A 72,089-nucleotide genomic window follows, 5' to 3' on the forward strand; every position below is an offset into this window, starting at 1 on the left:
TTTTCCGGAGGACACCCCTCTAAAATTCATCATTAGACCCTAAGGAAGCCTCATGCCAAATTCGGTGCTTTTATCCGCTGTGTAACGATAACGGCAAAATTTGCCGCTAAGCCACCTGACTATTGCTGGGGGACTCACCTAGACGCTCATGGGCCTGTTTCCCCTAATGGGGGACTTACCAGTTCGACAAGAACCTATTTTTTCCCTATGGGAGGATTTACCTGTTCCCTGCTGGTCCTATTATTCCTTCATGAACCTATTTTTCTCACTGACCTATTTCTCAGTTGACTTACTTTCACCCACCCACCCACCCACTGCAGCGTGTTCCAGCAGTAGCGGGATGATCCGGCAGGTTTCCACGCACTCATGCACATCAAGTTTTACACACACACACACACATATATATATATATATATATATATATATATATATATATATATATATATATATATATATATATATATATATATAATGTTCGTACAGCAAGAGTAACATTGAGAGGCTTAAGTAAATCTCTATATTCCATGGTTGTATGAAAGCATAATTTCACCTGAAATTATATTTTAAAAATGGCACTCCAATCACTGGGATCCTAGCCATCCTTGTTCTTCTGCAGGGGCTTGGTAGTGTGGTCCTGATTCCACAGGTTGGCACTGCATGTGGGACTGCAGTGGATCCCGCGGGTAGGGACCAGGACTGTGAGGATGCGATTGTGTGGGAGGGGTGCGGTAGGTGGAAGCGGAAGTGGGAAGCTAAACTGTTACGAGTCGGCTAGGTTAAGTGAGGCAGGAACTGGAAAGACACTTGATGCAGGAAGTGGGAAGGCGGATGAGTCAAGAATTAGGAGGGCGAGTGAGGCAGGAACTGGGGAAGTAAGTGAGCCGGGAACTGGGAAGGTAGGTGAGGCAGGAACTGGGAAGATGGGTCAGGCAGGAACTAGGAAAACAGCTGAGCAGAGGACAGCTGATGTATGGTAAGGGCGGGCCAACGAGGTCGGCTGCTGGAGACAAGGTATCCAGCAGATGGAGGGGAGCAGGACACGTAGTGGATGTGTGTGGTTATGTCTGTCCATGTCGATGACCTGTGTGGAGCAAGTGTTTCATGATGGGCTGCTTGCTTGATCGATGGACCTATCTGGCCACGTCGCTTGGAGGATGTGGGTGGCCCAAGTAAGTTCCACATGGATGATATGGATTTTGGGAGGGCAAGGTATAATCAGGGAAGGCTACATCAGTATAAGACAAAAAATCAAGCACGAAAAATATTTCTTTAAGCAAAAAGAAAGAACCCAGTACTGGGAGCCTGAAAAATTGGTCCGTTGGTCAAAGGAAACCCTCCCCCCCAAAAAAAAATAAGAAGAAATAAGTAAAGTAAAATCAAGATGTCTTGACACATCGGATAATTCTATCACGGCCACACCCCTTGTCAGATTACTTCCCTGCCATGCCGCGATGTCATCGATTTTTCAGTCTGTACATTCTGACATTTTTGGTCTAGAAATGCTGTTGGAGGGCAGGCACACCTAGAATCAACAATGAAAATCTCTTCATTCACCTGCGTGGAAAACTGTAGGTTGTCAAAAATCGGGTGGTTACCTGGTTGATGCGTAGGGAGACGTGTGTATTTCGGTTATTTATACTCGCTCAGACGCGCTAATATTTATGTAAAATAGAATAAAGAATATAAATTAACAGATTCGTATAATGACGAGCACATCTCAATAATTTTCATTACCACGTTTTATTTATTTGTTTATTTTCCGATTTTGTCGAATCTGTCCAAATATTCAGTATTCATGACTTTAGAATTATTCCTTTCAATATTTAATTGCTTGTCAAGATATGTACTAACGGATTAAAGGAAAAAAAATATGAGGTGTGTCTATAGAAAGAGAGACAAAGTTGAAAAGAATATCAGTGCATAGTAAATTGAGAAAACGTCATGTCATTGTTACAAGCTGTGTTGTACTGAGCCTCTAAGGTAGCACTGGGGTGCACACTGTCGATCCAAACAGCCTTTTGGAACTGTTGCATTGATGAGCATTGATTGACGCAAATGTCATTAAAGCTGTTAAATGGCCAGAAGTCGTAGATTGTGGGATGTATAAGATGAGCGAGAATGGTAGTTGCATTATGAACAAATAAAAATTCCACACTACCGGTTAACTCTTGCATTAGAGTTGAAAGGAATAGAGGTGAAAGTGTGTACTTAAAAGAGTGCTGCATGTCTGCCGTAATGAGCGAGGAGTGCATGCAGAGAATTTAGAATAACAGCGCCCAGCACTGTAGCAAATAGGATATATATATATATATATATATATATATATATATATATATATATATAGAGAGAGAGAGAGAGAGAGAGAGAGAGAGAGAGAGAGAGAGAGAGAGAGAGATTCAACACTTCAGCAAAGAGAGAGGTTGAAGGGAGTCGGTGAGAGCAAGTGAGTTGATGTGACGAAAAGCCTGTATTTGATGAGTCCCCCCCCCCTTCTCCCCACAAATGAATATCGTACTCTTCACATGCACAATATAGCTCAACAATAAGTCATAAACTGAGGCGCTTAATGTATACCAGAAAGCCGTTCAGTAAACTTAACCTCTCCGAAGCTGCTTCTGAGAGAGATGTACTGTAATGTGAGTTTTCCAAGACAGATGACGAGAGAGAGAGAGAGAGAGAGAGAGAGAGAGAGAGAGAGAGAGAGAGAGAGAGAGAGAGAGAGAGAGAAACAAGAATATTAAGAGACGATGGACCGCCTTGTTTGTCACTGAAGGTAAGGGAAGAGTCATGTGCTGTATTGTTCTGAGCTGAGATAGAAGAACCGAACAAGGTTTCTTTTGCCTCAAGCAGAAATAAGAGACAAATCAAAGGAGAGTCGCGCCAAAAACCTAATTACGTGATGTTGTAGTGACTGTTGTGATAGACGCTGTGGAAAGTGTGTGGAAAAGTAAGAAGAGGAGTAATCAGAGTATGAGCGGACAGGGCTGGATGTACAGCTTAGAAAGTCGTCGATGAACAGAAGGAAGAAAGTAGGTGAATAGGTAGGATTTTATGAAAATCACAATGACAGGTTTAGAGGACAGTGACCGTCCACAGCTGGAGCCGTAGAACGACCGTAGAGGAAACCTGAGATGGTGTAGAAGGAGGCACAGAAGCTGTAGGAGAGAGGCTCGGAAATTAAAGATTTTACTAAACTGTTGAAGGCCTTTGAGATGTTTAGCACACGAGTAAAGGTTTTACCAAAATCCTGAAAGGAAGATGACCAAGAATTTTAGAGAAATGTATGACCTTCGGTGAAGCGGCTCATACTGGAGATTAGAAATAATGGTATGTAAAGACAAATGCCTGTACCGGTACCTAATAGTCTTCCTGTTGAGGGTAGTCTAAACACGCTTAGAAATACAGGAGATTAAAGCAACTGGACGATAGGTGGGGAGTTTGGAGTGGTTGCTCGTCTTCAGATCAGGCTGAAAGAGAGCAGACTTCGCCATAAGGGAAGTGTGTAGATGGACACACAAAGGCGACAGAGTTTGCATGAGCAGCATGCCAGCAAATTTCTTGAGAACAACAGCAGGGACTCCATCAGTACCGTACTCCATAATAGTACTGAGGCCAATAACGGCAGAACGTAAACGTAGATCTTGTGAAGAAAAATTGACAGGTATGAGGAAAAAACAAGAACCCTGCTGGTGGTAATGGGTTAGTAAAGTGAGTCTCTCTTTGTGTTAGGATGTCTACGTTGCCTCGCGAGATGCAGTGCCTGGTGAAGGAGAAGGAAGGTGAGGGCTACGAGTTGGTTACCCGCCCCGTGCCCACCCCAGGACCCGGCGAGGTGATTATGAAGGTCGAGAGGGTAAGTGAGCATGAATGTGTGCAGGGAAGTGAGGAGGGAATGATAGTTCGTTTGATTTACATGACAAAGGTCCATAAACCCTTTCAGCTAAGTTGATGACCAAATGCTTTGCACCAATCCTGCAGCCTACCATCCTCTCCTTACTTAGGAGATGGAGAAGTGTTGATGGAGGTTTGTGCATCCGTACAGTTTTGGCGTCTGGCTAAGTCGGCACAAACATCCACTAAAACACCTCAGCCCAGTGGTCGTAAATACCTTCAGTGATAATTTCGACTTTCTTGGACTCGCAATCAAATCCCTGACATGTACGCTCAAGCCAGGCAAACCACGAAATATTTCATCATGCATACCAAATCACTGTTTTGTATACCTTCCAAAATCATGGAAACACGAATCCTAAAGAACATCACTTCCTATATCTCAGACTTATTCCCAGCATGGATTCCGACCCAAGCACTCAACCATCACATATTTTTTAACTGACTCAATGCAACTGTGACGGTTTTAACAAGCAATAATAATAATAATAATAATAATAATAATAATAATGAAGAAGAAGAAGAACCGCGCTAACAGCTACAGACATAAACAAAACTTTCTACATATTCCCAGACATTTCCTGACATACATAATCATTGACACGAACATAAAAACAATAACACGAAGTGGCTGACCAAGTCCCTTTCAGGCAGACAGGTCCAGGTGCACTGCCAAAACCAAAGTTCCAGGCTCAGAATACTATCCAGCTGTGTCCCACTGAGTTCAGTCTTCTCACCCTCACTTCTTAACTTTTTCCTCCATAAGCTAACAATTCGCCTTCCTTCTGTCAACAGAACTGTCTTACGCTGATGATCTGATAATAGTTTCACAACACTTCCAAACTCAACAAGCAGTGGGCCAGCTCCAGTAATACCTACGCTCACCAGAATACCGACTTACATAAAACAGAACGTTTCACAGACCAAATCAACCATCACTCTCGTCACTCCAGCCAGACATGAATCTCACACTTACCCTCACGTCTCCTTCTAAAACCGTCATTTAATCTGGAAAAACACCCCAAATTTCTAGGACTTATTTCAGATACACACAAGACCTCTGCTCAGCATACAAGCAACATGAGTGCAAAGGCATTTCGCAAGCACGATGACTTGAAAACACTGAAGTACTACCGTCGGACAGCAGAAAGAATCTCTGGAAAGTCTATAAACGATTTCGAAGAACAAAGAATTACATGAGGCAAAACTGGTCCTCAACCTTGTCAACCACAACTATGGAATAGCTTAAAAACACAAAACAAATCCTTCAGAATAATAATAAGAAGAAGCACAGAAACCATAAATTATAATAACTACCCACACTAAGAAACAAAAGTACTCCCAGCAAGCAGGTTATTGCTTCAGCACAGGATCCATTCCACCAGTGTAACTTTTTGTTCCACCACTCCCCACCACAAACAAACAATACGTAAACAACTTACAAACACTACGAGAATTGCCTAAGAATACTCTTCCTCCTCTACCCAGAACTACATTTCGCAGACACATACACTAGCACATGACCACCACAGTCGTACAAAATTCTAACCAAACAACATCCATCATGAGCCCCCGCCAGACAATCATCCCTCAGAAACTAGCCTTTCCGCAGATGAGCACACCTACTTATACTCTGCAGCCTTCATCTTTCCCTGCTTCATAAAGTACAGCTTACTAACAACTCATTATGCCATCACTTTAATGCAGCCAACCCACACCATAACACCCTTACTGAGCTCATTCATTTCGCTGCCACAATATAAACATTAATTCAGTATAACCTCAACAAACGATCTCTGAGTACATTGGTTAAAGTGACCTGTTACCTGGACATCACTCGGTTTGCTCCCAGGAAATCAAATTTAAAACAAGCTAGGTGATTTCAACCAGTGTTAACTCCATAGGTGTCTTGGCCTACATAGAAGTTGTACTTTTTTTTTTTTTTTTTGCTTGTGAACATACCTTATATTAATCAATCCCTTTAGTCCTGTGACGTCTTTTTTGTAGTTTGTTCTTGCCATCACGAGACGATGATCTTCAGCTTAGGATCTGTAGTAGTATAACTGGTTAGTGAAGGCTATAGGTTTCCCCCTGAGTACAAAAAAAAAAAAAAATGAACGTTTGGAGATCGCATTGATAATAATAATAATAATAATAATAATAATAAAATTAAATGGGTTAACTTTCAGGCCCAAACGAACATGACGTTTGGTTTACTTTCAGGGTGGTGGTAAGGGTCTGCGGGACCTCAGACTGTTTTGCCGTATTAAGAATAGCGGGAACCTAACCCAGTGTACAGAGTATAGTCTCACCAATCTAAAACCAAGGTTTGGGTGGGGTCTGGCGCTGGGTGCAGCCATGCCATACTTCCTAAACGAGCGATGAGTAGATTCTGTTATATATGTAATAGGCATCACAGATAGGTACACACATACTAGTACAATATAAACGTAAGTATTCTAGCATATCAAAGGAAGGTAAACTTGTAATGCATATGGCTCTTGTACATCAATAAAGAAACGTGGCATACATATTTTACAGTGGTGCTGAAAAAAATGTAGTTACTTTTACCGACTTTCACGGTAGTTCTAAGTTGGGTAAGTAATGTAACAATTACGTTTATAATATAATTTGAAGGAATCAGTAGAACATACGCTATTTTCTTAATAGAAATAAATAAGTTAAAAGACTCACGAGCGGCAACATCCAGATCCATTGGAGGGAGATTTAAGCTTCTGTCACGTGCTTCCACTGTTCACTTTCTGTTATATATATATATATCTTAAATTATATTTATAACTTAAATTAGTCTGTCTTCACACACACACACACACACACACACACACACACACACCGCTCGCTGGCGCAGTGGTAACGTTCTCGCTTGCCATCTGGTAGACGGGAGTTCGCGCCTCGCTCAGGTTGCGAAAAGTTTCACTGACAAAGTGGGTGGTTACTGTCCCCCTGGAGCAAGGGGACGGGTGTGTGGGTGTGTGAAGGTCACAGCCTTGCCCTTAGATCGGACTATATGAGCTCTCAGCTCCCTTCCGGAAGGGTAAAAAAGCTGACGATCACGACCATCAAGTGATCCTGACCGACCCGGTGAATTACACAGAAGTGGGTGAAGTCATGTCAGGCCAGGTGGCGAGGTGTGAGCGGACGAACTCTAACGGTGTCAGGTCAGCCACTAGCCAATCAGAGTATAGGAAACAAGGCAACGCTGTACTCTGGGAAATCCCCGGCTGGACTCCACCCAAACCTTGGTTTTAGATTGGTGACACATTGCGCAACGCAGTTCTCATGTGTTGCGGGGACGACTTAGCCAGAGTTACCAGTGTCTACCGTACATAATTTTTACTTTCCATAATCCTTTTCATGTTTTATAGTATGCTCTTTCACGTCCAATGATTGCATGGTAACGTCACAAGGCAGCCAACATGTATTCACTGTTCACAAAAGCAGGCTATAAGCCGTCCAAGCGACACGAAAGTAGGAATGCGTAATCCATAGACCACAGTGTCTATACGGGAACTGTTGGGGATGAAGGCAGCAACACAAAGAATGCTTCATCAGAATGTTTTTAAGTATACTAGTATGTTCGTTAAAATGAAGATTATGTCCCTTGGAAGTGAGTGCAGTGTTTAGTAGTCATTTATAAGTGAAATGTTCAGTAATGGTAAAAGTAAAGACGGTGGCAGACAGCAGGAAGCGCTTAACCGCGGTGATCATCTCGTTACCTTAGGCCTCTGAGCGTAGGGATGAATTTCCATGGTTAATGTAGTCAGTTTGTTGTTATCTAACGGAATTGGGCCACTGCAACAAATTCAGTACTAAATCCTGATTGAGTGAATTTTGATGGGCCTTGGTCGTAAGGTAAGAATGAGTCTCCTTGGCTACATGTCAAACTGAATACCAAGATCTAATTTGGCCATCAACTGGGCGGAAAAGGGCTAGAGATCTACGTCAGGTTTGAACAAGCTATTGATAAAGAAAAGTGCAAAGTGGAGCCATCTTTTTCAGACCAGTGACGTATTTTGCATTATATGGGGTGGTCCGAAAACAGCGCTACATTAGAAACTCATCTGGAGGTATCTTATGTGTTGCGGGGATGGCTCTGTCTGCTGGTGTGGGCGTGGGTGCGGCAATGTGAACAGGAAAAGAATAAATGCTGCACGGTAGACATTCATAACAATGATTTAGTTTTTCTCTGAACACACGAAAAATCCCCCGGTGGAGTGTAGGAGAAGCATTACGTATTGACCACGCTTTATTCTTACGATTCGGACGCATTTATTCAGTCTTGGAAAAACTTTTCGAACTCGAAGGGCTGCATATTCAGATAACCTTAGTACTTCCCATCACACATCGTTCCTGTCACTTTTTGTCATTCTTGTTTCCACATCAGGTTGCTTTGCACTGACTGACAGACCTAATGGTTTCCTGTAACCCAGGAAACCATTTACAATGCTTGGTGGTAACCATACTGTATAACCAAATAACTGGGTAATGTGGAGCTATGGTGTCCCTCTTAATTGGATGAAGAGACGCAAATGCGGCTTCCGTCCAGAGACAAAAGCTCTACACTCTTCTCCGAGCCTTGCCGTGGTGAAACGCTATCAGCCGCAAGAGAACATCGGCTCACTGCACAGGACGACCCTGCAGGGGTAGTTGCTTGCCTGCGATTGACGGGTCTGCTTGGCCAGACAGACCTGGCCACCCAACAACAATAACAACTGTTTCCACGGATACTTCTTTAGCTGGACAAAATCGTCTGGAGAGAGAATGAATAATATTGGAAAATGGGTCACAGGACTGAAGAGTTTGAAGAGCGAGAGGTGGGTAATATTTTGCACAGGGTGGCCCATAAACAGCGCTCTGAGAAAACTCTCCCAATGTTTTCTAATGCGGTGTGGGAGCGGCTAGTATGGGGTGTGGGCGTCAGTATGGCAGTGGAACTAGGAAATTAATAAATGATGCAGGATAGACATTGATTGCAACAAACGAGAAGCCGGTAGAACGAAAGAGGAGATTTATATATGGACAATCCTGTATATCATTTTGCTACTTCTTGATGTTTATATTCAGTTAAGGATATACTCGCTGAAGGGCAGGTTACATATAGTCTTCATTAATCCCCTGTACCATATAGGTCTTTCTTAACTCAAAGTCATTGGGAAGTAAAATTAAAGATAAATTCACATCACTGGATTAAAATGGCTAACTCCTTCCCTTTGAGGACTTTGTTTTGTTTTGATGGTCATACTTTACGCCTCCGGCCGGAAAAGTGAACAAAAACCGGAATAAAACTGATAAAATGAATTTAGAAATCATTGTATTCAAATTTTTTTTTTCATACTTAAGTTCACAGGCTGCTCACAAGAGGTACAGTACGATTGGGTTACGGTGTGAAAGTGGGCATGACAGATTAGTGGTATGCATGATAGATTAGTGGTATGCATGATAGATTAGTGGTATGCATGATAGATTAGTGGTATGCATGATAGATTAGTGGTATGCATGATAGATTAGTGGTATGCATGATAGATTAGTGGTATGCATGATAGATTAGTGGTATGCATGATAGATTAGTGGTATGCATGATAGATTAGTGGTATGCATGACAGATTAGTGGTATGCATGAGAGATTGGTGGTATGCATGACAGATTAGTGGTATGCATGACAGATTAGTGGTATGCATGAGAGATTAGTGGTATGCATGACAGATTAGTGGTATGCATGAGAGATTGGTGGTATTGTGAGTGGGAGGATGAGAGCAGTCTGGGGTGAAAGTGTGCTGGTAGGGTGAGGGTGTGCTGGTGGGGTGAGGGTGTGTTGGTGGGGTGTGGGTGTGTTGGTGGGGTGAAAGTGTGTTGGTGGGGTGAGGGTGTGTTGGTGGGGTGAGGGTGTCTGGGTGGGATGTGGGTGTGTTGGTGGGGTGAGGGTGTGTTGGTGGGTGAGGGTGTGTTGGTGGGGTGAGGGTGTGTGGGTGGGGTGAGGGTGTGTGGGTGGGATGTGGGTGTGTTGGTGGGATGTGAGTGTGTTGGTGGGGTGAGAGTGTGTTGGTGGGGTGAGGGTGTGTTGGTGGGGTGAGGGTGTGTTGGTGAGTGAAGGTGTGTGGGTGGGGTGAGGGTGTGTTGGTGGGTGAGGGTGTGTTGGTGGGGTGAGGGTGTGTTGGTGAGTGAGGGTGTGTGAGTGGGGTGAGGGTCTGTTGGTGGATGAGGGTGTGTTGGTGAGTGAGGGTGTGTTGGTGGGTGAGGGTGTATTGGTGGGGTGAGGGTGTGTTGGTGTGGTGCGGCATAAATGGGGTGAGATGTGTGGGTGGGGTGAGGATGTATAGGTGAGGTGTGTTGGAGTGAGGGTGTGTGGTGGGGTGAGGATATGTGGGTGGGGTGAAGATGTATAGATGGAGTGAGGTGTGTGATGGGGTGAAGGTGTGTTGGTAGGATGAGGATATGTGAATGGGGTGAGGATGTGAGTGGGGTGAGGATATGTGGGTGGGGTGGAGAAGTATTGGTAGGGTGAGGTGTGGGGATGGGGTGAGGGTGTGTTAGTGAGGTGAAGGTGTGTGGGTGGGGTGTAGGTGTACTGTAGGTATATTTTCCTTCTCCCCAGGTGGCCATCTGCGGGTCGGACATCAACCTGTGGAAGTGGAATGACCTGGCGAAGAAGATTGCCACCCTGCCCTTCATACCAGGTAAGGCAGGGGTGAGGCATGGAAGGCAGGGAAGATGTGTGAGGCAGGGTAGGCGGGGAAGATGGGTGGGGCAGGGTGGGCAGGAAAGATTGGGTGAGGCAGGGTAAGCAGATAAGATGGGATGAGGCAGGGTCAGCAGGGAAGATGGGTGAGGCAAGATAGGCAGGGAAGATGGGTGGGGCAGGGTAGGTAGGAAAAACTGGGTGAGGCAGGGTGGGCAGGGAAGATTGGGTGAAGCAAGATAAGCAGAGGAAGTGGGGTGAGGCAGGGTAGGCAGTGAAGATGGGGTGGGGAAGGGTAGGCAGGAAATGATGATGGGATGAGGCAAAAGAGATGAAGCATGGAGGTACCGGTTGGGATGGTGGGGAAGCAGGGTAGGTGGTGTGGCAGGGGTAGGTTAGGGAGGAAAGGTATGTAGGGGAGGCAGGGTAGATGGGGGGCCAGGGTAGGTGCGAGAAGAGAGGGTAGGTGGAGGGAAGCAGAATAGGCGAGTGAGGGAGGATAGGTTGGGATAAGCAGGATGGGGTTTTGCAAGTGGTTAGTAGTAGCAGGATGATGCAGGGAGATAGCGGTAAGAAGAGGGTAGGAAATGAGGAAATACAAACTTGCCTAGTCGTGCATTTCGGTAGATATTTATTTACTCTATAACATAAGTGCCATTAATGTGTCGCTTCACCCATAGTTTCACTTAAATTCACTCGCCCCTACTCTATTTTTCTCACTTGATGAAGTGCTGCCTACTTCTTCCTTAGCGTTTATCATTTTTTTTTTTTCTGTGCCTACTCTCCTCTCTTTCTGTTTCTCTCATCTTTCCTGTCACTTCTTATTGCTTTTCTTTCCTTTACAGGTGGCTTTACATTGAGTGACAAGCCAAATGGTTTCATGTAAGCCAAGAAACCATTTACAACGCTGGGTCGTAACCATATAACCAAACCATACGTGCTCCCTACGTGTCAACAAATGGGGTGGTGGAGGGTTAGTGCCCCTCCCCGTAAAACAAATAACTCAAAGTCAATGGCCACCCCTGACGGGATGATGGCATCTGACAATAGTTGGATAGATAGATAGATAGATAGTAGCCTCTTTTTCTGCCACTTACACATTCACTCCGTGTGGTCCTGCTCTGCGTAACCTTTGACTCCCAATAAACTGGTGTGTGAGCAAAAACTATATATATATATATATATATATATTGGTACCGACGGTACATTTTAAAGCATATTTTGTCGGTACGCGGTACCGGTACATTTTATTTATCTGCATTCACGCATCGTGTGATAAACAAAAGGTGAGGAGAAGGCCTACATGAGAGTGCTGCTGCCGACCCTGGCCATGTGCCTCAAGAAATTAAGAGGTGAAGGAAAGCGCCGATCTGACGGTGTGCTAGCTTCTAGTGAATGCAGGGATTGGGGATGTGGAAGGCAAGTTCGGCCATCGTTTCGAGGACAGTGACTGCCTGCTTGCTACTGCCTTTCATCCCCAATCCAAGCTATCGTGGTTGGCGTGGCGTGGTTACCTGATGCTGCCTCCTACGACATTGAGAAAATGAGGAGGACGGTGGAGAAGAAGATGGTGTCATTACTGGAGAGGAAGCTGGAGGACGCGGAGAGCAGCACCGCTGATGATGATGACGAGCAGGATGTCAAGGAAGAGTTTTCCGAACCCCTCTATGTAAAAGGGAGGAAGAAAAGGGAGACTGGGATAAAGCTAGTAAAGGAATTTTTGAAGAAACCCTAGAAACATAAAATCAACAAGGACTGCTTTCCTTGCAAGGTTTTCAGAGATTTATTTGTAACTTTTAACACGCCAATACCATCCAGTGCTGCTGTGGAACGTCTGTTTTCATTGAGGAAGGACGTGATCAAACCAAAACGGGCGGGACTCAGTGACTATCATTTTGAATTGCTCATTTTCCTCAGGGGCAACAATGGAAAAGAAAACTGAAGTGCACTGTGTAATTGTTAACCAGATTATTGTGCATGTAATGACACGATGTAGTAATGAAATTGTGTTTATTTTGATAAACACTAAACTATAGGTGTATAAGAATGTGAATTACAGTGGCCGTTTAAAGTTTAGCGATCTATGTATTGAAAACAAAGGACTGAACGGTGGCAAAACGTTATGCTTTAGCCACCCCATAGTTAATGTGACTGTGACAATTGTCTGACAACATCTTTCATCTCTCCTCAGGTCCGGCTCTGCTGACAAGACTGGTCTCTGGGTCCTCAGTGTCGTAACAAACAAACAAACAAAAAATCAATACTGAGCAAGTTTACTTTATTCACATTCATGTACCGAGTACTGAGTAGCGTACTTTTTTCTTTTTGTACTGGTACCGGTAGTGACACTACTCGTACAATTTTAGGCAAGTACCGGTACCGTTACCGACGGTACTTTTTGTGTACCGGGTGCCCACCTCTCTCTCTCTCTCTCTCTCTCTCTCTCCATATATTGCATGTACCACCGTCACCCCCAACATCGCCCTGCATGTGTAAACATCAGCGTCAGTTGCAGTAGTGAGGTAGGCGTGTGAGCTAACCTCCTATGACTGATTTAATGTGAAGAGATTTGAAATAGGTGGAAGGGAAACACAGGAAAGTACTGAAGTCTTTTGTTTCTTTCCGAAGATAGGTTCTGCGTAGAGCGAAAATGTGAAAACTTAGTAACGGCCGTATTATTATAGCTGAATGGACAAGATGCAAGTCCTTACATTTTGATGATTGTTTTTAAAACACCTGTTGTTATTAGATGTGCTCAGCCTGCAACAGCATCCCATTAGTAACGATACAGAAATGCCATGCATGTTAAATTATTGCCATATACATCACAAATTAATGTCCTAAACAGAAGGCTTCTCCACACCTTCTTGCTCGTAGTTTCCATTACTGTATATATCTTCATCCCCTTCATTTCAGTAACGTGTCTTTTTTTTTCTTGCCACTACCGAACGATTTCATTTAGCTTTGGGAAGACATTTCGAACTGGAGAGGTTAGACATTGCCTTCCTCTTCCACTAGAGGTCCTTACAAAGTTGAGCAAAAATTGTCTTGTCCTACCAGGAATGAACTGAGTAATACATCATCCTAAAGGAGTTAAAATGTTTCCTGTGTTATCCTGCCATCCATGTTGCCACATCGTCCCGTCTTGCCCGCACAGGTCACGAGGCCTCCGGGGAAGTGGTGGCGCTGGGTGAGGGTGTAACGGAGCTAAAGGTGGGTCAACGCGTGGCCGTTGAGAATCATTTCTTCTGTGGGTGTTGCTACCAGTGTAAGGTGAGACCTGATATGTTGTACACCTTGTTTTAGTGTCACCTAACTTCCCTGAAGGGCAATTTTCTTCGGGTCCAGCATTAATTATCGCTAATGTTATATTTGTCTTACTTTCGTAATCTGTTAATACCTTTGGATAGGAATTTCCCATACATGTAGTTCGTCCATCTTGGCGAAGATCTGCATCATTTTGCAGCCTATATTCCGTAGTTCAGTGGCAGAATAGCACAGTACAACGGTCCAACATCATACCCATAGCACGTCTTCGTGACCAGCACCAAATTTTAGTGATAATCTCCTGTTACAGTTCATCACTCAGAATTGAGATATGGAAGCTTTAGGCCAAAGTAACGGTGACAAAGAATGGCATAGGCACATTGCAAACACGCTCTCCTCTTATTTACATTCTTTTAAATTTTAAGGGGTACCCCCTTTCCTTGGGGGAAGCAGCCTAGGTATATAGATAGATAGATAGACCCCAAAGCAGTGTTGCACAGCATATTAGATCTTTTTTTTTTTAATCAACCTCTTCAACCCAAAGAAGATGATTATATTTTATTCTAGCTATCTTTAGGCAAATTTATTAACCTTACAATGGATTACTTTGAATTGGTTTCCATATATTAACACGTAGCCTTATGATCCTGAGGAGATAATTTAAAAATATATTCTTGTCCTCTCCAGACGACTTCATTTAGCCTAGGAGAGATTTTTCGAACTGGGTATATCAGGTAGGACTTTCTTTAACTCCTTGTTGCCTGCCCAGAGAGGTGATATTGTAATCGCAGGCGTCTGCGTGTGTCTGTGTGTCTGTTCCCAAAATATCTCAGAATTAAGTAGGCATATTGTATCCAAACTTTGTGGGCAGTATCCTAGGACATATGGCTTGTTCGTTAATAATTTTAGCGAAGCTGCGATGATGTACCTCCGATTGTGAGAGGATTATTCAAGAAAAAAATACCTTCTAATCTTGCCTTTTAGCTCGCCATTATTCACCATTTTCTATTGTACCCTTAACGAAAAGGATGGCTATTTAAAGGGTAATGATTAGAAATTCTTCATAGGCCTGTTGTACTCAATGACCTTCGCCAATATAATACCCCTAACTTCGGGGTTCTGAATGCCAGAGTGATATTTAACAGCAGCAGTAAGCAGCGAAATTCTAAGATTTTTCTTTGATTTGGCGAAGTTGCCATGATATGAAACCGATTGCCAGAAGATTATTGATCTAATTATTTAGTGACGGCGCGAGATTCGCATTCGTGGGCGAATGCCTTGGCTTTTATTAACCTTAGATCTCATTCAATAATTGTCTGGTGGTAGCAAGAATAAGAAAATGTAATAAGTTTGAAAGAGGTTAAATTCTCTTAAATTAGGAAGTTCCACAATCTACTAATCCGAATAGAACTGACTGGTGATAATATGAATAAATCCTTCAGTCTGATGGCGTCTTTTATATTTTCATTAAGCCACCATCACACAGCTTTATTCCTTTTAAGGAATAATGATTATGTACTGCAGTGACGGGGTTACTGAGGGTTGTACCAACTCCTTTAGTTAGAAATAGCTCTCATAACTTAATTAAAACCAATGAACCTTCCAAGAAGAGAATATAAAATACGTCATTGGAGTGAAAGGGCCTAAATTCAAAATACTTCGCCTGACAAGTATCATAAAACCATGAAATGTGCTTCGCTACAGGAGGGTCGGCCTGCCATCTGCCAGAACATGAACCAGTACGGTCATGGTCGTGGCACCAGGGAGGGTGGATGCTGCCAGTACTCCTGTGTGCCCGCCAGGTACTGCTATCCACTCACCAGGTTCATCACGCCAGACGAAGCCGTCCTTCTTGAGCCAATGGGTACGTTGTGTTATTATGGCGTCACTGGATCGTATTATAAGTGACTGGATTAATATTACGGCGCTACTGTGGATCATATAAGTGGCTTTGAAGAGTTCCTAACATACCCTCCCTAGCGATTTATCATATCGTCACTTCGGCCATATTCAAAGTGGGTTACATAGCACTTGTTACACCTCTCCTTTCTTATCTCTGTAAATTTAGTAACATCTCTTCCTCAGTCCAGCACCGCCGTTAGTAACATTCGTAACACCCATTTCTAAGCGATATATTATAGCACCACTGTGGCCGTATACCACGTGGCTTTGTTTTTTTCGTAACATCCTTTACTATCATTACCTTCAGCCCATAGAATTACAAACCATAGTTATAGTGAAATGGTGGGGGACAGGGCGACATGGAGGCGATTTGTTTGTGGCCACACCTTACGGGATTAAGGCGTCTCCCAGTAGATAGACAGGTAGATAGTTATAGTCTTTTTTGTAACTCACAGCACAGAGAAAGTCATTAGGTCTGTTGATGATTGCTTTCCCCTGCTCCGCGGTACCTCTTCCTTTGCGATTTATTATTGTGTCACTGAGTCGTATTCTAGCCGGCATTGGAGACCGCAACACATCTTTCTTAGCGATTTATACCTGTTACACCTTTATACTTCTATATTATTTTTATATTTCTTGAATCGATATTGTTTGCCTCAGTAACGTAAGAGAGGATAAGAATACTATGATGTGCAAAATAAATCGCTGAGGAAGAGGTATTGCAGTCCATATTTTCGTAAGCTTAAGAAACTTCGTAACAATTTTGCCTTAGCGATTCATTTTGCACATAATGAGTAGGGGAAGGGGTGGATGGAAAGTGATGGTTAGAGGAAGGGATGGATGGAGGGGAATGGACAGAGGAGGAATAAGAGTAGAGGATGGATGGATGGATGGGGATGGATAGAGAAGAGAATGGTGGAGGGGGATAGACAGTGGAGGGGATGGGTGGAGGGGGATTGGTAGAGAAGGGGATTGGTGGAGGGGGATGGACAGAGAAGAGAATGGGTTGTGGAGGATGGGTAGAAGAGGGGTGGATAGAGAATGGGTTGGATGGTGGAGAATGGGTAGAGGAAGGGAAAGGTGTATTGAGAGGGTGAGGGAGGTGATGTGGAGGGGTGTCAGTGAGAATAATCTGCAATGTGTGGAGGGATAAAAGCAGACTCATTTTTCACTGCATTTATCTAACACTCAGGACCTGTTCGTCACTTTCCTCCCTAACGCTTCATACCAAAGAAATTACTCAATGGCCAGGGAAACGCACCAAGCCTCTCTCAGCCTAGATATTTAACCAGCAGAGGAAAGTGAGAAGCATAGAAGGTGAAATTTTTGGTGAACTTTTTTTCCTGACAGAACTTAGTCACTCAGGGCACTATGCTATCAAGTATCTGTCTCTTCGATGCCCATCTGCTACGATGTCGTGCTTTGTGTGTTATTCTTGTAACCAGCTGACGATTTCGTTCACCGTAGGATGCATTTTTTACCCAGAAGTGTTATATATAGCCTTCATAGACCCTTTTCACCACCAGGGGACTCTCCTAAGCTCAATAAAATCGTCTGTAAAACCAAGGAAAATACTTATAAAAACCGACAGCGCAGGGGTGATAAGTCCCTCATTGTTTAAGATAATTTCTCAGGCACGAGATGATAATAAAAATGTGAAACTTTTTCATGTCACTGATGATTGCACTCTGTAATGTAGGATGCAGGCTCACAGCATCTAATAATTACAAGTATCCCGTGATTAACTTAGAAATTAGAGGCTTACTTACACTTCACGCACTCAGTTCTAATAATACGGCGGCAAGAATGTAAAAAAAAAATAAAATAAAACAAGAGTGAAGGACGTGGCAGATGTTTACCCGAAAACAGCGACGTACAAGGTCGTATTATGACAGGAAATTTTATAACACTTCATCCTTACCGACATACTCTGCATTTTGCACTTCAGTACTATCATGCTCTCCAGTGGACCATACAAGAGAAACTCAAGGTGTAATCAAAATAAGTCGCAAAGGAGGTGTTACGAAGCTTCCTACATGCAGTTTACAATATGGCCCACTTTTCAAGATGTAGTGGGAGGCTGACATAGATTCCCGAGTATGAATGTTATTTGATTTTAATAATTTTGAGTTCAGTTGCTCCTAGCCGTCTTCAGATGGACTGGCTAATAATTTGAATGCCATAAAGAATATCTCGCACCTCTTATTTCCATCTCTTCAGTCCTTAGTCCACATCCCTCTCTACATTCCGTCCCCTTCCCCCATCAACACCATTACTTGAGAGAGAGAGAGAGAGAGAGAGAGAGAGAGAGAGAGAGAGAGAGAGAGAGAGAGAGAGATTGAAGGGACATAAAACCCATCCATCCTCAAGTAATTCCGGGTAGGATAGAATAAGGTAGGTTCCGTAGCATTGAGTTACATTAGGTTGGGTTAGATTAAGTTAGGCTAGACAGGTTGTTAGGATAGGATAGGTTAGGTTAGGGTAGTAGAGATAAAACAACGGGAGGTGGATTATCCTAAAGAGGATGGATCAGCTTGAAGCCCTACAACGTTATTCTCATGCTTTGTTAACATCACGCTCTCGTTAATGATCTACATGTTTTTTTCAGTTCAAATGTAATTTTCTTCTTCACCTCTTTTTCTTCTTCTTCTTCTCCTCCTCCTCTTTTCTTCTCCTCCTCCTCGTTTCTTCTCCTCCTCTTTTCTTCTTCTCTTCGTCCTCTTTCGTCCTCTTTTTCTTCTTCTCCTCCTCCTCTTTGGTTTCTCCTTCTCTTTTTCTTCTTCTCCTCCTCCTCCTCTTTTTCTTCTTCTCCTCCTCCTCTTTTTCTTCTTCTCCTCCTCCTCTTTGTTTTCTCCTCTTCTTTTTCTTCTTCTCCTCCTCCTCTTTTTCCTCTTCTCCTGCTCTTCTTCTTCCAAGCGAACTCGGACTTCAAAACTGCTTATCTGCCATCTCTTTTTTTTTTTTTCACCTTAATTTGATGGAGATATTCGCCCATATTTCTCGTACTTCGCCGGCTACTTCTTCGTGATTAGCATCATATTCTAGTAAAAAGCTCATGGTATATCTCCACATTGAGGATGGAGAGATATCAATTTAGGTCAAATTAAAGTGAATAGAATATATCACCATATCTTAGTCTTGTTACAGTTCTGCATTCAAGATGGAGAGATGATTTCATGTCAAATTAAAGTGAAATGAATATAATGTGTCACTAAGTGGCGTGGTGGTGGTGTGTGTCGGCAGGTGTGGCCCATAACGCAGTGGAGAGCATCAGTGTGAAGGCAGAGGACGTCCTGGTGTTGGGCTGTGGACCTGTTGGACTCCTTGCCATGGCCGTCGCTAAGGCACTGGGTAACGTCTTGCCCTCACCCACCTTTTTATAGGAAAGATACATCCTTCAATAACCCGCTCAGTACGAGGAATCTTAATAAGTCAAGGAAAATTATCTAGAGGCGGCAAGGATAAACTAAAAAAAAAAAGTCACCACAGTACTGAACGGGCTAAACCTTCTTACTTGACCCCTGCAGGTGCGAGGGTGGTGTATGGCGTTGACCAGGTGGAGGAACGGCTAGAACTGGCCCTTAAGATGGGGGCGGACAAGGTCATCAACACAGCTAAGGTCAGGAGAGAGAGAGAGAGAGAGAGAGAGAGAGAGAGAGAATGTGTGTGTGTGTGTGTGTGTGTGTGTGTGTGTGTGTGTGTGTGTGTCGCTCAAGATAATGAGGTTAAGTCCAACAGGCGCTCAGCTAGGTCAGATCCTGTGTGTGTGTGTTCTTACCTAATTGTATCTTTACAGGAATGAGTCAAGCTCGTATTGTCCCGTGTCTTAGACCATATTTATCGTACATATCCTTAAATTTGTGAATTGTTTTGGCACACACTATTTCATTCGGTAGTGCATTCCATTGATCAATTGCTCTGTTTGGGAAACTAAATTTCCTTACGTCTTTATCACCTCTCTTCTTATGCAGTTTTTTGCAGTGTCCTCTTGCTGATGCTTCTCCATATGTTAAGTAATCATTTATGTCTATTTTCTCCTTTCCTGATATGCACTTATATAGCATTATCATGTCACCTCTTTTCCTTCTCTCCTGTAGTGTTGGTAGATTCAGTTTATTTAGTCTTTCTTCGTAGCTTAGGTCCCTTAAGTTTGGTATCCATCTTGTAGCGGCCCTTTGAACTTTTTCAATCTTGTCTATATGCTTTTTGAGATGAGGACTCCAGACTATTGATGCATATTCCAGGGTTGGTCTAATGAATGATGTTATTATCCTTCTTAGCATGTCTTCATTTATGTATGTGAATGTTATTCTCATATTCTCATATTTGCAAGCAGTGTCACGTGGAGAGACAGGCTGACGAATGAGGATATAAAGGAGCGTTGTGGTGTTGATGTGGATGTGATAGGAAGCGTTGTGAGGAACACACTGAGGTGGTTTGGCCATGTGGAGAGGATGGAGGGTGAAAGACTGACGAAGAGAGTGTATGTGAGTGAGGTGGAGGGTGGAAGAGGGAGGGGGAGACCGAGGATGAGATGGAGGGATGGGGTGGAGAGGTATATGAGAGAGGGGGGTGTGAGTTGGGAGCAGGGTAGTGAAATGGCGGGGGACAGGGCGACTTGGAGGCGATTTGTTTGTGGCCACCCCAAACGGGATTGAGGCGTCTGGCAATAGATAGATAGATAGATAGTATACATGTTCCGTACCTTCTCGCTGATGTGGTCAGCCGGAGATAGTCTGTTATTGATAATCACACCTAGGTCTTTCTCTCTTTCTGATGTGTATAGGGTTTTATTTCCTAACTTATAATCCCAATCAGGTCTTTTTCCACTTTTACCAAACTTGATTACATGACACTTGTCCACATTGAATTCCATTTGCCATGTACTACTCCATTCATGAAGTTTATTTAATTCTTCTTGTAGCTCCCTACAAGAGTCTGTGCTAGTAATTCTCCTTTGTATTTTTGCATCATCTGCAAACATATTCAGATAGCTCTCATTTCCAGTGTTACTGTTTATATCATTTATGTACACTAGAAACATGATTGGTGCCAGCACCGAACCCTGTGGTACTCCACTAGTCACTTCTTTCCATGATGAGTAGTTTCCTCTTAGTACTGTCCTCATTTCTCTTTTTATGAGAAAGTCTTGCATCCAACAAAACAGTTTGCCTCGAATTCCTCCTTGATGGTACAGCTTCCATAAAAGTCTTTGGTGTGGTACTGTGTCAAAAGCTTTCTTGAAATCTAAATAGATACTGTCCACCCATCCTTCCCTTTCCTGTATTGTGTTTGTTACTCTGTCATAATAGCTCAACAGATTAGTAACACATGATTTTCCTTTTCTGAAGCCAAACTGTCTTTCTGTTATCATACTGTGTTCTTCTAGATGATTTACCCCAAGCTTTTCTTATAAGTTTTTCTAATACCTTGCTTACAACACTGGTCAGTGATACTGGTCGGTAGTTGAGAGGATTTTGTCTATTTCCTTTCTTGAATAAGGGGACTATATTTGCTTTTTTCCAAATATCAGGTAGTTTCCCTTGACTCAAGGATTTCTTGAAAATTAAAAATAATGGTTTACTTAACTCCTTTGCACATTCTCGTAACACCCAACATGAAATTTCATCAGGACCACTTGCTTTTCCTCTGTCTAATCTACTTAACTCCTCCTGTATTACTTTTTCTGCTATTTGTATATCTGGTAGTATGTGTGGACATGCGTGTTCCACATATTCCCTCTCAAAATTTTTTTCTTCTGTAAAAACTAATTGGAAATTCTTATTTAGTGCTTCACAAATATCTTTCTCTTGTGTATAAGTGATTCCCTCGTCCGTGATGGACTGTATTATATCTTTTACTTTGGTTTTGCTTCTGATATAGCTGCAAAACAGTTTTGGTTGATCACTACTTTTATTTATTATATCCTCCTCAAACTGTTTTTGGGCTTCCCTGCTTATTCTTGTATAGTCGTTTCTTGCCTGTTTGTAATTATTATACGCCCTTTCACTATTGTGTCTTCTGTATCTATTCCACAACAAATCTCTTTTTTCTTTTGATTTTTTACATTCTGTATTGAACCATTTCTGTATTTTCTTATCTGCTTCTTTGTGCTGTGGGATGTACTTCTGGACTCCTATTTCATAAAATTCACAAAATTTTTTATATACAGCATTTAAATCTTGTCCTCTAAGCTCATTTTCCCAGTCAACTTCTAAGAAATACTTCTTTAGGTCTTGATAATTTCCCTTTTTATAGTTTAGTCTCTTTTTGTAACTGTCATTGCTGTTTATTATGTCATATGCTATCCTGAAGTTATAATTTAGTACTGCATGATCGCTTTTGCCGAGTGGAGGGTGATATATTAAACTGTCAATGTCATTTTCTTGCCTAGTAAATATTAGATCTAGCACTGAAGGTACATCAAGTCCTCTTTTCTAGTGGTTTCCTCACATGTTGCGTTAAGAAAACTCTTGTACGAGATCCAGGAGCTTTTGGTCCCAACAGCTTTCTTGGCTATTTATATCTAGAGTATTCCAATTTATATTTGTATTGAAATCCCCAGTTAGTATAATTCTTTCCGATTTCTCTTCCATTTTTTGTAGCAAGGATCTTATACTCTGAATTGTACTCTCTGCCAGGTCCTCATATTCGTCTCTTTCCCATGTGTTTGATCTGGGTGGCATATACAAATTGGCTACAATTACTTTACCTTCAGATGTGTCAATCTCTACTGCAATCAGTTCTACTTGTGATGGTATATCTAGGTTTATTTCCTTGACTTTTAGATTTTTCTTACTTAATATTATAATTCCTCCTCCTTTTTTTAAGTTTCTGTCTCTTCTCCATATATTGTATTCCTCTAAGTTTAGTATGTCATTGGATATCCTTGGTGTTAATTTTGTCTCAGTTAGGCATATTATTTGTGGTTCATTTTCTCTGACATAATCATTCATCTCCAGTAATTTAGATACCATTCCGTCCACATTTGAGTACATCAACTTTATCATCTTGTTTATATACTTGTCATGACATGGTTCTACTAGCTTCCTCCTTTTTCTTCCATCCTGTTTGTGTACCACTTTCGTACCTGCAATCCTATTACTTTGTAAAAAAATTTCTTCTTGTCCTCTTCTGATCTTCCCTCATTTTTTGTTTTTGCTTCCTCCCTTTTCTCTTTCAGTAATTCCAGTTCCTCTTGTGTTAGGCATCTTTTTATCCATACATTTTTTAACTCCTCTTTTTCCATAAGATTCTTTGCATTTTTTAGTATCTCTTCCACAGTGTTTACACTCTGGAAAGTCACCTTTAGAGGTCTTGTCTTGCTTTTCTCGTATTTCCCTAACCTTTTGTGTTCCTCTATGTCTTTACCACAGATTTCCTCTGATACTTCTTTCAGTAAGCTCATTACATTTGCCATCTCCTTTTTGTCTCTAGTGATTTTGTTTTTAATTTCTTCCTCTTCTATACCAGTGATTACTATTGATTTATTTATTTCTACTGAATCTCTGACTAACTTTGGATTGTTTTGGATTATTCTTTTCACTTCCTTTTTAATGTTTTTTTCCTCCACCCTTGTTTCTAAGTCTTTCTTTACTTTCACCATTTCAGCATACATGGTTTCTACATCATTTTTGTAGCTTTGCACAGCTTCATTCACCTGTGTTATCTTCTCCTCAATATCACTGCTCTGGTCCATAAGACTGCTTGCTTGTCTAATTGTCTCTGTGTCATTTTTTAACTCTTCCATAACACTCTCGTGATTAACTACTGTACGTCCCATTTCACTCACTTTCTTCCTAAGCGTATTCAATTCCACTGTTAGTTCACTGATGGTTGTGTCTTTCTTACTGGCCTCCCTTCCCAGTTTTTCTATCTCTTCCTTTTGCAAGTGCATTTGCTTCTTTATTTCATCAATTTCATTTTTGAAAGCCATTTCTAGTTTGTGTACACGTTCAACCAGTCTATTGTGAGTCTCCACTTCAACTAGTTCTTGGTAGAAATCATCATTTTGCTTTTTACTTTTATCCCTTTTCTTTTCCAAATTTGTTTTACTGAAGTATGTATCCATTTTGTAATACTAAATGAACAGAGTATGTACTTACAGTGTGCACGCTTTCCCGGTCTTTCTGTAGTATAAACAAACCCAGCTGACTCAACGCATCGTGGTTCTTTGTTGTTTGAAAGTCTTATTTAAACTTATTATTTCTTTTCCTTTTAATAATGAAAAATCATTTAGTCTAACCTGGTACAGAGCTTGACTCATTCAAAGATACTTTTTAGGTAATGCCTCTGGCCGTGTTGAGCTTGTATGGAGCGCCGGTACAGACGTCCACATCCGACGATGCCGTGTGTGTGTGTGTGTGTGTATGTGTGTGTGGATCAGCAACAGTTCAAAGACCCAAGTAATGAACACGGTATTGCCAGAGGAAGTGCCGGTCCTTAGATGAATCCGTCGGGGTGCCCATCACAGAGAAAGCTGCCTCATTTGCACCGCCTTGGATGATGCCTGGGAGCTATTTACCTTTTCCTGCATTTCATTTTCTTTCTTTACTTCGACACCAACAATTTTCCTTCACTTCGTCTCCAAACTTATGCTCTTTTCCTCCATTCCATAAACTGTACATTTCTTCTAACGTCACTCTTGCCAAACCTACCCGCCTGCCCGTGAGTTGCGTATCTTTAAATGGGTATTCAGTCAACTGCCTCTCTCTGGAGACGAAGACGTAATCATACCGACACACCAAGACTCCCGCAGTTGGTGTGAGAATAATGTGTATAGTTCTTTCACCTTAACCTGGCTCATGTTTTCGTCCTATTGCAGCTTATTTCACGTACCTCAGTGTATAGTTCTTTCACCTTAACCTGGCTCATGTTGTCATCCTATTGCAGCTTATTTCACGTACCTCAGTGTATAGTTCTTTCATCTTAACCTGGTCCATGGTTTCGTCCTTTTGCAGCTTATTTCACGTACCTCAGTGGCAGAATAAGACAGTGTTACAGCTCTACATCCTTTCTACATGACTTCTTCGTAACTTAAATCGTTTTGAAGTGCTAAGATATTGCTACAATTCAGCATTCAAGATGAGAAACGGAAATCTCAGGCCAAGTTAAAGTGAAGAGAATGTAGCAACTGTTTATTATATTTAAGGACAAGTGCAAAAGTTATATCAGTTATGTTTCCTCTTCATTTTCTTCCTTCTCTTCTTCTTCTTCTTCTCGTTCTTCTTCTTTATCTCCATCCTCATCCTTCTCTTCTTCTACTTCTTATTCTTAATCCTCAGCCTCTTCTTCTTCTCCTTCTATATCCTCATCCTCTTCATCATCATCATCATCATCTTCTTCTTCTTTCTTCTCCTTCTTCTTCTACTTCCTCATCTTCTTGTTCTTGTTCTTCTTCTTCTTCTACTTCCTCATCTTCTTCTTCTTCTTCACCTTTTTGTTATCTCCCGCCTTACGAGGCGGAGCGATAATGTTTTTGCCTGCCTGCCTGCCTGTGTGTGTGTGTGTGTGTGTGTGTGTGTGTGTGTGTGTGTGTGTGTGTGTGTGTGTGTGTGTGTGTGTGTTCCCATTATATCTCAAGAAAGCCTTGAGCTATCAGCATGAAACCTTCAGGGTATCAAGATATGGCCAAAATCCTGGACGAGTTCGAAAAATTGGCACTCGGGGCCAAGGTCCAGGTCACCAAAATGGCTGCCAAAGGTCAACTAGTTTTTATTGCCCGCCTTTAGCACCATTTTATCTCATGAACGGCTTGAGCTATGAACATGAAACCTTCAGGGTATCAAGATATGGCCAAAAGCTTGGACTTGGCCAACAGCATATTCCGGCGGGCGACTAGCATTCTGCTCCCCCGTGCTTTTCTTTCATTGTTGTTGTTGTTATTGTTCTTCTATTTCACATCTTCTTCTCTTCCAGGAGGACATAAAGGCCACGGTGATGGCCATGACTGGGAACAACGGTGTGGGCAGGATAGTGGAGGCCAGTGGCGCCGCGTCTCTCCTTAACCAATCCTTCTCCTGGTTAAGAAAGGTTAGTTACAGTTTGGAATTTTATTTATGTTAACATCACAGGATTTATTAAGTCCAAAGAAATCCTAGCAGTCAAAAGATTTATCGATTCAGTCCAATAGTGTTATTTTAGAAATTTAGTGCTTACTACCATAGACGATTTTATTCAGCTGAGGACAAGTCTTTAGTAGTGAAGGGTATCTAACCATCCAAGTTCGAAAAATTTATCTTACTGAAACGTGAAAAAAAAAATCGTCTGGAGACAGCAACAATCCAATATATAACACATCGTTGGATTACAGTTGTTAAGGAAGCTCCCTAACACTTCTTCCTTTACTGACCTTATTTCAGCATGTCTCATTAATATTCTACTGTATGACAGACTTCTTAAAGAAACCACGTTGATATAAAACAAGAGAAACAACATACAAGAGTCTGTAAAGGTGCATTATGGAAACTAAATCCCCGGGGAAGAGGTGTACCAGAAAGCCTGTAAACTCGCTAAGAATCCGGCCCTAACTTGTTGGGTCATGCAGCACTTCTTCCGTAGCGATACATTACGCATACTACAACTTATTTTTCTGTCGTGTACTGGTGATGCCTTTTAAAATAGTGACGTAGGTTACTTAAATGGCAGGAAAGGCGCAGAAATAAACTGTTCAGGAGGTGGTGCCGGGGTGACTCCTTAATCTATATGTGAGAATACGGGCGATCGAGTTGTATGCTTAAACATTCAATTGTACAGTGGAATACAAACTTCTTTTTGACGACCATTTATGGAGAGTCTTTGTGTTTTTTGGGCATGGTCAGCTTGCATCCCACATTGCAGAATGCAGTCAGCAGCGATACCCAAAAACCAAACATTCCATTTTCGTCATGTGCTTCAGAAATTGCTGTTAGAAACTGAGATATTAGAGTGGCATTCTCGTAAGTTTATCATGCCTTTTATCACCTCTTCCCTACCAGTCTGTTTGTTTATATGATACCAATAACATTGGTAGGTGGGGGCGCTCACCATCCACTCATTCGATGTAGTGCTACTTTGGGTGTCTGCCCTTTCGTGTCTTCCATCCTTCCTCTTCTGTCTTTCTTTCCTTCATTCTTTCCTCTTTCTTCTGCCTACGGGTGACTACACTCCCTCTTCTATCTGTCTTTCCTTCATTCTTTCCTCTTCCTTCTGCCTATGGTTGACTCTACACTGAGTGACAAGCCAAATTGTTTCCTGTACACTAGAAGACCATTTACTACGCTGGGTGGTAACCATATAACCAAGTTATGGCGCCTGGTGGTTTAGTGGGTAATTACGGTGCTCCAATCGGATTGAACCCGTGTAGATTATATCCAAGGGGTGGCTGGGGTTTACTGCTCACGTAATGCCACTCAGGGATGAGTGAGGCTGGTCAGTCTCATCTTAAATGTCATGACCAAGTTGCCTAGCCCCGGGTTCCTACGCACCTCTATGGGGCGACATAGGATTGGACAAGTTCTCGTGGAGGGCCCCTCGCACTTGCTCCTGCGGAGGGCTCTCGTGCTTATGTGTTGTTCAAGTGTAACGTTGTCACTATCGGCCGTCAAGACGACATCGAAGGTCCCATGATGGTCCGTTTTGTTCTCGTCTAACGTTGTCACTTGGATTTTTGCAGCTAACCAATTGATCGCGTTCTTTGCAGCTTCGGGAATGGAACCCAAGTTGTCCGAACGCAAGTCCGACGTACACACAGACCCACGGCTACTGCTACAGTTTATTTTAGTCCTACCTATGGGCAAAAAATTCTACGGAGATCCTATGCCGGGCGCCGGGAGTGACGTTTTTTGGTCGAAATGTGATCGCTCATTAAATATAGTACAAGTTTTTCAGTCGTGATGGAACCAAGTTTTTTCACATCAGCGAATTTTTTGCGATTTTTGTGCCAATTTTGGTGCGATTTGAATGTGTAGTTTCTGCTGCCCAAAACACACACACACACACACACACACACACACACACACACACACACACACACGGCTAGTGCTGTAGTATATTAGATGATGGATGGATGGATGGATGGTACATTTATTTAACCTCGTTTGTTTTTAATGCCATCTGTTCGTTAATAATCTGTTTAACATGATGCAGTATTGTCATTTTATTCATGCTGTGTTCAGGCTGTTTCATCTGGTTTTGGAGAAACATTTCGAGCTGGATAGTTTAGATAACGCATTCCCTTATTCCTTCCTTGTTATACGTCTTATAAAAACAGAGTAAATTGTCCGGAGGTAGAGTAGGAAGAATAAACCATGAAAATATCGCATGGGAGTGAAGAGAGTAAAACTGCAGAGATAACATACTGTACACTACATTGGCAAGACGTTGTTGCTGTTGATAAGTAACCCCGATCTGTCTGGCAGAGCAGACCCATCAACCGCAGATATATAACAGACCCCGCAGGGCCATCCCGTGAAATAAACCAATGTTCTCTTGCGCTAGACAGCGCCATGCCCCAGCAAGGTGCAGGAAAGAGTGTGGAGGTTTGGTTCTTTGATGGACGCCGTATTTGCATCTCTCCACCCAGTTAACAGAGGAACCAAAGTAGGCTCCACATTACCCCTTTATTTGATTATATGGTTACCACCCAGCATTTCAAATGGTTTCATTAGTTACAGGAAGCCATTAAGCTTACTACTCATAGTAGAGTCACCTGAAGTAGAAAGAAGAGTAATAAAAAGTGGCAGGAAGGATGGGGGAAATAGGAAGGGGGAGGGGCAACCACGGAAAAAATGATATAGATGATAGAATAAGTAGGCAGCATTACATCAAGTGAGTGGTTGATGGTCGCTACTACCTACCACGATTAGCATGGCGTAATACGGAAAATAAATCGCCAAGAAAGAGGTGCCAAAAAGCCCCCTAAGCTGACGATAACACGGCCTTTAGCATGTTGCTGGAGGCTCCTCGTTGGTTTGGAGTCATATTTTTTGGTGGCACACGAGGCTTCGTAGCGCTACTCTCTTGGCAATTTATTTCCCATATCACACCTTAACATTCTCATGTATGTTAATTATATTGTTTTATTATCGACATAGTTTTGCATCAGTAACACAGCACACTAGAGGATACTGAGGTGCAATGTGTAGAATAAATAACAAAAGAAGAGGTGCTACGAAATCGCCAAAGCCACTTACAACACGACCTAATATTCGGCTTCTGGGGTTCTCTGTGGCTACTCATATCTTCCTTGCCGCTCGTGCTCTCTTTCCCATTGCTCAGTTTTGAACCCCGTGGCATTATTTAATTAACAGTTTATTTAATTTTTCTGTTTATTCATTTATTTATTTTAACCAAATAATTTCACGTCGTAACATCTGAATCTCTTCAGTCTGATGATGTACACACACGCAAAAAAAGGGTCTTTACGCGGGTGTCCGATGGGCTTCGCACGGAACATTCCAGCTGACTCGTTAAGACTGGTAAGCGTGACTGTGCGAGTGCGAGAGTTGTCACATAGGACTACAGTACAGAAGAATTATGAGTGAGATAATTAATAAATAAAGCAAAGTTATGTGTTTTCAGTCGCATATCGTATTCGGTAATTGTATTGGAATTACAAGGAGGGACATTGAATCAGCGGGCATAAGGTGATTATGCTTATATCTGGGTATATACCTTGACTGTTTTGAGACATGAGACATAAGGGTTTATGTTCCTATCGGAATTGAAGTGTTACATCTGGCGTGATTGTCTCTTACCGTCCGAGTCGTACAGTGTGGAAACCTCACAGGCCACACGTGGAGCTATTGTTGCCTCATAACATGACATTGCTAGAGTGCAATAACACTAATGCTGAGGGTTCTGACCAAGTTCCATACTGCGTCACTGTGGCAATATCTTAATGCCTCATTTTTGAGTGCCCATCATTTGATTTCAGCAGGTGAAGCCACACCATAGACAAACAGGGATATCAAAATGAGGATTGCCTCGTGGGCCTGTAATTAAAGCTTTCGTTCTTGGTGTCACTGTTTCGCGCAGAGTTATGAAGATGCTTTTCGGAGTGTGTGTATCTTTATGTTTTATCCTTATCGTCACCGGACGATTTTATCGAGCTCAAGACAGATCTCTAGTAGTGAAGGATTTGTTGTTATTGTTGTTGTCGCCCCAGGTTTATCTGAACATGGACCCGGTAGATTGCAGGCTACGTTACCCTCCTCCTGCAGTTCACAGTCCTCCTTTTGAAGGACAAAGGGAGCACAAGAACATTTGTATAACCAGACTGAGAAGCCACCCGGTCCTGTTGATGCCACCACATGCAGGCGTCCCTCTCCAGCACCATTGAAGGGACTAACGATGGGTGTATCTAACTTGTCCATTTCGAAACGTCTCTGCAAGGCTATATAAATTTGGTGGTGTTAGTATTTAAATGTAAATTACGTTATTAGTATGTGTGTGTGTGTGTGTGTGTGTGTGTGTTTTACATGCGCCAAGAAGATATCTGTCCGCCTATCTATCTATTGCTAGATGCATTACTCCCGTAAGGGGTGGCCACTGACAAATCGCATCCATGTCGCCCTGTCCTCTGCTATTTGGCTGCCTTCCCACCAACTCGCACTTCCTTCTTATATACCTCTCCACTCGATTCCCTCATCTCATCCTTGGTCTCCCTCTCCTCTACCCCTGGCATACATTCTCCCAGTCACTCTCTCATTCTTCATCTTCTCCATATGGGCAAACCATTTCAGAGTGTTTCTATTAATATATCCACACCACTACCACAACGCTCCCTTTACTTCCTTATTTGTCTGTCTGTCTCTCCATGTAACTCCACATTCTCAACTTAGATAACTCATTTCGACTGCTCTCGCTCTTGCCATATGTCCTTCCAAAAGAGCCTGAGCTGCACTTCAGTATGTTAGAGTGAGGATCATAAGACTGACATGCAGGGTCTATTTTTTTTTTTTTTTTTAACTTCCATGTTCACTTCTCTATTCCCTGTCACTGCTTTCAGTAAATCAGTAACCCTTCTTCTCTGCTGTACCCTTTCAAGCATTACATCCTCTAAACTTCCATTCTTAATCATCACACAAAAAAGCCTCACTGTGCATTCTGTGGCTCATTTCCCTCAAAGACCACATCCTTACTCTTATCTACATTCATTTCTAAATTCCATTTTTTACATACGGTACACTCCCAAACTCATTTATCAAGCCTTGCAGCTCACATTCATCTTCACTTAAATATACAACATTTCTATAAGGAACAGCACGGAAAGTTTTCAGACCCTACCTTCTATTGTTTTAGAGACACGTACACTAACATTCACATCCTGACCTAGTATATACCTCTTATACCTCCATGCACATATGATCTGAACAGTCATGGAAACAAGACACATCTCTTCTTCAGTTCAGTATTCATATCAAAGAACTCACTTGGTTCACCACACACACACACACACACTTTGCAGCCCTTGCGCTCTTATACACACTCGTCACAGCATTCAAAAACTTCCCATGTACACCATTATTTTTAGTACCTTCTACATTCCTTGTCCATCTACTCTGTCGTATGCTTTCCCCAGATCCATGAAGGCAGCATACAGCTTCTTTCCCTTCCTTATATACTTCTCCACTAAACGTCTTAGAACGAATGTCTGATCTAAATAGCCTCTTCCCTTCCTAATTCCCCCTTGTTCATCTTCATCTAATTCTTCGGTCTTTTCTATCTCTCTCGATAAATCCTACTAAATATTTTTTCTGTTACACTAAGAGGACAAAATATGCCCCTATGATTGCCACAAACTTTGCGTCTTCCTGTGGAAAGAGGAACAGTTATAACTGACTTTCAGTCCACGGACTCTGCCATCCTCGCAGGGCAATCTGCACATCTCCCATATCCATTCAGTCAGTATCTCTACATTTCACCACACACTCCACTACTGTACTTTCATCATTGCTTGTAATACTTCCATCCTATTATCTCTTCCTTCCTACTCACCTCTCTTCTGCCAGCCATTCCTCAGCCACTAATACTTGTTCTACTTTTGTTCTCAACATTCAACCATTTCTTAAAGTGTTATGTCTAGCTGCTCGATGTTTCTCCCTTCTCCACCAATAGCCGCGGTGGTTGAGTGCTTAGCATTCCTGACTGCGAAGCTTCCACCCATTTAGCGCCAGGGTTCCAGTTTTGGTTTGGGCAGCTTGTGTCACGCGACGCAGGTGTCCATCCACCCTTTGTGGGTTGGTGTACATAAGATGAGTACCTAGGATAATACTTACGGGAAGTAACCGTAGTAATCCGCATGATACAATGGACCTATAACCCAGGCTCAAAGGTCTGTGTTACAGAGATGAGCACCACTGTTAAGCGTCTCATGACGTCTGAGCCCTACCTTTACTTTTACCTCCATCAACATTATACCGTTTTTATCTTTCACTTCCCTAATGCCTCCCGTATCACCCTGTCTTACCTTCACCTACTTCCAAAACAATTTCTTACATTCCTTGCACTTTACACTCAGGTTTTTTCCAAACCCCTAATCCACTCTTTTCTAATTCTCTCTTACCAGTATTTTCACCCCGCTCCTCTGCTCTGCATATAGCTTTCTTTTTCGTCTCTCCACATCCTCCATTCCTCTACTTCCCATCTAGTCACTATATTCTTTCGTCTCCTCTGTCACAACTTATTATTTTCATCTCTTAATCCTACCATGATGTTCCTTGCACCCCCTTACGTGTCCTATTCAATCCATATGCTATCACACATGGTGTAAATATTTCTTCGTTGAATGTCTTACATATGCCTACCATCTCCTCCTCCTGCTCCAGAGCATAACAAGGCAATCACTCCACTTGTCTCTTGTATCCCCCCCCCCCGCCCCTGTTTTTTTTTTTTTTTTTTTTTCATCCTCCTGAAGCCTTTCTACTTTCCTTGTGTGAACTGTAGCCTTTTGTCTTTCTCATCCACTGTTCACCCAACAGTCTTGCATCTCTGTCTTGGATACTACTATGGAGTGATTAGATAGCTCACCCCTCCAACCTTTACACCCTCTCTTGTCCAACACAGAGTTTCCCATTAGCTCATCCACACAAACATAATCAAACATTGCCTTCCGTTCATCCAGTTCTACCTATTTTTATCACTCGCCATGTATACCTGTGGATCATTTTGTGCCTAATGAAGGTACTGGTTATTGACAAGCCCTTCCTTGCATAAATGTCCACTACAGCACTACCATTCCCATCCACTTCAGCAAGTACTCTCCACTCACTAACCACCCCATCTACCCTGACATTCTCCATTTTTCCGTTCATAATTCCAGTCAGAAACACTCTCCCACGTCTCAGAGTTTTCCATGCACAGTTCCATTTTCACCCCAGACTCATCATTTTCTAGCCGCTCTGTCCTTCCTGGTGACATATACACTAACAGTCGCCCACGCTTGCATTCCCACTTTCATTCTTACCGGTACCAATACAAGCCAAGATCCAACTGCTCCATGTTCCTTACATTCTCTTCCATCTCTTGCATACAACAATGTACACAACTTCCTTTGACCACTCATTCACATCTACTTCATCACATACACCCAGTCTATACCTCTCTCTCTCACACAGTCACCTCTCCATTTGGCCTCAGTCGGACCAAGTATGTTAACTTTTACATCCTCAGGCACCTGAACAAATCTTTCACCTCATCATTCGCGCCTCCCACATTCCAAGTCGCCATCCTTATCATGTCCCTTGTCCGGCCCCTGGTCGTCATCTGTAGGTCCGTCCGGGTGCGAGGCCTCTTTGTTGTATTTTTACTTTTTTATTTTGCATCGCGGGACACTAGTCCTTCGCCAACCCACTTTGTTTACAAGCAGGGAACAAGTACGGTTTGGTTGAATGGTTACCACCCAGTGTAGTGAACATGACTTACAGGAAATACATTGTTTTGTCACTCAGTGCAGTCACCAAAGCGTAGCCCTGCATCGAGTAAGTAGATGATGGGTACCTCCAACCACTTAACAAGAAGACAGCAATGATACAACGATTTTTAAAAATCACATTAAACAGGCTAACTTAATAGCTGACAGATTGGAGCTGTTTGGCAGGGGCACGTTAAGCGCATCTGTAAGAAAAAAGATGTAAGCTGGAGACAGGATTGCGGGGCTTGAACCACGTGTGAATGACTCTCTGACCCTCTTCACTTGGCAGACTGTTGACAGTGTTCCCTCTTTCGTTAGTCATCTTTCCTTGTTTTCTGGATCCCAGAGCAAACCTATCCTTATGTGAAAAAAAAAAAAAAATGGTGATGATGATGATGATGATGATGATAATTATGATGACAGTTTTCTCTTTTTTGTGATTTGTCTCTTCTTCTTTTATGGACCCCACTTAACCCTGTCCTTAGGTGAAAAAGGGGATGATGATGATGATGATGATGATGATGATGATAATCTACAGGGGGGACAGATGGTCTTAGTGGGACTGCCCAAGGGACCTCTTCATGTGGAGAATGTCCTCCCTGATGTTATCTTCAAGGCCCTCACACTCAAGTCAGTTCATGGCCGAAGGTAAGGATTCCATCCTTCTTCAGTTCAGTATCCCGAATCATACATTTAATCACCTCTAAAACCATACGTTCTGTATGTTCTCACTAGAAAACTGTATCAGCACCAAAATATGGCACGGGCACAGGAAGATTGTCACCATGGCCCGTTTGTTCTAACCTAACAAGAATCCATAAACCTCTTTTAGTTCAGTTGATAACCAAGTGTAGTCAGTATGCAAGGTTGATTTGACTATGAAAACACATTCCTGCCTCACAACTAAGGCTTGTCGACCTTCATGGCGCCATGATTTAATGTTCAAGTTGTGCGAGTGGCCCAGGTTAGCCAGGAAAAGTAAACCGACTATAAGCTCCAAGATGTACTGTAAATCAACAAAGTGGTGAAGTTGATACAACGGACATAAAGTGATGTAACTGTATATTCACGCCATGAGGTGACGTGAATATGAGATGCTGAAGGCGGAGTGGGAATCATGATTGGGCGGCGCAGTGTAGATACAGTGGATGTTAAAAGACAAGAGGCTGAATGGTTAGGAGGTATGAGGAAATCCATGAGGCCGGAAAGAAGAGTTGGCCAAAATCATGTGGTTGGGAAAAGGACAAACTATTTGCTTCCCCTTCCTAACCTAACCCAACCCAACCCAACCCAACCAAACCTAATCTAATCTAACCTAACTTAACCTAACCCAACCCAAGGAAGGTAGGGGGATAGGCTGACTCAAAGGGACTCTAGGAGCTTGACTGACGCAGGTGGACTTACCACTGATGCCAGTCCTATGCTACTGTAGATTACCCATGCTTCTGCTGGACTGATAAGCCACAGCATGCGTCAGTAGTGTACATGGGGCGAGAGGCAGAGTGCAGTGCAATATTTACGTCCAAACTTTCGATCAACCGTTATAATTCAGAGTTGGTTTTGCAGGGAGGACAAGGAAAATGTAGTCTTCCCATGCGTCTCGTTCTTCCTGCAAAAACATATCTTGGTTAGGAAGGAGGGGACGATCATCATGAGTTACTATTGTTTTTTAAGATAGGACAGGACATGTACAAAAACATCACTTATTAAATCTTTCTTCCTCCCACCGAAAATCCGAGTTACGAGAGGGAGTTGGCGGTAAGTTTGTTAGTGCATCTGGGTCCAGGTCCCCGTGACCTGACTTACCCGGGAATATCTATACCCATGCTTGATGAAAGTGGCCAGGGCTCGTATTCAGAAAGGATGTGGATACTTTCTGCGATAAAGAAGTCCTTGTAGCAGTTAATTACTGTCATCAGTTATTTTGTTTTGCCGCATTTAAAAATCCAAATTCATTGTAGAGTGGTTGAGAAATATTTGGTAGCTTTAAGAGTCAAAAGGGAAATATAAACAAGGAACCATAAACATACCTTAGGGTAAAGAATTTTCATGAATACGAATGCAGGCTAGTCTGGTCCCCCTGGCATCATTATGGTGTGGGTGGCCAGGCTCCCCCACCAAATGCAGCACGAATCAGCGGTGACCGTCACTGAAATACCTTATGACACTGACTTGTAAATGAGACTGTCATGGAATTAAGCTGAGACGTTTTTATGTACCCTTCACAATATAGACTAGTGGCATAAGGCATAACTGATAATCCTTACAACTCTGGCGTATAACTCAACTGCCAAGTGACTAAACTGAAAAACATTAATTATTTCTATTACAACACTGCCTAATCGTGTAAGTCTGTAGGCATATGTTATAACACAATACTATATGTAACTACGGTATGCAGCTATATAAACTTAGGTAACAATATGTAAAACAGGTGGTTATGTCTGAGTTCTCCAGGAAGAGACAACCACACATCCCCCTTACCTAGACGAATCAAGAATGCCAAACACTCCTGATAACGTGCCGCAAATATGACCGACATACACACACGCACAAACATACGCACACGTACGCCCACACACTTTAGCCGGAAGCTAGAGGGAGATATAAGTCCGATATCACATGTAGGAAAGTTAGTAGGACAGGAGAGAACAAGAGTTAGACAAGGAGAGAGCGATAGGGAGTTGGAGAGTGAGAGTAATGTAGGAGGACTGCAGCTAGCACAAACTGCTACTAACCATAGGCTACACGGGTCACGCCAAGCTCTTAACCATTATTCAAGTAACTGTCTCACAGTAAACTCCGTCGACCCCAAAATCTGCCTATTTCATCATCCCAGTTAAAATACGAAGAGGATAACGGAACAGAAAAGGCCTTCACTGACATCTACAGCGCCTGGCCATTATTGCATCTCCCATATGACGATTCAACCAGATAACCTTCTCTGTATAATTATACCCCTCGGCTACGTCTACTTAGAATTCAACATGGCTGGCTGACCCCTCTTGTGATAAGAGGGGTCAGCCAGCCATGTTACACGATCTTTTGTTTATTGTTCACGGACACACATTTTTAACGCAGGCACACAATTTCCTCTCGTATACCCTCTTATTTTTTTTATCTTCTCCAGTACTTTATTCCAGCTACACCCAGACGACTGTACGAACAATTAGCTGAGGGTGATTCACTGAAACCAGATAGGGTTAATATTGTCACCACTAATCCTTTCATGGCGGGAAGAACCCCATTATTTAGTACAGCTGTCGACAGATTGTTTTATTCAGATGAGAGTGAGTCGCAGGACCCTGATAGTGTTGACCCCTTCACTCCGGTGATGTACTTTTTTAGTCTTGCTGTTTTCTGGTGATTATATTCAAATTAGGAGAGTTTTTTTTGAAGAAGAGAGATTAGATTTAGCTTTATTAACCCCTGCACTAATAATTGTATATCAACGTAGTCTGATGGTGACAAGAATTAAGTAACAAATAAATAACTAAGTGAGAAATCACCGGATTCATGAGATTCACTTAATCTTCTCTCATGTTACAAGTCTTTTGTTTCCTTTGTCTCTTCTTCATGAACACTAAGCGGACAGGCAAAGTCTTCATTACGATGATTTAATCTGTCCATGAACAATACTCATATTTATAAGGGGACAAACAGCTTCCTTTCTAAGACAATTTAATCTTTCACATGTTGCAGCAGAATCTTCCACACCTGGGAGGAGTGTGAGCGTCTGTTGGCCGAGGGTCAGGTTGACGTGGAGCCCATCGTGTCGCACCGCCTACCCATGACGCAGTTCACCGATGCCTTCCATCTGCTGATGTCCGGCCAGGCGTGCAAGATCATCCTGGATCCACAAAATTAGACACGACAAACAGAAACACGGACGTCGCTAAACTCGCTCTCAGAAAGTGTGAGAAGGTCGCGAAGCACAAAGGTCTGTAATAGACACTGATAAAATTATACTCGATTTACTCTAAAAATATACCACAAAGTTGTTGTCACAAAAATCTAAAAGAAGAAGAAGACGAAGAAATTGGGTATAATTGTCCTCAAAAGGTCCTACAAAGGCACTAAGCACAGAAATCGCTTGGAAAAAGCTAAGGATAAAGCTAAAATTGCTCTCAGAAGATGTTACAAAATCGCTTAACACAGAACTCACTAAATGACGAACAAGAAATAAGCTAAAACTGCTGTTAAAGGGTGTCTGAAAGTCAGTGATCACAAAAACCTCTACAAGACCACTAAGAAATAGGCTACAACTAGTAAAACTTTAGATCCTTAACCCCTTCAGCCAGATGACGTATATTGTTTTTGCTGTCTGTATACTCGGTGGTGCTGGAGAGACGCCTTCCCGTGATGGCACCTAAATAACCGGGGGAATCACTGCCCAGTTATACAGAAGTGTCTCATTTGCCTTCCTATCCCCCCCAAAAGGAGGATGGTGGACTGCTGAGAATGGCAACTTCAGCCTGCAGTCCACTGAGTTCACGTTACAGATAAACCTGGAGTACAACAACAACAACTACTACTATTACTACTACTACTACTACTACAATTGTTATTATTACTACTACTACTACTGCTACTACTACTGCTACTACTGCTACTACTACTACTACTACCATTACTGCTAGAATCGGTACTATACTGGTGTTCGGTCATGGATGAGATTTTCAAACAAATCTACATTAAGTTCCCATTCGTCACTCAGATTTATTTTTGCAGGAGGAACAAGAGACGGTAAGATTCTGTACTCTCCCTTCCTTGTTCCTCCTGCAAAACAAATCATATTTACACGGTCATTTTCGTCCAAAATATGCTCTGAAAATATAGGAAAATGTTAATCCTTTCAGAGAGAGAGAGAGAGAGAGAGAGAGAGAGAGTTATAAGAAGGAATTGGTGGTTAATCCTGAGAACTGGACCTGACGAGTAAATTAACCTCACTCAGGGCACCATTTATTTGACTTTATTCTTAGTGTTTTCAGACCAATATATTAATCCATTGTAACCCGTCCAATTTGAAAAAGCCTCTCTAGATCCAGATGAAACCGCCTAGGGATTGCAAAAATAAAATAAAAATAAATACGTCGTTGCAGGGAAGGGGTTTAGAGACACAGGTGGAACAAATAAAGTAGAAATTAAGGATTATTTTTTTCTATTTTCTACTAGATAAGAATTAAGTTCTTGCAAAAATAAAGGACAAAAGTATAAAAACTGAAATGAAGTGGTAAACCGTAAATAAACGAGGGACTGAACATTATCTCTTTTCCCTTTTCTATCAGTTATGTATAACTACTGGCGGAGAAAAGAAAAAAAAAATGATTAACAACAACAACAATGATGATGATGATGATGATGATAGGGATGATGATGATGATGATGATGATAGGGATGATGATGATGATGATGATAGGGATGATGATGATGATGATGATGATGATAATAATAATAATAATGATAATAATAATGATGATAATAATAACAATAATAATAATAATAATAATAATAATAATAATAATAATCACCATCACCATCATCACATCATCATCATCATCATCATCATCATAACAACAACAACAACAATAATAATAATAATAATAATAATAACAATAGACTGGAAAACTAAATGAATAGGCAAAACACTAGACTAACTTGTGTCCTTTACAGTATACATTCGAAAAAAAAAAAAAAAAAGCCTTAGATTGACGCCTATCAACTGCACGAGGATGGATATATTAGTTCTTAAAGACGTGATATATCTTCCCTCGATGTAAATAGACCCCTAGATCTTGATATCGTAAATTGGCTTTGATCTTTTATAAATACTGATGTCGACTTATTTATCCTGTAAAATGCTTAAAAGTCTCCATGTACTCGACGCCAAATCTTCTTTATCATGTAAATTGGTTAGGATCCTTTATAAACACGACGCCAGATAATAAACACGACGCCGTATCATCTTTATCGTGTAAATTGGTTAGGATCGTTTATAAACAGGACGCCAGTGGTTCTTTATCATGTAAATTGGTTAGCATCTTTTATAAACACGACGCCAGATTTGTTTATTCCGTGAACTGGTTAGGATCCTTCATGAACACGACGCCAGATCTGGTCAGGATCTCTTTTGAACATGACCCTAGATCTTTTTTATCGTCATAATGGGTTAGCATCCTTTATAAACAAGACCTCAGTTTCATGGTTGAGACAATTCTTTTTAATTTCAACAAACACCAAAACCGGGTGCTTTGGGGCCGCCATTGAAGTGGTCGAGCCTGCCACTGACAGTGAACAGTCGCACTCTCATGAATCATTAATAATATATCTTTGTGTGGACTTATGATTCAAATTAATGTTTGTAATGTGTAGAGGAATTATTTTTTTCTCAAATAATTGAGAAGAAATGAAGGCAAACTACTTATTATTTTCATAGTAATACGTAAAAAATATTTATCCAGCTAGATTTGCATCAAATGAACTCTAAGATCCTCATTTATTTTGCATTAGTAGTCTTTTACTGTACTGAAAGAGGTGGAGTTACATTACTCACTATTGGCTGGAACGAAATACTTTGTAATTGCCCTCTTCAAGTCGATTACTAGCCAATATAAGTAAAAAATCGGTACGACGCTCGTAACATCCCAAATATCCAAGTGGCGCATGCGCATTGAAGGTACAGTCCCAGGGACAAGATAGACTCTGCTTTTGTTTACTAATATTGCGGCACCCAAGATTTTGTAATATTCACATCTGAGGACATCAAGATAATTTCAGAAAGGCTGTCTTAGATAAATATTTTTACAGATCAGCTTCTAACTAACTGCTCTATGCTGCAAGATATTACCAAATTCTTCTGTTACTGTGCTTTCATTTCACCAAAGATTTTGTGTGCATGTGGGACAAGAGGGATGTTGTTGATAGTGAGGTGTGAGTTATGACTGTGTTCTACCATAAAAGAGGCCATTCTGAGTCTTTTTGTAGTACACCAGTCATGAAGTGTGTGTGGGAGTGTTAAGTCATCTGGGTAGGAAGCAGTGTGTACTTTGTGAGTGAAAGTGAAAAGCACATATTTTTATATATATACATATAGTTTTCTATATATACTTATTATAGAGAATATATTCTATTCTGGATTGATTAGCCACTTTGAGAAATATATACATACTGTATGACACTATATTATCCAAATTGTTTATTTTGTAATTTCATCATTCATAATCTGAGGAAATTGATGGCCACCCCTATTAATGCACAGGGGAACACAACAGTACGATCCTGACATCTCAGATTCTCAGCGTGCGTCCTCTCGACTTCAGTCCAGCCTTCCGACCTCTCTCAGAGCAGGCAAAAAATGACCGTTGACCGTTCCTGGATTTGGGACGGTTTGTCGAAATCGTTGACTGAAGGCGAATTTAGGCATTAATAAATTTAAGTTAGTAAATCGTCTCAGAGGAGGAAAATATGACTTTCCTCATTGAAACCATATATTAAGAGATACAAATCTACTCATTTCTAAAGAATTAACATAGAAAACATTAAATTATAAGGGATGAATGAGCTGACTAGTTGCTAGACTTGCCAGATTAGAATATTTTTACCTTTTTGTATGACTCATACAAATGAATAAGCTCTTGTTGTGTGTATTCATTGGAGAGTGTAAGTGATTTTGTAAGTAGGAATGACATTAATCCTATCACAAGTGCACACAAACAAATGCAGCATGTGATTCATGAGCATGCGTGTCCTACGACGTCTGTGGCAGGCTCGACCATGACGATTGTCAATTGTCTTCCACCCCACAAAGCACCCCAATGACTTGACTCTCTCATGGTTGGGATAACTCTAGTTTTCTACTCCTATTGATGCTGCACTGTTATATGTGCTAAGGGTGAGTTATAGCGGGCTGAATGTTAAGGTCATATGCTTAAACCTTAAATCGCAAAATGGAATCCAATCCCCTAATTTTAGACCGTCATTTAGGGAACGCCTGTGGTTATTAGGTATGGTTAGCCTGCATCCCACAATACAGGGTGCATGCAGTATCTATTTAGGAAAGACAGTTATATTCCATCTTCGTTATGTGCATCACAAATTACCATAAACTGAGGGTTTGCATTCCACTTCGCGGTTTGAGGTTTAAGCATATGACCCTAATTCAGGGTTAATAATACCCATGAATCCCAAGACATGATTATTTGGTATAGTCTCGCTACTTCCATGCTGTTTTATGTAGCTTTGGAGAGAATTTCCACACCGGAATTGTTAGATATATCATTCATTATCCTCTTCACTACCAGAAGCCATTCCTTTTTTATTTTTTATTTTTTCGTCTGGATGCATCAAGAATTAAAAAAAAAAAAAAAAATCACCTGACTGGAGGAGGTCATCTACATCAGTTTAATGAAGTATTCTACATTTGAGTCTTGTTACCTCCAGATAATTTTTATTAAGCTTCGTAATGATGCTTAGTAGAGAAGAGGTTGATCAAGGCTGCATCTTACTCTCCAGTCTGAAAAGTCTGTCCTAAGCAAATAAAATCATCTGGCTGTAGCAAGGGAAATTTTAAAAATACGTCACAGGATTGAAAGTGTTAAGAACTACTCGCATAGCGTTGTTACTCCAACTTGTCCTAAAACTGACATCTCTATCTTTTATGCAGAGTTATAACAAGTGTTAAGAACCGAGATTTGCCAGTTAGGTAGTCGAGGAGCTTCTCGACGTATCCTGTTGTTTACTGTAGCTTCGGTACGAGTCAGAGTTGCCAGTTTGCCTGCTGTTTGTGAGCGTAGTTATTTTGTAACTGCATTAATTTTTGTGACCTTTTTCTCTATAATGTTTTATTTATGTGATTGTTAAATTGTGTAATTTGATTTGAGTTTGTATGCTAAATAATTTACAGTGTTATATAGTGTAAGAAAACTCTGGCATGTTTTGGTTGTCTCCGAGTTGGTAATTGTGCTCTCTCTCTCTCTCTCTCTCTCTCTGAAATACACCAGAACTGTGGAGAAGTAGATCATTCTAGGACAATGCAAGCTTATATATGAATGGGGAAGAGACTAGAGGAAGTTCAGTTGGTTTTCAGTTCAGTTTGAGTGTAGTTCTGTGTCAGTGCAGTGCTTGTGGAAATAGTGAAGTGTTGTTGGCAGGCATTAAGTGTCAGCGCAGTGAAGTTTGTATATTTTCGGTACTTGTGAAATAGTGAAGTGTTGTCAAGTAGTAACTGTAACTGCAGTTAGTAAAGTTTGTATAGCTCCAGTGCTTATGAGAATAGTGCAGTGAAGTTGGAAAGCATTCTGTGTAATTATTTGGGAAGTAAAGATAGTGAACCTGAGAAGCCGGTATTTATTTACAACACCTCAGCTGATCTTGTATACTGAACACCCAAAGGCTGACCATAGGAAGAACAAATCACTGTGCAATATCCTTCCTATACTGTACTACTGCTGTTGGAACCTGTGGCAGTGTGGGGTGTGGATGTAACACTGGTGTCAGGAGTGCGATAATTTTAGGGCTGCAGTGAGTCTAACCTTCGACATGGAGCAAGGGGGTGTGCAGACAAGATCCCGAGCTGGGCAGGAGGACGAGGTGTCATTGGCTGCAATTATGAAACTATTACAACCACAAATACAGGCACAGAAGGAAGGACAGAAAGAATTCATAGAAATATTACAGGCACAAAATAAAGAACTCAAAAGAAGAATTACAGGCACAGAATGAAGGACAGAAGGAACTCAAAGAACAATTACAGGCACAGAATGAAGGACAGAAAGAACTCAAGGAACAACTGCAAGCACAGAGTGAACAACTAGAGGCACAACATGAAGAACAAAAAGAACGAGATGAACAACTTCAAGTGGCATCAGAGGAGCAATGGAGTGAATTACAACTGAGGATGCAAGGACAGCTAGATGCTTTCATGGGGGAAATGGAGGAAGAACAGCAACAGCTTAAGGAGGAAATAGATGCCAAGCTAGAGCAGCAGAAGTATGAGAGGGCAGTGCGGCTTGCTACTAGCCTCAAAGGTGCTGCAATGGAAATTCCAGGCCAGATGTCAATAGAGGAGAGAACACAGACGGAGGATGCAGATTTACAACCAGTGATAGAGTGGCTGCTACGGAGTACAGTGCGACCATCTTGGGAAGAAATTTCCAGGTTATGCCCTGTGACCAAAAGCTACTGGAGTCAGTGGGACCTTCTTCGTCTGAACAATGGGCTACTGGAGCGTCAGTGGGAGACACCCGATTGCCTCAGCAAGTATTGACAACTGGTGGTTCCGATGAAGATGAGATCCGAGATCTTGGATGAGTCCCATAACCAGATCACTAGTGGGCACCTGTGAGTGAAGAAAACTCTAAGCTGGCTGCGACAGAGGTTCTTCTGGATTGGCTTGCATCAAGATGTTGAAGAGTTGTGTCGGGCCTGCGATGTATGCTGTGCCAAGAAGGGACCCAAGAAACGTGGTTGCGCCCCTCTCCAGCTGTACCAAGTGGGTGCACCGATGGAAAGAGTCGCAATGGACATTGCTGGACCTTTGTCACTCTCTGAAAGAGGAAACTGGTAGATATGTGTCGCCATGGAGTACTTCACAAAGTGGCCAGAAGCCTATGCCATCCCTGATCAAGAGGCTGCGACTGTTGCTCAGGTGTTGGTTGACCAGTTTTTTCTGTTGTTTTGGGATGCCGCAAGAGTTACATTCAGACCAGGGTAGAAACTTCGAGTCTGCTGTGTTCCTTGAATGCTGCAAGTTACTGGGGATCAAGCGGACCAGGACGACTCACCTAAGGTCACAGTCAGATGGGCTGGTGGAGAAATTCAACTGGACCCTGGGACAAGAACTGGCCAAGTATTGCAAAGAGGAACAATCAGAATGGGACCAGAAATTACCTGCGTTACTGATGGCATACTGGTCTGCATCCCATGAGTCTACCAGCTACACACCTGCAAAACTTAAGTTGGGCCATGAGTTATGCTTACCCATTGACTTGTTAATGGGAAGACCACCTGATGAAGCGCTGTCTACAGACACCACCGGCTATGCGAAACACCTTCAGGAAAGGCTGGTTGAGGTACATCATCAAGTGCGAGGAGCCCTTAAGTTTTCAGGAGAGGTGATGAAGTGCAAATATGATGCCAAGGCAAGTGAGGTGAGCTTCAAGGATGGTGACCAAGTTTGGTTATACAATCCTCAGCAAAAGAAGGGACAGTCACCGAAGATGCAGAGCCCATGGGACGGGCCTTACACTGTGTTGGACCGCCTATCAGATGTAAGGTATCGAATTCGGGGAGGCAGGAAGTCTCGCCCAAAGGTGGTGCTTGTGAGAATAGTGAAGTGAAGTTGGAAAGTATTCAGTATAATTATTTGTGAAGTAAAGATTGTGAACTTGAGAAGCCAGTGTTTATCTATAACGCCTAAGCTGATCTTGTGTACTGTACACATAAAGGCTGACCATAGGAAGAACAATTCACTGGGCAACGTCCTTCCTATACTATACTACTGCTGTTGGAGCCCGTGGCAGTGTGGGGTGGGAACGTAACACAAGAGATTAACACCAGAATATGGTACTAATCCCAAGGAAGTGCTATCGCAAGAGAATGGAGGACGACTGAACTCCAAGAGATTGTAAGTATAGCAGAAAAAGACCAAACAGAAGGTGGGGAGAAAGACCAAACAGAAGGTGGGGAGAAGAGATAGAGAAGTTTGCAGGCAAAACATGGCAGAGATTGGCTCAGTCATGGAATACTTGGAAAAGGATGGGGGAGGCCTTTGTTCAGTAGTAGACTTACAGTGGCTTATATATATATATATATATATGAAGCCTCTGTGATACAGTGGTAAAGTGTGCGTTTTCGTACACTGAAGAACGAAGGTTCGCGCCCCGCCAGGGTAATAAATTTGGAAGCGTTCTTCATGCCACGTACTGCATTGGCGGACACAAGGGGTGCTGTGGTTGAACCAGTGTCGCATACTGTAAAATGTGTTTGCACCCAGTCGGCTTGAGCGGGCCGATTACACTTGGTTCACAGACTACACACACATCCAAAGCCACTCCAACACATCAATTACAATTACAAGCACTTCTCACCCTACATACAGTCTCTGCCAGACAGCCTAAGCCACTTGGTAGAGATACATTGGCTGTATCGTGCCCATTTCGGTCGGAATAGGCCGGTCCTTCAGTGGACACTCAAACGGCTGATGAGATGATATATCTATCTATCTATCTATCTATCTATATATATATATATATATATATATATATATATATATATATATATATATATATATATATATATATATATATATACACACACACACACAGAGTTTCCAAAACATGGTGTAATGTAGTAGTTATTTTACTTTACAAAAAAGGTGACTCAAAAGATCTTAGTGACTATCGACCCATTAGCTTATTTTCGGTCATCTTCACTCTCATGTGAAATGTCAGGACCAACATGCCTGGCCCCGGGCTCATACGCTTCTCATGGGGCAAGGTAGGATTGGATGATGGATGGATACAAACACTTCACTAAAGTCATTACGAACAGAATAACAACAAATTTGGAGGAAAACCAACCTCGTGAACAGGCAGGATACTGAAGCAGGTATTTGACTACTGATCATCTACACACAGTGAATCAGCTAATTGGGAAAACTACAGAATATAATAAACCACTGTGCTTAGGTTTTGTTGATTACAAAAAGGCTTTCGACTCAGATGAGCACATAGCAATTTTAAAGTCATTGCGAGAACAAGGCGTGAATGAGAACATTGTAAAACTGCTCGAAAACATATATATATATATGTATAGATATATATATATATTTTTATATATTTAGATAAATATATATTTATATATATATATATATATATATATATATATTTTTATCTCTCTCTCTCTCTCTCTCTCTCTATATATATATATATATATATATATATATATATATATATAGAGAGAGAGAGAGAGAGAGAGAGAGAGAGAGAAAACTGCTACAGTTGAATTACATAAGGACTAGGAAAAAATTAAGGTTGAGAAGGGCGTGTGTCAGGTAGATTCAGTTTCACCAAAATTATTTACAGCATGCCTAGAAAGTATTTTCAGAAAGCTAGACTGGGAAAAGAAAGGAGTGAACATAGATCTAGAAAAGCTATACCATTTAAGATTTGCAGACGACACCGTCCTAATCTCAGAAACAGCAGTGACACTGGAAGAAATGTTAAATGACCTGAAAGTCTCAAAGTAGGCTACGGCTAAAGATGAACCGGAGTAAAACTAATGTTTAATCCACAAACACCTAAGAGCGTCATCAGAACAAGCGAAGAAATTTTTGAAGAAGTCGGGGAATACAATTACTTGGGGCAAATACTAAAATTAGCGAAAGATCATGATAGTGTAATACGAAAGCGCATTACAATGGATGGTAAGCTTTCGGTAAATATGGAGACGTTATGAAAAGTAGCTTGCCAGTTTTTATGAAACAAAAAGTGTATAACGAATGTACAGTATAATTCCAGCTATGACGTATGGTTGTGAGACCTGGAAACTGGCAAAATCGATGGGAAATATATTAATCCGTTCTCAAAGAGCAATGGAAAGGTCAGTGTTGGGAATATCTTGAAGAGACAAGATAAGATCAACTTGGGTGAGACAGCAGACTAAAGTCAAAGATACAGAAGTTATAAAAGAACAGAAACAGAAGTGGGCAGGCCATGTAGCAAGAATATGGGATATCCGATGGAGCAAGAGACTGACTGACTGGACACAAAGAGACTGTAAGCGTAGCAGAAAAAGGCCAGACAGGAGGTGGAGAGATGAGATAGAGAACTTTGCTGGGAAAACGTGACAAAGACTGGCTCAGTTAGCAGTGGACTTTTAATGGCTGATGATGATGATAATGATGATTTTATATATATATATATATATATATATATATATATATATATATATATATATATATATATATATATATATATATATATATATATATATATATATATTGTGGTAGGTGGGGGAGCTCACCATCCACTCACTCGATGTAGTGCTGCTCTCGGGTGTCTGCCCTTTCCTCTCCATCCTTCTTTCCTTCCATTCTCCTCTGTCTTTCTTTCCTTAATTCTTTCCTTGTCCTTCTGTCGACGGGTGACTTTACTCTCCCTCTTCTGTCTTTCTTTCCTTCATTCTTTCCACTTCCTTCAGCCTGTGGGTGACTCTACACTGAGTGACAAGCCAAATGGTTTCCTGTGCACCAGGAAACCATTTGCTACGCATGGTGGTAACCATATAAGCAAATTTTGGCACCTGGTGGTTTAGTGGGTAATTATTACGCTCCAGTCGGATTGAGCCGGTGAAGGTTTATATCCAATGGGTGGTTGGGGTTGACTGCTCATGTAATGCCACTCAGGGATGAGTGAGGCTGGCCACTTTCATCTTAAATGTCGGGACCAACTGCCTAACCCCGGGCTCCTACGCTCCTCATGGGGCAATGTAGGATTGGATATATATATATATATATATATATATATATATATATATATATATATATATATATCTATATCTATCTATCTATCAATATCTATCTATCTATATATATATATATATATATATATATATATATATATATATATATATATATATATATATATATATATATATATCCTTCTCCCCTTCCATCCTCTACTGTCTTTTTTTCCTTCATTCTTTCGTCCTTCTGCCTACGGGTGACTTGACACTCTCACTTCTGTTCTTCTTGCTTTCATTCTTTCCTCTTCTGCCTGTGGATGACTCAACACTGAGTGACAAGCCAATGTTGAGCTGGGTGGTAACAATATAACCAAATTTTGGCGCCTGGTGGTGTAGTGGGTAATTATTGCGCTCCAATCGGATTGAGCCAGTGAAGTTTTATATCCAAGGGATGGTTGGGGTTTATTGCTCACGTAATGCCACTCAGGGATGGGTGAGGCTGGTCACTCTCATCTTAAATGTCTGGACCAACTGCCTAGCTCCGGGCTCCTACGCTCCCCATAGGGATAATGGATGATATATATATATATATATATATATATATATATATATATATATATATATATATATATATTATTATAATAATAATATTATCATTATTATTATTATATATATGATAATAATAATATTTTATATATATATATATATATATATATATATATATATATATATATATATATATAAAATCGACCTCCAATATTCCACTGCAGGACGTAGACCTCTCCTAAAACAGTGTTGTTTGCAAGGACGACAACCAATATATCCCTCCTGGCTGGCCAGTGATTATTATAATAATAATAATAATATTATTATTATTATTATATATATGATAATAATAATAATATTATATATATATATATATATATATATATATATATATATATATATATATATATAAAATCGACCCCCAATATTCCACTGCTATGCCCTCTGTAGTCTGGCTTTACTAGGCCGAAGCAGTATTGAAACCTACTCTCCACTGTAAGGCAGTACCCCACGAGCAGGTTCATCTCCACCTACGGAGGGCCACCACCACGTTTTCCATCTGTGGCTGTGGCTTAAGAGAGTATAAGGAAAGGTGGGAGATAAGGTGGTCTTGCCAACCTCCTCTGCCCTCCTCGTCTCTACTCCTGAAATGCCACCACCATCTTTTCCGGCTGGAGCTGGGGCTCAAGAAGGCCTCAGGAGAGGTGGAGGAGGAAAACGGCCAATATACTGTACTCATCCTGACTGCCTTACGATTCAGGTGGGGGGAGTGCCTTTAATTTGAATGCTGCCATTAGCCCTTCTAGTATGGTAGTATCTATCTAGTCTGGTCCCATACATATATATATATATATATATATATATATATATATATATATATATATATATATATATTGTATATGTGTGTGTGTGGGGGGGGGGTATTCATGGGAGAGGGAGACAAAAGATAAGTAAGGAGCCTCCATTGCTTGAGAGATTGAGGTCTCTCTCTCTCTCTCTCTCTCTTTATTGACAGGGGGAGGTACACTTGTTACAAAAATGCCACCAAGCATGGAAGGGGAGAGTCCTCTCTTCATCTCATATCCCCTCTCTCAGCTGTGCCCCTGACTCCAACAGTGCTATACTCAGACATGCAGCTCCCTATATGATCTTTACAGTACTCTCATCGCAAAATGTTTTACAGTAGGCGTTTCGTTTTCCCTCTGCTCGATTCATTCATTGCATTTTTCATAATTTCTCTCATTCTACAATGTCATATGCTTTTCAATAAGAGTAATATGTCTATTTTGCTGTCCCTCTCACGCTTCTATACTGCCTGGAAGTATTGATCCATGCATTCCCTACCGCTCACTCACCAGAAATTCCAGTATCTGCCATATCTTCTCTACAATTAATTGTTCATATATTTTTGTCGCAAGATAAACTCCATTATTTATATTTCATCCACTTTCGAGTAATCTTTCATAATCATCCCAGCCTCTCATTCCCACTCAAAGATGAAGTTATGAAGGGTCCAAGAAAGTAAGAAAACCATAATTGAGGGAAAATTTTTCTACAGCATGCTTATAAGATGGTTCACACATTCATTCATATACCATTCAAGTCTCTGGAAGCCTGACTCCACCTGGGGAGGGACACTTTTATCTACATTCTTTTTCCTCTCTTTCTTTCCCTTGTACTTTGTCTGTCCAAACCCTCTGCATTTTACTTTCATTTAGTTAATTTCCTCTCTCCACTGTCTGGTTCCTGCGAGCCACTGGCATTGGCTCCAGGGTAAAATATTTTTCTGCCTAAGAAATCTTGATGAACTCTGGTTACGAAGCAATGGCCCTCAGTTCCGTGCAGCCCTTAAGTGGGCAGGGGGTGCTAAGAATCCCACGGTGTAGAAATAAGTTTATACATCCAAAAAGAACCTTAAGAATAGGAAACTGGAATGTTCGAATTCTCAGTCAGGATGGTAAAATGGAAGAACTTATTTCAGTGTTCAAGGAATACAAGATGGATATTTGTGCTCTTACAGAAACGAGCTTGCTTGGAGTTGATAAAATGAATTTGGAAGAAGGTATTACTATGTTGGTTTCTGGTAGGAGTGATGGAAATCATTACCAAGGAGTAGGCTTACTGCTAAGTAGAGATGCTTGTAAGGCAGTATGTGAGTTTGAACCAATTAATGAGCGCTTGCTTTATGCTCGTTTAAAATCTGACCATGGTTTATCAATATGGTTGTAGGGTACGCACCGACAAATGAGGCTGCTGATGAAATGAAGAATGACTTTTATGAGAAGCTGCAGGATGTAGTGAATAGAGTGGCAAGACATGATGTGTTAGTTTGCATTGGTGAATTTAATGCGATTGTTGGCAGTAGTAGGGATGGCTTTGAAGATTGTATGGGTAAGGAGGGTGTTGGTGTAAGAAACGAAAATGGGGTGCGATTTGTTAGCTTTTGTTAGGCAAATGACCTTATAATTGGTGAAACTATCTTTGAGCATAGAAAAATACATAAGACTACTTGGATTTCACCACGTGGTAAATATTGTAACCAGATTGACCACATTGCAATTAGCAGAAGGCATAGGAGTTATTTGCAAGATGTTTGCGTAAGGAGGGGGGCAGATAAAGGTAGTGATCATCAACTTGTTATGTCAAAGATTAAAATAAAACTTAGGAGAAACGTTAATGGTAATTGTACAGGAGGTAATAATTACGATTTTGATGAGCTGAGGAGTAATGAGAACACGAAGGAAAAGTTTCGGTGGGAATGTAGGAACAGGTTTCTAGTCCTGCAGACTTTGATGGAATCTGAAGATAATGATATTAATCAAATGTGGAGAGAGGTAAAAGAGGTTTTGCATGAGAGTGCTAAGGTTACTATTAAGAAAAAGGGAAAAGCGAGAAGGAGAAAGTGGATGTCAGATGAAACATGGAATGCAATTCAGAAAAGGAAAGAGGCTAAGTTAAGAAGTGAAGAACATATTGATGGTCAGATAGTTGAAGTACTTAGAACAAAGTACTGGAGTTTACATTCTGAAGTAAAAAGACTCGTTAGACGTGATAAGAGGAGGTTATATGATGAAAAGGCAACAGAGACAGAAATTAAATTAAGTAAAAATAACGGTCAGAGCACAAGAGCAGCGTATCAGGCCATAAAGGAGTTAACTGGGACTGAAAAAAGAAGGAAGGAAATACCTGTACGAGATAGAAATGGTAATTTGATGACTAAAGATTTGGATATAAAAGGAAGGTGGAAAGAGCACTTTGAATCTGTTCTAAACAGACCAATCCCAACTGAAGAGGACATTTTGCCAGCCGAGAGAGATTTGCAGATAGAAACAGGGCATATAACCTTGGAAGAGGTAGCAAAATCTATAAAGGAGTTAAAGAATTTTAAGGCCCCAGGAGAGAATGGAATATTGCCTGAAATGCTGAAGGTGGAAAATGACGAGTTGATGAATGCGCTTTTGAAACTTTTTAATGTGGCTTGGGATAATGGTGGAATTCCAGAAGAGTGGAAAAATGGAGTGATTAACCCCCCCCCAAAAAAAAAAAAAAAAAAAATGGAGATTTAAGTGTGTGTGTGGCAATTGGAGGGGGATAATTTTGACACCTGTAGTTGCAAAAGTCTTTTCCAAAATCTTGTTGAACAGAATAGAGCCAGTAATTGACAAAATTTTAAGAGAAGAACAAGCGGGATTTAGAAAGGGTCGAGGTTGTAATGATCAGATTTTTATCGTAAGGCATCTAATGCAACAAGCTAATGAGATGAAAATGCCACTTAGTATGTGTTTTGTGGATTTTGAAAAGGAGTTTAATAGTGTTTCACGTGAAGCTATCTTGAAAATTATGAGATTCTATGGTACACCAGAAAAGTTTGTAAATATTATTAGAAGCCTGCATGAAGGTACTTTTTGTAAGGTAATGGTGGGTGGTTCTTTGAGTGATCCATTTCAAGTTAGGTCAGGAGTGATTCAAGGAGGAGTTCTTTCGCCATTGCTGTTTGTTTTGGTTATGGATTATGTTATGAGAAAGGTTGTAAGGAGAACAGGTGCAGGAATTAACTGGAAAGAAAATAAGAAGCTGATGGATTTGGACTATGCTGATGATATTGTACTGATTTGCGGAAGTATTTACGAGATGCAGAGGGTGCTTGATTGTCTTGTGGAGGAAGGAGAAAAAGTGGGATTGGTAATAAATTGTGGAAAGACTGAAATTATTAATATGAACGTGGAGAACCAAATCGATTGTGTAATGTGGTGAAGAATGTAGAAAACTTTAAATATCTGGGAACGATTGTATCATCTAATGGATCATTAAACAATGAAATTGCGGAGAGGATTAGACAGGGTTGGCGAGCTGTTGGAATGATGTTGAAATCTGTTTGGAATAATAATATGCTTTCGGTACATACTAAAGTGAAAATTTACAAGTCCATGGTTAGACCAATTTTAATTTATGGGCATGAGTCATGGTACAGTACAATTGCAACAGATCAGAAAGTATTAGGATTTGAGAATAAAATACTGAGAAGGATTCTTGGGGTAAAGTGGCAAGACAGAGTTACAAATGAAAGAGTAAGGGATATTACGAGAGTCGAACCGGTTAATGAATATGTGAGACTGTCTCGCTGGAAATGGCTGGGGCACATATACAGAAAAGAAGGCAGTTTAATACAGGATGTGCCAGAGTGGACTGCTAGAGAAAGAAGAGGTAGAGGTAGGCCGAGGGAAACCTAGTTGAGGACAATGAAAAGAGAAGCAGGAGAGGAGTGCTGGTGGGACCTGAAGGAGATGGCAAGAGACAAATATTAATGGAGAAAGCTCATCGAGGCCCTATGCATCCCGTGGGGTGCCACAGGAAATGATTGATTGATTGATTGAAAGGCACAGCTTGATATTCCATGCATTTACACCTTCGTGCATATTTCCCATACTTCTCATTGCATTGTATAATATTAGTAGGTCTGGATGTATTTCAGAGAAAACAAATTTTCCAAGCAAAGAACAGTGTTGCCTTTGTTTTGCTAGTCACGTGATTAATGTACTCAACTGCATATTATGTGCTGGAGGTGGGGCTCTGTGGCTAAGGTAAGGAGAGGTTAGAGGAAGTTCAGGGAGCTTTTTCGTCTCCTAACACTGAGAGGGCTTTCTCTCTGTGCTGTGGGATCTTTGTATGCAGCATGTGGGGGTAGGGGGGGTTTTCAAGAATACTCCCCCAGTATCCCTGCTTGTCGTAAAAGGGGACTAAAAAGGTTGGCGGAGGGTTAGTGCCCCTCCCCGGAAAACAACTAACTAAAAAAAAAAAAACAATAAGCCTCGGACAAGGACTGACCAAACGATGACGACCAAGTACCGGACAAAGGACATGGTAATTGGAACGTGGAATGTAAGGGGAGCGAATGATGAGGTGAAAGAGAGAGAGATTGTCCAGGTGCTTGAGGGTGCGAAAGTGGATGTATGTGGAATAACTGAAACAAAATGGCGAGGAGAAAGTGTGAGAGAATGGGAGTATGGATGGGGTATATGTGCAGGAGTAGGTGAGAATGAGAGGGCAAAGGAAGGAGTATGTATAGTTGTGAGTAAAAGATGGAAGAGGAGCATAAGACAGTATGGATCAGTTGGGTCAAGGATTGTGTGGGTAAAGTTGAAAGTTGGAATACAAATGTGGGCGATTGTGTGTGTGTATGCACCAACGCAAGATCGTGCTAGAAGAGTGAGAGAAGAGTTCTGGACAAATGTAGAAGTGTGCATGGAAAAGTTTGGAAGGAATGAGAGAGTGTTTTTGATTGGTGATATGAATGGTAAAGTTGGGAATGTGATGGTGGATGGAATAGTTGGTGAGTGGGGTGTGCCTGCTGAGATAGATGAGAATGGGAATGAGTTAGTGGACATTTGTGCTGGGAGGGGGTTGGTGATAGCCAATACCCTCTTCAGGCATAAAATGATCCACAGGTATACATGGCGAGTGATGAGAAGGATGGGTGGTGAACTGAATGAAAGGAAGGCAATGATTGATTATGTGTGTGTGGATGAAAGGATGCGAAGATGTGTAAAGGATGCAAGAGTGTATAGAGGTTGGGGGAGTGGACTTTCTGACCACTACTTGGTGGTGGCCAGAATTAGAATGCAAGTAAGATGGAGGAATAGAAGAAGGGAAAGACGAGAGGAAGGAGAAGTTGCAAGGAGAGTGGAAAGGTTACAAGAGGATGAGAAAAAGGCAGGGTATAAGAGAGAAGTGGAGGAACGATTGGGCAAATATGAATTGCAGCAGCTGGGAGACGTGGAAGGTGTGTGTAAGATATTTACAGAAGAAATATGTGCAGCATGTGATGTGGTGTGTGGAATGAAGAGAAGACGGAGGGGGGTGCAAGGAACAGCGTGGTGGACTGAAGAGGTGAAACAGGCTGTGGCACAAAAGAAGAAAGCATACAATGAATGGATGAGAAATAGGGGAGTGGAAGAAGTTGAGAGGCGGAAGAGAGAGTTATATGTGGAAAGAAAGAGAGAGGTGAAAAGATTAGTAAGAGAGAGTAAGAAGAGAGTGGATGAGGAATTTGGAAGGAATTTGAGTGTAAAGTGGAGGGACTGTAAGAAAATGTTCTGGAGAGAGGTGAAAAGAGTAAAACAGGGTGGAAGTGAAGTTAGCAGGGGAGCAAAAGATAAAAATGGTAGATTACTAGTGGAGAAGGGAGAAAAAGTGAACAGATGGAGAGAACACTTTAAGGAATTGTTGAATGTAGAGGATGGGAGTAATGCGAGTATAAGTGGCTGGGGAATGGCTGGGAGAAGGAGGGAGGTGAGAAGACAGGAAGAAATCAGTAGGATAGAAGTTGTGGAAGCAATGAAGAAAGTTAAATTGGGGAAAGCCCCAGGAATTGATGGAGTGTGTGGTGAAATGCTGAAGCATGAGGGAGAGATAGTAGTAGAATGGATGTGGAAGATGTGCAGATTGGCCTGGGAGGAAGGTAGAGTCCCGGAGGATTGGAAGTCAGGTATAATTATTCCTTTGTACAAAGGAAAAGGAGAAAAAGAAGTGTGTGGTAATCATAGGGGCATTTGTCTTCTTAGTATAATAGGAAAAGTGTATGGTAGGATACTTATAGACAGAGTTAGAGAAAGAACAAAGAAATTAGTTGGAGAAGAACAGGGAGGCTTTAGGAAGGGAAGAGGTTGTGTAGATCAGATATTCATTCTTAGATCTTTAGTGGAAAAGTTTCTAGAGAAGGGAAAGAAGTTGTATGCGGCTTTCATGGATTTGGAGAAAGCATATGACAGGGTGGATAGACAAGGATTGTGGAAAGTGTTAAGAATATATGGAGTCGATGGGAAGTTGTTGAATGCTGTGAAGAGTATGTACGATGGTGAGAAGGCTGCAGTGCGTGTGGATGGTGAACTAAGTGAATTTTTCTCTTTGAAAGTTGGTTTGAAACAGGGATGTGTCATGTCTCCATGGTTGTTCAATCTGTACATGGATGGGGTAATAAAAGAGGTACAAGGTAGGGTAGTGGATGTTGGAGTGGCCCTTGTGAGAGAGGATAGTGTTTGGAAACTCCATGTACTGTTGTTTGCAGATGATACTGTGTTGTTGAGTGAAGACGAAGGGGAGCTGCAAGGGTTGGTGGATGAATTTGAAAGAGTGTGTAAGAAACGGAATCTAAAGGTGAATGTAGGGAAGAGTAAAGTGATGGTCTTTGAGAGAGGTGAAGTTAGTGAATGTACAGCGAGGTTGGATGGTGAGGAATTGGAAAATGTGAGTACGTTTAAGTACTTGGGTAGTGTGATGAGTAAGGATGGAGGTTTGGAGGGTGAAGTGCTTGAAAGGGTACAGCAGGGAAGAAAGGTTGCTGGTTCTTTGAAAGCAGTAATAAGAAACAGGGAAGTGAGCATGGAAGTGAAAAAGTTACTACATGACAGTATTGTGATACTAACTCTAACGTACGGAAGTGAAGCTTGGACATTGTTGGAAGGACACAAGTCAAGAGTGAGAGCAGTCGAAGTGAGTTATTTAAGAGGAGCCTGTGGAGTCACGTGGAGAGAGAGGCTGACGAATGAGGATATAAAGGAGCGTTGTGGTGTGGATGTGGATGTAATAGGAAGCGTTATGAGGAACACACTGAGGTGGTTTGGCCATGTGGAGAGGATGGAGGGTGAAAGACTGACGAAGAGAGTGTATGTGAGTGAGGTGGAGGAGGGAAGAGGGAGGGGGAGGCCGAGGATGAGATGGAGGGATGGGGTGAAGAGGTATATGAGAGAGGAGGGTGTGAGTTGGGAGCAGAACAGTGAAATGGCGGGGGGCAGGGCGACGTGGAGGCGATTTGTTTGTGGCCACCCCAAACGGGATTGAGGCGTCTGGCAATAAATAGATAGATGTGTTAAGAATGTAATGCTATCTGGTAGCGAAACCTGGGCAGTATAGGAAGAGGATATTCGTAGACTCAAACGTACAGTAATGACAGTCATTAGATTGATATGTAGTGTGTCCTTAAATGCAAAGCCTTGGGAGTGGGGGGGGGGGCTAGGATTAATAAAGAGTTGAGAGGTAGGATGGGACTGGAATGTATTTGTAATGGTGCTGTGATGAGGAGGGGTAGTTTGAGTTGGTTGGGGCATGTTGAATGGACGAAGAACGACAACTGGGTACGAACGGCGAGAAGTGTGAACGTCGGGGGAAGGACTGCGGGAGACAGACAGAAAAAGACCTGGGACGAGGTCACAGAGTGTGACCTCAGGGATGAAAGACTGTTCAGGGAGGCTGCCAGAGATTGCGTAGCATGAAACGCCGCCATTAGGTAACCAAGGCCAACGTATGCAAGCATGATGGAGCCTTTATAAACGATATGATTAACAGGATATGAAAAAAGTGAAAATTTCATAGTTTTCCTGGATTCTAGCACAGAATTCCTCCCTTCACCATCGTGACATGACAGGCCTGTCTCACCTGCACTTAGCCGTTACGCAATCTCCTCTCCACTTAATGACTCTAGATGCGTTACTTCCATTGTCGTTTAACCTTCAATATCCTTTCCCATTCTAACTGATGGGGTTGGCTTTAACCCTATCAATACTAAAGATCCTTTCAAAGTTGAACAAAATTATCTGACAGTCGGATGATAGCCTGATTAAGAAATAAATGGTATCAGCATTGTAAAGAGGTTATTAGTAACCATGAAGCATTCCAGTAAATCTTATCATAAGCTTTCTGCAGATCCATGAAGGTTGCATAGTTTGTTGGCCATCAATATTTTCAATCAGCATTCTCATAGTTCCATAAATATTTAGTCTAAGCAAGCTCTCTATAGCCTATTCTAAACCATCCGTCCTTCTGTGCTACTCCCAGTTATCTGCGCATTTTAAATTACTCTCCCATATATCCTCCCTGGCATGCTCAACAGGATCGTGCCTCAATTATTATCCATCGTTACCAGTGGTAAATTGTCGTTGATGACAAAAGTTTTCACTTAATATCTGACCTTCGTTATTTCTGATCTTCCTCAGCTGGCTAACCTTACTAAGAGAGGTTTGGTAAGTTTCTCTGAGTCAAGGATTTTCTTCGATATGCATAAGGGAGGAAAATGACAAACATGCCTTTGTATTAAGTAAGCTCACTGAAATGCAGTAGTTTGTGAACTTTTGTCCTGAGCAGTACCCTATAATAAATGCCCTCTTCCAATTTTCAGGTATAACATCTCCAAAAGTTGTATTGGCAGGGTAGAGCAGACGGATATGGGGGTGTGGGGGTGTTGGTTGGGGAGAAATGGATGGAATATGTCATGAATGTTATGAAAGTAAGTGATATGATAATGGTGGTGAAAATTTTGTTCTGTGAGGTAAAGTTTGCAATTATTTCGACATATGCTCCTCAGGCAGGCTTGGATGAGGTAAAGAAGGATAGATTTTGGGATGACAACGCGTGTAGTAAGTGGTATGGGGGATGATGAGATTGTAGTTTTGGGAGGGGACTTAAATGGTCATGTAGGTGATGCAGCTCAAGGATATGATGGAATACATGGGGGATGTGCATATGGTACAAGAAATGAGGAAGGGGAAAGGTTACTTGAGTTTAAAGAGGCAATGAACATGATTGTGTGAAACACACATATTAGGAAAAGAGAGAGTAGGTTGACTACATACGAGTCTGGGGAAATAGCGGCCAGATAGACTATTTCAGGTGGGCTGATAGGAGGTTAGTGAGGGATGTTAAAGTTATAGGGTGCGAGGAAAGTGTGCAGCAACACAAGTTATTGATATGTGTCATGGTGCTTAAAGAGCGGGTGACGAAAAAGTGGACCTATGCACCTAGGAGGAAAATATGGAAGTTGAAAAACCAAGCAGTAAGGGATGCCTCCTATTGCGAGATGAGGAGAGTGGTGGCTGAACAGGGAGACGTTGATAGAAGTGCTATAATGAATAGTATAGAGCCCTCAAGAGCAACCTCTTGAGAGTTACTGATTCAGTATGTGGATGGACAAGAGGCCCACCAAGACATAAGGTAACTTGGTGGATGAGGGTGTAGAAGATGCAGCTAAGGATAAAAAAAGGCTTTTCCGGGAATAAAAGAAGGGTGGTAACAAAGAGGAATTCTTGGCTGCCAAGTGTAGGGCTAGAAAAAAGGTTTACAGGGCAAAGTCTGAGTCATACAGACTTTTACCTGAGAACCTAAATCGTGTGGAAAGGAAAAATATATATTAAAGGTGGCAACTCAGATGAAATGGGAGAATAGGCATATCATAGATGAGCAGTGTGTGAAGAATGATGAAGGAAGGGTAGTGGTGAACACCTGGGATATTAAAAACGCATGGAGAGAGCATTACAACCGATTGTTGAATAAGGAGCTTGGCTGGGACAGGGGAAGGTTTGGAGCCAGCAGATCCAGTAATTGGCCCTTGGCCTTTGATTGGCGCTGCTACTGTGAGCGGGGCAATAGGCAGGATGCAGGTGGAGAAGGCAGCAGGTGTGTCTACAGTAAGTTGACTGCTGAAATGTTGAAAGCCTCAGGAGATATAGGGGTGAGGTTAGTTACTGATTTGATAATTAAATACGATTATTTATGAGTGTGTTGTCCCAGATGATTGGCTGAAGAGTGTAATTGTAAATGCGTACAAGGGGAAGGGCAATGCCCTGGAAAGAGGATATTAATATAGAGTCATTAAGCTTTTAGACCAGATAATGAAAGTAATGGAGAAAGTTCTAGAAGGGATGATTTGAGAAGGAGTGAATACTGATGAGATGCAGTTTGGGTTTATGCCTGGCAATGGGAGCACTGATGCCATATTCATTGTTCGACAGCTTCAGGAAAAATATATAAGAAAGAAAAGGGAACTGTACTTTGCTTTTGTTGATTTGAAGAAGGCTTTTGACAGAGTCCCTAGAGAGGTAGTGAAGTGGGCAATGAGAAAGCTTGGGATCGAGGAGTGGCTGGGTAGGGTGGTTATGGCCATATCTGTGGGTGCTCGCACCCAGGTAAGGGCGAATGGAGATTTGAGTGATGAGTTTTCCGTGAATGTTGGTGTGCACCGGGGGTCAGTTTTGAACCCTTTGTTGTTTATCATGGTACTTGAAGCCCTCTCATGTGGCTTCAGAAATGGACTCCCGTGGGAGATGGTGTATGCTGATGAATTGATGCTGATTGCGGAAAATAAAAGGGAGGCGCAGGAGAGATTTAGGAAGTGGAGAGTTGGTATGGGGCACAAGAGGCTTAAGAGTAAATGCAAATAACATAGTAAGTGATGGTATCAAAGGCTCGTGGCGGTAGTGTCAAAGAAGAGGGAGGGTGGCCATGTGGGATTTGCCACAAAGGTATGGGAAGTAATTCCATCTTGAGCAGTGTTTGTGATAAGCGGCTGCTTAAGAGACTTCGTGGTGTTAGAGGTAGACTGCGAGGTAGCGCTGATTTCATGTATGCGGCGTGCCGTGGAGAGCAGGTGGAAATTGTCAGGCGTGAAAGAACTGAACTTGCTGTTGAGTCTCGAGTGTGTGGAAGATTTTTTTTTTATTTGAGAGACATGAGCTGGAGGTGGGGTTGGAGCTAGCTCTGTGGCTACAGTGACGAGTGGTTGGAAGAATTTCGGGGAACTGTTGCCTCTCCTGACACTGAGAGGACTCTCCCTCCGTGCTAAGGGTACGGTCACACACAACGTGACGAGTGGGGAGGTAGCGTCGAACGATGAGCGGTGAGGTGAACGTCAACGCGATGTGTGTCCAAACAGGAAGCGGCAGCCTCACGGGCGACAGATAGCCAGATGCATGCCTAGAGTGAATATCTGCTGGGCAATTCACTATCTACTGAATTATATTTCATAGATTTATGTACTGATAAATAATAAAATTGTCGATGTTCATTACATATAGACATACAGTATACACATACATAGCCTATACTGTGTACACTTATCTGTTTACTAGTTTTAAGCCTACGGTGTAACAAAGGGAATAGAGCACTAAATACTAGTATAAATTCTTAGTCTTTGATACAACAGTGGAACAAACGTTACTTAAGCAATCGTATGATAAAACAATCCTCGATGCTCGATTATAATTTACCATTTGTATACAGTTATTCACAGATATCTTCCCAGTGCTTCTTCAACACTCCAGTATTTTTGTGGAGTGGATCATTTGGATCCCGCACAGCCCTCCTGTGGTACACGGCTCCAATAAGGTGTTCAGTAGACATGTAGGCATAATATAACACAATAATATATATAACTATATAGCTATAGGTAACAATATGTAAAACAGGTAGTTATGTCTGAGTCCTCCAGGAAGAGTTAGAGAACACATCCCCTTGCCTAGACAGACCAGGAATGTCCATTCACATAATGTATATCCACAACCTTTGTTGTCCCAGACCATCAAGAATCCTTAACCATACGGTGTATCTCAAACTTCCTCGTAGCCCAGACGACCAAGCATTTCATGATGTATCCAAACACGTAGAGTAACCAGCCCTATTCAGTATGTCCACGTGCAACATAACTAAGTTAGTCCACGTGCAACATAACTAAGTTAACACACCCATGGTGTCTCCAACAAACTGTGCAACATAACTAAGATAATATACCCGTGGTGTCTCACATAACTAAGCTATGGTGTCTCACATAACTAAGCCAATACATCTATGGTGTCTCAAATGAACAACTACATCAAATATGGCTGATTCATAAGATCATTGTATTGCTATTACTGTATTAATTTTAAACATATGTATCAGTTCTATAGCTACAATGACTGCACTTATGATTCCTACAATTATGTTACATTTGTTACAATTATGTAACTACAAACGCTTGCATTACCTTGCATTACTGCAATTACAGTTGCATTAACAAAATGTAACTACAATTTTAAGGTCAACACAAATATGTAACAGTTGCATTAACCAAATGTAACCACAGTTTTATGGCCAACACAATTATGTAACACTTGCATTAACAAAATGCAACTATAATTTTATGGCAACAGTTGCAGTAATAATAATGTTATGTTACAGTCACACTTGCGTAACAGTTGCATTAAAATGATGCAACTACAATAGCATTAAGACGATGTAACTGTAATTATACAATATTCATACAATTATGTTACCTTTACAATATTATGTTTTTCACTTAATTAGCTTATAAGTTCATTGTAATGTGTATATAATATGTATTAATATATTATGACTTTTTACTGTCGATGGTACGCCAGTTTCGCGTGACAAAGTGATATGTAGGCATAATATAACACAATACTATGTGTAACTATATAGCTATAGGTAACAATATGTAAAACAGGTAGTTATGTCTGAGTCCTCCAGGAAGAGTTAGAGAACACATCCCCTTGCTTAGACGAACCAGGAATGTCCATTCACATAATGTATATCCACAACCTTTGTTGTCCCAGACCATCAAGAACTTAACCATACGATGTATCTCAAACTTCCTCGTAGGCCAGACGACCAAGAATTTCATGACGTATCTAAACACGTGGAGTAACCAGCCCTAGTCAGTTGGTCCACATGATAGGAAATTTACCATACACATCCTTCCCATGCTGTATATAATGTTGAGAAGATTCCCTTCAGATTAGAAGAAGGGGTTGTAGAGTAGGCCCGTTAACATGAGGGTCAGATACAGTGAGAAGGGGATTAGAGAGGGAAAGGGGAGAGAAGGGCTGGTGAGAAGGTCCAACGTCAGTATCACGCTCTACTAAACTGTAGCTTTTTTATAACTTTGTGCAATAAACTTTGTAACCCAAGAGTGCTCTAACTCACCTCGTTGACACTATGTCTCACTACTTAATTCTGGCTGAGCTTAACGATCCATAATCAAGTGCCCTATCTCAAGTACAACTACGCTATCGAGATTGGTGGCCAGATAACTTTTTCTGTATAATTACACCCCTCGGCCACGTCTACTTACAAACATAATTACCAGAACCCAACCTTCCCAACACACAGTACAACCACGACTGAATGATGATGCAAATGTCTGGGGAGTGGGGATGTCGCTAGGCAGTGCATGACATTTTGGAACATGCTGCATCGTGTAGCGACAAACGTGGAGGGTGAGCGGGGCATCAAACCTCCCTGCTCATTCAGTGTGGCCACCCACATAGGATTCAATGTGTTTTATCATGTCTCCTCATCCCTTCCTGCTCAAGTCGCCCTGCTCGTTGTATTCGGTGTGGCAGTACCCCGAGGGATCTTTGTATGCAACAAGTTGAAGAAGTGTAGTACTGTATAGTAGTGAGACATGGGCAGTAAAGGAAGAGCTTATTTGTAGGCTCAAACGTACAGAAATTACAATGATTAGGTAATGTGCAGTGTGTCCGTGAGTGCGAGGCTTGGGGGGGGGGGAGCTAGGTTTATGATGGAAGAGTTGAGGGGTAGGATGGGACTGGAGTATGTTGGTGTTATGATAAGGAGAGATAGATTGAGATGGTTTGGGCATGTAAGAGGATGGGGGATGATAATTGGGTGCAGAAAGTGAGAAGTATTAATGTTACTCGGGAGGTATACCGAAAAAGACCTGGGACGAGGTCACTGAGTGTGACCTCAGGGATAAGAGACTGAATAAAGAAGCTGCCAGAGACCAAGCACGATGGAGAGCCGCCATTAGGTGACCAAGGCCGACGCATGCAAGCATGTTGGAGCCTCCAAAAATGAACGAACAAAACCACTGTATTGTTTACAACTTATCCATGACTTCCCATGTTTTAGAGTGTTTGTCGTTGCACGATCTCTTGGTGGTAGGTGGTGGGGACCATCATCCACTCAAATAAAATGGTCTACTTCTTCCTCAGGTGGCTCTACACTGAGTGACGAGCCTAAAGGTTTACTGTAACCGAGGAAAACATTTACAATTTTGAGAGGTAACCATACAATCAAATACCCATTGCGGGATGATGAGAAGCCTATGAAGGTGCCCCTGTTAACCAGGTGGAGACACTGGAACCAAACTTCCACACTTCCCACAGCAAGGCACTGTCCACTGCAAGGGAACATCTGTTCACTACACAGGACAGCCCTGCAGGGGCAACTGTATGCCTGCAGTTGATGGGTCTGCTCATCCAGAGACTACTACTACTACTACTACTAAAATGCCAGCTGTGACAACACAAGCCGCCAACACACCCCCAGGAGGAGGACACGGAGGGCTGGACAGTGCGAGATCGCGCCCGGGCAACAGGGCCATAAGTTCACCCAGGCCGCGCGTCCCTATTCCTCGGAACTCGCCCTCCGCCACCACCGTAGTCAAAGTGCACTACCTTCTGGGCGAGCTGACCACTGACAGGATCGGGGTGGAACTAGCCTAACAGCCACGGCCTGTAGCCAGGCCCCAGAGACGGCTTGTAGTCACTCACCATAAAGGGCCACGGCCTGTTGCCGGGCACCAGAGATGGCCTGTAACCGCTCACAAAAAAGGTCATGGCCCGTAACCAGACCGCTAATGAGGAGACAGCCTGTAGCCACTCCGCCTAATGCTGCTCACACCCCCTACAGTAACCAGTGACGGCCTGTAGCCATGCTCGGGAGAGACCAGTACATCCCCTCTCCTTCTGTAGTTGCCTCGGAGGGCACGACACTGGCGACGGCCTGTAGCTGCACCCGCAGGGAAGAGACAGCCTGTAGCTGCTCCTCTCCTGTACATCGCCTTCCTTGTAGGACCTCGGTGACGGCTGGTAGCCGCACCAGCAGGCAGGTGAAGGCCAGTAGCCACACCTCACCTGAGTGCCCATTAGGGAGTCAGGCCCCGTCAACGGTTTGTAGCTTTGCCAACAGCGAAGGGACGGCCTGTAGCCACCCTCCATCTGTTGCCCAAGGGAACCCAGTGACGGCCTGTAGCCCCACCCGGGAGAGTTGCCAAAGTCTCTCGCCCCCTGTGACTCCACAACGAGACGGTAAGCTGTGCTCAGTCCTGCCCTCTGGCAGGAGCACAGATTACCTGCTTGTCCACCCAGACAGAGGCAACGTCCAGGAAGAGGACCACTGCTTGGAGGATTGGTGAAGTGGCCTCACACTGTCCCCAGGGTTGTTCTCCCTCCAACTGGAGGAAGAGGACGCCTACCTGACAGACTTCGGCCAAGAGCAACGCCGCAGCCCAGCCCTGACGGTGGCGCAGCCAGCAGAAGACCGCAGCCGGCGCCTCTCCAAGGACGTCCCCCGGACCTCCAGGCAGACCCACTCCCCACCCTGACAAAGGCAACACCCGTCCTCCACCAGGCGCTTGAGTGAGCGCCTCCAACACCTGTTTGGCTCCAGTCCCAAGGGCCAGACCCCAGTCCCCAGCCCCGACAGTGAGGGGCCTTTCTCCACACATAGCCCAAGCCCTAGCAGAGACGATGCCCCTGAGAGTGGTCCTATGGCCGTGGAACGAAGGTACTCCCACAGGGCCTCTGCCCATCCTGGGCAGAGAATTGTAAGCCCTGGACCTTTCCTTCCCCCAGTGAAACAAAGTGGACCCAAAGACAGTGAACGTACAGTGAACAGTGAGATCAGAATTTAAGGCACGAGAATGAGTTTACAGTGATATCAGAATACAGTGAGGCCAGAAAAGACAAAACCAGTGCGTGTAAAAGAACAGGCACCCTAGTGAATTCCAGCTTACAAAAGCATAGACTGAATATTACGAACAGTGATATTACCCTCGCCCCCCTATAACGACGCCTGTAAATAGTGCTACCAAATATTCCCCTTCCTTGTGCAAGTCGATAACACCCCCCCCCCCTCAGCCTATAAACTCAGTGTCAGAACAGTGAATGCTTCACGACAGTGCCTCCTTATCACGGACAGTGTAACAGTGCCTTTGCCCTCCTGAACCAGACTTAGACTCCTGTTCATTCAGTATCCTGTGCAATACTATACCCATTAATGCTAGCCTATGTATTGATTTTTGCCTATGAGATTGTGTAAGATTGTCTACCTGTTCCACAGCAGTTAAATTTGTCAATATATGTGTAAGGTTGTTGCCCAGTGTTTTTGTGCCCTGGCCCTCTCTTGTTTGTCTAAGTTCCGGTCTAGAAAGGGAACCCAGCTACACTCTAGGCGTTCTAGGGACGGGAAGTAGCCCCTTAAACACCTAGCATAACATTGGTGGACAGCGGTGGTTCTTGACTCGGGCATACACAGAGAGGACCAACAGGGAAATCAGGCAAAATGGCAACAATACCTCATGTACAATTGCCCAAATTCGACCAAGAACAGTACGACATCCACACATCTGAATATGTTTGCAGATGATGCAAAAATACAAAGGAGAATTACTAACACAGACTCTTGTAAAGAGCTACAAGAAGAATTAAATAAACTTCATGAATGGAGTAGTGCATGGCAAATGGAATTCAATGTGGACAAGTGTCATGTAATCAAGTTTGGTAAAAGTGGAAAAAGACCTGATTAGGATTATAAGTTAGGAAATAAAACCCTATACACATCAGAAAGAGAGAAAGACCTAGGTGTGATTATCAATAACAGATTATCTCCGGCTGACCACATCAGCGAGAAGGTACGGAACATGTATACACTGCTTGCAAATATGAGAATAGCATTCACATACATAAATGAAGACATGCTAAGAAGGATAATAACATCATTCATTAGACCAACCCTGGAATATGCATCAGTAGTCTGGAGTCCTCATCTCAAAAAACACATAGACAAGATTGAAAAAGTTCAAAGAGCCGCTACAAGATGGATACCAAGCTTAAGGGACCTAAGCTACGAAGAAAAACTAAATAAACTGAATCTACCAACACTACAGGAGAGAAGGAAAAGAGGTGACATGATAATGCTATATAAGTGCATATCAGGGAAGGAGAAAATAAACATAAATGATTACTTAACATATGGAGAAGCATCAGCAAGAGGACACTGCAAAAAACTGCATAAGAAGAGAGGTGATAAAGATGTAAGGAAATTCAGTTTCCCAAACAGAGCAATTGATCAATGGAATGCACTACCGAATGACATAGTGTGTGGCACAACAATTCACAAATTTAAGGATATGTACGATAAATATGGTTTAAGACACGGGACAGTACGAGCTTGACTCATTCCTGTAAAGATACAATTAAGTAAGAACAATTAGGTAAGGTAAGAACATATCTAGCAATAATTAAGCCATTGCTGGATATCAGGTTCGAAGATGACATGCAGAAAATTGCTGTCGCACTGCCACTACTGGGAAAAGCTGCGGCCAATATTGCACCAAAAGTCGTCCCTGAACTCACATAGGGAAACTTTACAAAAGTACTAATCCAAGCTATCACACCCTTATTGGGAAAGGTAGTAGCACTATCCCAATTGGATAGCCTTGCATACAACAGCAACCTGGACGACACTCTGATCCAGGCCAGGCGACTCGTCACCGCCGCTTACCCGGAAGCAGACTATGAAACCCAGAAACAACATACCTTCAGCACTCTCCTCAGAGTCCTCCCCAGCATGGTCAAAGAACATTTCACAATTCACGACCCAACGGGAGGCCTTGACTGAGACATCCAGCTGATATGATGACTCTTAACCTCCTGCTCCACCCCTCAACAAACTAACATGATCAGTAAATTCCCCACGAACAAACCAACACCCGCACAAACCTCGGCCACTGCTACCCTGGACCAGCAAGGCACCCACACCCAGTTTACCCAGGTCCCACCCCACAAGCAAGAGTCCCAGCCACAAGGAGAACCAGAACCTTATCTCAATCAACCCCTGGGAGTTCTCCGCATGAGGTCACCGATGTCCACTGCATGACATCCGTGAACAGCTCAAAGCTGCCAGGCATAAACTCCCCACCCCTGGACAATGCAAGGTGTCTTCCTTAGAAAACAAGGGCCCCGAAGACAAACCCGCACCCACGGGAGAAACTGATCCTGGGGAGATGGAGCCGGAGGAAGAACCCCAACAGCAGCTGGATTTTTAGGACTACCCCCACACCTCCCCAAGGTGGTGACAAGATGAGGCTGAATGGGGTCAGGGAGAGGCTTCTGGTCGACACGGGAGAGGCCAGATCATGTCTATACAGCCATTACTACTCCTGTCATAAGTCTGCTTTTGGCCCGCTTTTCCCCACGTCAGCCCATCGCAGAGACGCGGGGGATGGCCCCCTACCCGTCTGTGGGGAAACCTGGGCCCTACGCACTGACACCCACCAGCAAGCATCAACGCAACACAAGTTCATAGTTTTCGACTCCTCCTGTCGTAATTACGATGGATACCTGGGACTGGACCTGCTGCAAAGATTACAAGCCACCACCGATTGCCACAAGCGTCAGCTCCAGTTCCGGAAACCCCCTCCCCCTCCCCCTCTCCCCAATCCCTTCAAGACGGTATGAACTTGCACGGCCGCCCCCCCTTTTTCCCCCATCACTCCCCCTAGCCCTGCCCCCCACCCCCTTCCCCATCCCCCTCCCCCCTGCCGACCCTTCCCCACCACCACCACCACCACAACAATCCCCCCCTCATCATGAAGCATGGCTCCCCCTAAACAGGCCAACAGGAACATCTATCGGACTATTCTCCCCTGACCTGCCGCCTGGACCACTCTCGGCCTGCCTCCTACCCCCCACCTTCCTTCCCCCACATATTGTGGCAGTTTGGATTGCAAACATCACCCCAGCCCCCCCCCCCACACTACATAAGGGACTCGTAGTGGGAGAAATGGAAGAAGTTGAGCCATGCACCATCCTCCCCCCTTCCTCCCCCTCCCCCCTGCCCCCATCCCCGACCACGTATCCCCCCACTAATCAGACACCCTATGCCATCTCCTCCTGGACTTTCAGGACCTCTTCATGTCAGGTCCCTCAGATATCGGCCACACCACCTACCTGACGCATGAAATACACACTACAGGATCATCAATCCGCCAACCCTCCCGGCGGAAGAACCTGAAACAATGAGCTGAGGAAGACCGGCAGGTCCAGGACATGCTCGATGCCGGCGTTGTTTCCCCCTCCACCAGCCCCTGGTCCTCCCCCGTCATCCTCGTCAAGAAGAAAGATGACACCAAGCATTTCTGTGTGAACTACCGCCTCCTCAATGACGTAACTATCAAGGATGCCACTCCCCTCCCCAGGATCAACGACTCCCTCGACTCCCTATACGGCGCCTCTTGGTTCACCACCCTCGATCTTCAGTCAAGGTATTGGCAGGTCCCCATACATCCAGAGGACAGAGGAAAAACCACCTTCTCCACCAGCAACGGGAAGCATCACGAATTCAATGTCCTGCCCTTCAGGCCTCTGCAACGCCCCCGCCACCTTCTCCTGACTAATGGAGTCTGTCCTTAGCAGCCTCACCTAGGAAATCTGTCTGGAATACCTGGACGATGTGGTTGTCTTTAGCAAAACTTGGGCCGATCACCTCCAGCGCCTTAGGAAAGTATTCCACCAAATCCGCCAGGCCGGTCTCAAGCTTCGGCCTTCCAAGTGGATCCCGGCCGCCAGAACTGTTTCTTTCCTGGAGCACGTCATCTCCCGAGACGGGATATCCCCCGACCCAGACAAACTCCACACCATTGAGAGTTTCCCCCTACCACGAGACGTCCACGAGGTCTGAGCCTTCCTGGGCTTCACTTCCTACTACTGACACTTTGTCAAAGGTTTTGCGAACATGGCCAAGCCCCTCCATGACCTGACCCAGAAGGGAGAACCCTTTACCTGGACCGAGGAGCGACGAGCTGCCTTCCAAAAACTAAAGACCAAACTCCTACAACCCCCATTGTCGCCTTCCCCGACTACTCCCTACCCTTCCAAGAATATACCAACGTTTCCCTAGCAGCGATCGGCGCCATCCTCGCCCAAATCCAGGAGGGATGAGAACACATCATCACCTGCGCCAGCCACACTCTCAACCAGGCTGAGCAAAATTATGCCTTACCCAAGTGTGAGTGCTTGGGTATTATCTGGGCCCTCGAACACTTCCGGGCCTGTCTATCGGGGACGAACGTGACGATCATCACGGACCATCAGTCACTCCAATGGCTCCGGCAATCAGACACTCACAATGCACAGCTCATCTGGTGGTGAGAAATTCTGGAGGAATTCAACTATGAAATATCCTACCACCCCAGCAAACTCAACACCAACGCTGATGCCCTATCCCGGCTCCTCATCCACGCCATTCAACACGACACAGAGTTCCGACAGCAGTGGCAGGACGAAAACAGTCCCCTCTGGATCCCTTCCCACCTAGTCAACAAACTCTACCGTCAGGGCGATCACCTCTTCACCCTGTCAGGGTACATCACCCTCGATCCCAACACAGCCCTTGACGCCATGCAACACCCATGCTCCAACAACGACATTCACCTGGGCATGAAGAAGCTCCTCCAAATATTTAACGACATGTATTGGACCCCCAACTCCTTCAACCTTGCCAAGAAAATCATTCAATCCTGCCGAGCTTGTGCACTAGGCAAGGATACCACCCACGCAGCCGGCCCTTCAGGACAACTCACTGCCCATAAACCCTGGCAACTCCTCCTGGTGGATGTCGTAGGACCCCTGCCACCCAGATACGGGTACCGTTAGATCATCACCTTTGTGGACAAGTATTCAAAATTCATTATCAACTGTCCCGCCAAGGAACATCATGCCGTGGCTGTAGCCGACGCCCTGGACCAGCACATCTTCCCCTACTTTGGGATTCCCCAAGCCATGCATTCCGACAACGCCCCAGAATTCACCAGTAACATCTGGCAGGAACTCTCAAATTTATTTGGATATTGCATCTCCCACTCCTCCCTCTACTAGCCTCAGGGAAGCGCCATTTGTGAACGCAGCTACCGATCCATCATGAACCAAATGCACACACAGATCAAGGAAACTAAAAACGAGGACTGGCTGGCACACATAAAAATTGTTCAGCAGGGAATAAACTCCTGCCCACGGGAGGACGGTATCTCACCCCACAAGCGGGTATTTGGGGAAGTGCCTCTCCTCCTACCCCTACGACAACACCTGCAGCCGCCCGCCACACCACCCACCTTTGCTCCTCTCCATCACCTTGAGGCGACTCCATCTCCTACAGAATGGCCTGGACCTCCAGCCAGACGCCACCCCCAACCCCTACAAACCAGGTGATACAGTGATGATAGCTAAACTCACCGTGCCGCATAAACTCTCCCCCCATTTCATGGATCCATACACCATCACCCACGTCCCTAACCCATATCAAGTCGTCATATACTACAACAACACTCCCCGCACCCTGAAAAATCACCACGTGCACCCCTTCCACCCCATTACCGCCCCAGCCTCTGCCCCACGACTCACCCACCCTTCCCCACCTCCCGCCCCTGACCCCGCTACCCCTCCTGATTCCTACAACTGCTACATCTCACCCTCTCCCTCTCTCCTCACTTCCCCCACCCCCTCTCCCCCGACCCCATTGCCCGCAACGCTGTATAGCACCTCACAGGTAGAGTCACCTGCACCGACCCCTCCATCTGCCACACCACCTAACACCTCACACCAAGACTCACCTGCGCCGCAGATTCCCAGCCCGTTCCGCACCACCACCACCACCACCGCCCTCCCTGCCCACACCCAACTCCTTCTCACCCACCACCCGGAAACCAGATGCCCACTCACGCCCGTAAACCAGCCCCCTCCACCACCAGCATCACCTCCCCCTCCCCCTCCCATGCCACCCGCAAGACACCCCCTCGGACACCTCCACCCTTACCCACTCCCTCCCACATTAAACCACCTGCCCCCAGCACACCCTGGTGTCGCACGCTCACCTCACCACCCACCCCCACCCTCAAACCCAACATCACCTGCTCCAGCCACCTCTCACACCCTCCTGCAAGATACACTACCACCCTCACACCCCCAGCCTCATCTCCACATCCAGCCACCGTCCCCCCATCCCTTCACACCCCCAACATGACTGCTATCACACTCATGCTACCTCAAACCAAATCGCCCCATCCCTTGCCCCAAGGGAATCCGA

General features: G+C 43.0%; 1 protein-coding gene across 1 annotated transcript; it reads left to right on the forward strand.

The window, feature by feature from the left end:
• The first annotated feature begins 3,730 nt into the window (after window positions 1-3,730).
• LOC145405510 (L-threonine 3-dehydrogenase-like) lies at window positions 3,731-37,599 on the forward strand. The gene is made up of 9 exons (XM_080276855.1): window positions 3,731-3,853; window positions 10,505-10,586; window positions 13,746-13,861; window positions 15,560-15,719; window positions 19,001-19,108; window positions 19,285-19,376; window positions 25,676-25,789; window positions 34,189-34,298; window positions 37,356-37,599. The coding sequence occupies exons 1-9, from the start codon at window positions 3,731-3,733 to the stop codon at window positions 37,516-37,518; spliced, it is 1,068 nt and encodes a 355-aa protein (XP_080132981.1). The 3' UTR covers window positions 37,519-37,599.
• The last annotated feature ends 34,490 nt before the right edge of the window (window positions 37,600-72,089 follow it).

This window comes from Coenobita brevimanus, chromosome 67 (genome assembly GCF_032717465.1).
Source record: "Coenobita brevimanus isolate Jiangsu-jjx chromosome 67, ASM3271746v2, whole genome shotgun sequence".
NCBI lineage: Eukaryota > Metazoa > Arthropoda > Malacostraca > Decapoda > Coenobitidae > Coenobita > Coenobita brevimanus.

Coding starts and splice junctions, on each gene's coding strand:
- LOC145405510 (XM_080276855.1), top strand. CDS start 3,731: ATGTCTACGTTGCCTCGCGAGATGCAGTGCCTGGTGAAGGAGAAGGAA. Junction 13,862..15,559: donor GGTGTTGCTACCAGTGTAAG/GTGAGACCTGAT, acceptor GCTTCGCTACAG/GAGGGTCGGCCTGCCATCTG. Junction 19,109..19,284: donor GGCCGTCGCTAAGGCACTGG/GTAACGTCTTGC, acceptor TGACCCCTGCAG/GTGCGAGGGTGGTGTATGGC.